Genomic DNA, 72,089 nt, shown 5'->3' with positions numbered 1-72,089 from the left:
GATCCTCCTGGAGGTGCTAGAGGAAGTGCCCAGCCCCGGATAAGCAGAAGAAAATGGATGGATGGATTGCGCTGAAAATCCAGCAGCAGAGTGCATATGGGGGAAACATTGACACATCATAACCTTTGATTGCAGGCTCTTTGGTGGAGCTCTGCTTTGAATGAAGTTCCGTCGTGACAAATGAATGGACTACTTGCGGAGTGACATCAAGACATGAATCAGAGGCACGTTGACAGCAGTGAGCAGTCATTGTGACCCATGCCTTGTGCAACCTGTCCCTACACACACAAAAAAACAAACAAACAAATAAACACAAAAAACGGATGAATGATTACTTGCATGATATATGAGAGCCTCATTTTCAGTTTGGAGAAGCCGGATTTCCGGATTTATCCAGAAGAATCACACCCCTGATTTAGTATCTTTTTATGAGACTGATTTAGTAAATTAGCTATGTTTTCCCTTCTTCAAGGGCGGTGCCCAGTGGCGTAAGTATCGACGGTGCAACCGGTGCCTCTGCACCAGGGCCCAGGCGCCGTCAGGGGCCCATGAAATTGAAAAACAAACAGACAAACAAAAAAAAAACCCACAGCTGTCCAGAATTGCCACAGGCCCCCATTTTTGTGAATGAAATAGCTGGGGGTAGGTCAGTAAGGTAACGCTGAGTGGCTGGTAGAGGTGGAGGAAATGATAAGTTGTCCAATCACCAGGCCAGGTATTCTTTAGACAGGCAAGCCACTGGGCCAATTGTCACCTCTCTGCTTTGTCTGGGGCTGAGCAGTGATGCATGTCTCTCTCCCCGGGCCAGGAGATTTATCATAAAGTAAATTACCAAAGCATAGCCGGGGCGTTTATGTGTTTTAATCACTTAACAGACCAGGTGTTTATTTGGGACTGGCGTTTAATTCAACAGATGTACATCTTCTGCAACTTGTTGCGGCGGAGGAAACGATTTAGACAACCAGCACTCGCTGCAAACTCCTCATCTCTGCTGTCACACATGGTGGCGTACATTTGTGTCACCATTGCCCTGATCATTTTGCGGGACACACTCTCGTCGCATGCCTGTTTGCTGATCACCCAACCCCGCACGTTTATCTCAAGCTCCTCGCTAGCCTTCTTCCTCCCTCCACCAGGCAGCCTGGCCCTGTCGCTGTCCTCCTCTGAAAGAGGCTGAATCTCTCACTCTCTTGGGGTTGACAGAGAAACATCTAGCAGCTGCTTCTCCCGTGTTTTCCTCTGCATATTTTACGACGGAGAGTTAGATTTTCAAGTCGTACTTTTTATTTATTTTTTTGCTGCACGGGAGCCATGGTGATCATCAATGTGATATTGACTGACAGAAAGCAAGTACAATAGGTGAAAAGGAGAATAAGCAAAACGTGCACCGTCAGTGGTCACGTCTTCTTCTTTTTAAAAAAACAATTAAGACTTGGCATTTATTTGGAACCGAAGGTTATACAGTCGTCCTCAAAATTATTCATACCCTTGTTAATTTTGTGATTTTTTTTATTTTTGCGATGAAACTAATGCATTTTTGTCACGTTTGTTTATGAATTATATGTGACCAACAAGTGAAAGAACGACAACAATACACAATTCAAGAAACTCTTAAATTCATGGGTATTTTATTGTCGGATTACCAAAAAATGCCATGTTCAAAATTATTCATACCCCTGGCAATATCTCAACAAAAATGTCCCAAATGTGTTCATCTTTGTCCCAAAGTTATTTCATGATGTCTCATTGGAATGAATACCTTTTTTGTTGACCAAATGTTAAACAAGGTTAAAAAATAGCATCTTTCCAGAAGAGTATAAATAGTGGGAAAGTGTTCAGGTCATTGTTAATCTCTGGTCATCATGGTAAAGAAGAAGGAGCTCAGTGAGGACCTGCGTCAGCATCTTGTGCAGGCCCACAGTGAAGGAAAGGGTTACAAGGCCATTTCCAAGCAGTATGGTGTCCCTGTCTCAACCGTCCAGAGCATCATCAACAAGCACAAGAGGTTCAACACTGTCAAAAACCTCAGTGGGCGTGGCCGAAAGTGTAAGGTGTCCCCCAAACTTGCCAGGAGAATCTGCCGAGAGGTCAACACCAACCCACGGACCACAACCAAGGCCCTAATTCAAACCCTTGAGCAGACAGGGACAAAGGTGTCACGGTCCACCATTGAGCGAGTTTTGCACAGAGGAGGTCTCCATGGACGTAAACCTCGGAAGACGCCGCTGCTCAGGAAAAAACATCTGGTAGCTCGCCTGGCCTTTTGTAGAGGTCATCTGAAGCAAGATCCCAGCTTTTGGTCAACCATCCTGTGGTCTGATGAGACAAAACTGGAGTTATTTGGCCATATGGATACCCAGTATGTCTGGAGGAAGAAAGGAGAAGCCTATAGACCAAAGAACACTGTGCCCACTGTCAAGTATGGTGGTGGAAGCATAATGCTGTGGGGATGTTTCTCTTCCAGTGGCACAGGCAATCTCGTCAAGGTCCAAGGTATCATGAAAAAGGAGGATTATATCAGGATACTTGATGAAAATGTCAAGGAATCTGCTGAAAAACTCAAGCTTGGCCAAAACTGGATGTACCAGCAAGACAATGATCCTAAACACACCACCAAGGTAGTCAAGAAATGGTTCAAGGACAATGACATCAGTGTCCTGGAATGGCCAAGTCAAAGTCCTGACCTCAATCCAATTGAGAATTTGTGGCATCACTTGAAGACCAGAGTGATGGCGAGGAAACCAACCAACCTGACCCAGCTTGAGGCATTCGCCAAGGAAGAGTGGGCCAACATCCCACAGGAGACGTGCAAGAAGCTTGTGGACACGTACAAGAATCGTCTGGAAGCAGTCATAAAGAATAAAGGCTATGCCATTGACTATTAAATAAAGACGATGGACTAGGGTATGAATAATTTTGAACATGGCATTTTTTTTGGACTCCGTTAATAAAATACCCCAGAAATGATTTTTTAAAATTATTTTATATTGTTGTCATTCTTTCAATTGTTGGTCACATGAAGCTAAAACACAAATTTGAAAACAAGCATTTATTTCATCACTAAATGAAAAAATCACAAGAATCAGCAAGGGTATGAATAATTTTGAGGACGACTGTATATGAAAATATACACCTTTAAATAAATAAATAAAATGAAATGAAATTAAAATTAAATTAAATTAAAAACGGCCGTCAGGGAAATTCCCAGTACTCCTGAAGGCCAGTCTACCCCTGCAATAATAGTTCTTTTCAGTGGCTGTGCGTGTGTGTCCAAGCATGTGTGTGTGCGTGCGTGTAGTAAGCACGGGTGTGCACTTGTGTTTACGTCGGGGTGGGGGGCACAAAAAAAAAAAATATTAGCACCGGGGCCTATCACCATGATATTAGCTACTGGTGGTGCCCCGAGGTAATCTAATGTAAACTGGATCATATTATTTATCATAACTAATAATTATCCCTGATAATCATGAATCATTATTGCCAAATTAACCTAAATCTCCCTTTTAACGTTGCATTAACACTACTTAATTGTGCCTTGTGTAATGCAAGTCCCAACACTAGTACCTGGTGAATAAGGCCTCAAACATTTATTTCTGTGATAATTAACTTTTGATGTCCAGACTTATGACCAGAAATGCGTTTTGTGTCTTGACACAGAATTTTAAAAAAACTTACCAATAGACCAGGGGTCTCAAACAACCACCGTTTCCCATGGTACGGATTGCCTAGTGTGAGTTTGCCCTTTAGCTATCTCTTCATATGCAAATGACATAAAACAGAACAATTTCAAATTAAAGCTTCAATCAGTGATGAACGGGCCCTCGAAATCCACGCATGTCAGGGCATGCCGCGTACCCGGCCCCATTGCCTGATTATTGTGTGCGCATCTCCTAACTGTCCGTGTTTTGGACAGTGCAGGAAGTTAAATGTTATTTCCTGTGTCCAACATGTGGCACTGTGACTATGACTGGATACTGGCCTATGCATTCAGGGCTGGACTTTTATCAAACATGTGAAGTCTGGTCCAGATAGGAATTTAAGGAAGGAAGGAGGAAGTTGTTCCTTTATGATTTGGTGGCCTGCTCCTGCCAGTATTAAATAATGTATGCTTAAGTCAGAGGAACTCTCTGCAATCTACATTACAAGAAAAATGGACTACAGGTGAAAAATCCCTCAAACGAATTTGTGGTCAGTTGTGTTTTGATTATTGATTGGTGGCAATCCTGTTAGAGGGTGTGCTCAACTTTTAGTTGTATGTCATATTGTGGTGTTTGATATGGAGGAAAAAAAAATCTATAAATGTCATGTAAATAGGATGTTTGTCTGAATTCCTGTGTCCAGTAGGTGGCACTATGGATATGACACAATATTGATGCATGGTGGTATTCAGGGCAACATCATATACATGTTTGATGAATTTGGTGTACATGGGAAATTGGATGTTGAAGTAATAAGGACTTGATGCTTTATGGCGAAGCATTAAAATAGACCACACCATGACATCTACCATGTTGACGAAGGAAAAAGCTTTTGATAACTTTTCATGTTCGAGGTCTGAGGATGATACTGAGTGAACTGGAAGTCTGTGGTGTTCAATCTGTAGGAGAAGTTCATTAAAGTATGAGGAATGGAAATGGATCAAAATGAGGGTGAAATGGGAACTTTGAATCAAAATGGCCAACTTCCTGTTGGAGTTTGGTACCCTGATTGGATTTTTAATATTCCGGTGGCGCAATAGAGTCCCATGGTAACACCTTTCATCAGCTGTGAAAAACAGTTATGTGGTGGGTGAATTAGTCGCAAAAGTGGGAAAGCCATTCATTGTACGGCTGTTTCAGAAGGACTGCATGTTGCAAGTCATTGATATTCTATGCCTAATAAAGAAGAGGTTGTTTAAATGTATCTCTCCATCACAAAACATCATAGCATACTCTGTACTACATGATAAAAGCACAGCCCAGACCAGAAATTTACAGCTAGCCATTTTCATCAGGGTTATTAACAACAAATTTGAGGTGACAGAAAAATTGCAGAATTTGTGAGATAAAAACTAAATTGAGAGAGGCGCAAGGAAAAGCAGACATGACTAGTCAATTTCTGAAAGAACTCTACCTCTATCCAAGAACTGTCCAAAATGTAGATTTGGACAATGTGCCTTTTCGGAAGCACATATCTGTATGAGAAACTATTCTCGTCTATGAACATTAATAAATGCAAGTACAGGTCCAGGCTGACTGATGCCCATCTTGAAGCTATACTTGGGGTTTCAACTGTGATTTCTGATTTTCAAAAATATTGCACTTTCTTGTAGTACCAGAACACTGAATTGGCACTCCTACAAGACAACAATACCAGCTGTGCTCCCTAGCTCATTTGAGTTTGAGACCCCTGCATTAGACATTCCTGTGATACAGCACTTATGAGAAACAGATGTATATAAATACCTCTGGAAATGGCTGGTGCTGGTGCAGGGGCAAAAAGCCTCAGAAAATGCTAAGAACATGCTATCACCTTTAAAATTTGCTGGATAAACTAAGTACGGATGGTTAAAATGAAAGTAAGGCTCCTGAAGTTTATAGGGTTTATCTTCTGCACATGCCCAAATATTGTGGGAGTGACCATACTTACATGAACTTTCTCCAGAGTGGCAACAAACAGATGTGTGACCTTTGCCACTTGGCGGAATGCGAGGCCAGTGACAGGGCTGGCTCCCTCGTGCAAGGTCAGAGTTTTACTGTGACGATCTCTGGTGATGTCACCTTTGGTCAAAACCACACTGCCATCTGTGAAGCCTGTCAGGAAACAGAGCATCTATTATAAACTCAGAAGAGAAAAGTCTATGGTAGTTGATGGACAGAAAATAAGCTCTTTTTCTGAGTCTTACCAATGGCCATGAAGTTGAGGTTTTCATGTACACAGAGGCAAGACACTTCAGTTGGTTTGTTGCCAGGAATGGCAGGGAAAATCCTAGTGCAGAGAGGATTTCCACTGTCCCTTTTGTCGAGGTTCCAGACCTTTACCTGAAAATAGTTATGGTTGAATAAAAATCTCATACACAGTTGTGATTATTTGGGTTTTTCGAAAGTGCTGCAAACTTACTAGAGGATTTATTCCGTGTTCGTCCTGCCCCACTGACACAAGTATGCTGTGCTGCTTCAGCTGGTAAAGGTGGGTTACACGCAACTTGTAAGCCTGAAAAGATGTCAACTGCAGGGAGCGTGTCAAAAGCCAGATCCTGCCATCCATATGTAAAATTCTGGAAGTTAAGAACTATATACCATTGTTGTAAGAGATGGAGTAAGCGGGGAAAGTATGCCAGTTCTAGAGTGGTTATTCCTGTAGTAGTTTGAGATATGTGGATAAAAGCCAGACTCTCATTCACTGGACATTTAATGGTTTTAACAAATTCTAGTCAGCAAAGCACATTCCAGTCAATTCTAACCAATCTTTTCAATTATATAATAGTATTTCAATAAGGCAGTGTTGTATAAATGCTTTCAGCTTCTGCGCTTGCACTAAACAAAAGCTGTGCATGCATGTTCACCCAAAACTGTCTGAATTGTCTACTCATCACTATGCTGATGGAGAGTAGGTTGGAGTTTCATAGTTCATAAAACATGTCTCTTGCTTGACAGGAAAACGGCTGCAGTCATTCTCATTAACAACTGAAGCATCTGGGGATTGGTTTTAAAATATAAAACACAACAGATTTTTTAAAATATTAAATGGCTCAAAACAGCTTGTGCTGTGTAATCATTATCTCCAGAAGCCCTGACATACCAAATAGATTTAAAAAGATATCATTAACACCGTTTTTTAGTATACTAAATACTGAGATTTGGCAGACATGCAATTCATCTGCAATTCGTAAAAAGCAATGAAATACTGGTTCATTATTGGGCTATTTATTGGAGGGCAAGTGCAAACTAGAAATACATGCTACACATCTAAAAATGTGACAAAACCAAGAAATGACTGTAACTGCTACTGTGAATGTTAGTAGGAACAGCAATGTTTACAACAGCAAGTCACAGTAAACTAAATATTATATGTGTGCACATGCGCGGTTGAGGGTGTAAATATTGTCTTATTCAAATCAATTTGGGATCTAGGGGCACTTGGATTATGCAAGCTGTATGGAGCCATTTTATGACTAGGTTTTTTGTGTTTGTTTTACATTTTAAAAAATCTCCAGTTGTTTTGGAGAAAGCTGCAATGCCGTTTCACTATGAAGCTACAGAAATGTTTTGTGGACTACGAAACCCCACTTGATTTTCCAGGGGGTTGAGTAGATAATAACTGAATTTTCATTTAAGGGTGAACTGCTCCTTTAATTAAGTCTGTCTGCGAATAAACTGCATACTCTTATGCATTTACTCAATACAGTTGTAGGTTACTCACCTAGTGTATGCTTGCTTAGCACGAAGTAATACTGACACTCACTGGAAAAATCAACATAAGGACGACACAAAAAGCAGCAAATCATTTCAATCAAATGTCCACATTTAACCTTGATCACGCAGTTCGATCGCCTGCCTTGAGCTGGAAGGAGTCCGAAAAGAGTTAACGATACCATAGAGGCAATTTAGCGGATTTTCGAGTTAACTTACTTTGTCATGATCACTCTATAGATATATGAAATGAAAAGTAGCTCCTAACCACACACCAAGTGAAACGTTAAGTAACTGCTCTCAGTCCACACTTAATTGATAGAATGTTTTCAGTTTGGAGTGACGCTGTTTCCAAAACCAGAAACCAAAACATAGCCCGAAGCTACCGTTCAGTCTTCAACTCACTGTTTCGATTAACTGTTAAAGTTATTACAACAGTTGTTAAGATTAAGTTATTACGGGTCTCCTGTCTCCTGAATACCTAGGTTTACTGTCACATTTGCTGAGTTGGGGCTAGCATCGTCTGTCAGTAACCTGGAATAACATTAGCTCAGCTAGCTAATTAGCATAGTACTATTAAAGGATATCTCCCAGTACAATATGACCCCGACCAGAGTCACAGGCCGATATGCCGCTCGGGAGAGCGAAGTTTTTCCCAGTATCCACCGGATCCTTTACCGTGTCTTTATCAAAGAAGACAAATTTCCTCCACTGTAAGAACGCTGCCATTTTGTTGGCGTTAGCACTGCAGCTACAACAGGGCGTTGTCATGTGACACAGAAGTCACGTGAACAAACCGGCTTCAACTATGAAGCGTCATTCGCTCCCCCCCCCAACTTGCGCCTTCTTCTTCTTCTTCTGGAATTCCAGCAGGCTGTACGCTATCCAGTAATGGCAGTAATGCTGCCCTCCACCGGTCGTAACCAGAACTCCATCCATCCATCCATCCATTATCTGTACATTATATGTACGCCGCTTAATCCTCTGCAGGGTCGCGGGGGTAACCAGAACTACTTAACTAAATTTGTGCTTACTTGGAGTAAGAAATGATGTTATTCTAAAACATGTGTTTGTGTTCGTCTTTGACAAGGTTAAATTATGTCCAAAGCATACTCCGTGGTTGGTGGTTTAAAATGTATATGTGAAGGACGAAAATGAAAACACCCCCAGCAGCAGATTGTATTAGCAAACTTGACGAATGAGACACAGCTCTCTCTACTGTACTTTAGTGCTTCCTCTATTTTATATGAATATTAATATGCAGAAATTATGATAAGAAAATAATGTTAAAAAAGTTCTTTAATGCTCAAGAGGTTAACATATTTTTTAAGCAGCAATGTCAAATTCTACACTATTTTGTCTCATGTTTTAGATTCTGATTCTTAAATTCTGAAAATTATTATTTTTTTCCTTAAAAATCTCACCAGTAGTCACCATTTAAAGGGTTATTTTTCAAAATGTTCACCCCGGACCCCGCTAGTGTTGCTAGGTTAGCAACTCAGAGAACCACTGCTACAAAACAATCTTTCTCAAAAATGCCCGTTTCCAATCATACCTATGGATAAGTTAAAAGAAAAAAGAAAAAAAAGGGTTGAAGTTAGCTGAACCAATGTTAAAATGATAGTTATTTTTCAATAGACATATTTTTTGTTTTTGTGAGAAAGAAGGGTGGATGGTGGCAGTTGGACTCATTGGGTGCTCAGCACCTCTAAAGCTGTGACCCTAGAATCGCCCCTGTAATACTGCCCTCCCAAATGACTCTGATTTTTTTCCCTTAACGCAAAGATATCTTGAAAGGAAATCACACACAGACCCAGATCACACAGGTCTATAAACATGTCGTCTCTGACTGGAATATACAGTAGGTTACAAGAAAAAAGTACATGCACCATCGTCTCCAATTCTCCACACTCACACAACCAATTCTCATGCTTACCTATGACTTTTAAGCAACTTGCTAGACAGCAATGCCCCAGCCTTAGCCTAGTTAAAACAACTTCATCCTTCCGCCCTGTTACGGCCCTAAACTGAACACAACCAAAGACTCGAACAAAAAGAGGCCAGTAACATATAAAGGACACCGACTCAACACAGTCAAGTTTAAAGGTTTTTATTTAACAAAAGAAAAAAGGGCAAGAGTTCCTGGCCAAACTGAAAAAAAAGAGAGAGGAGACCCCAGACCAGCCATGACCGTCGCATCTGGGGAATCCTCCCAACTCAACTCAAACCCAAATAAAAACAAAGCCCTGGCACCCTAACAGGCCAGGGAACTGAACCCAAACTCAAATCAACAACAAAGTAGAAAACAGCAAAAGACTGTGAGGCCAGCGCAGCCTCCCTCCTCCTGCAACATACCTGTAATGTGAGAGAGAGAGAGAGAGAGAGACAGACAGACAGAGAGAGAGACAGAGAGAGAGAGAGAGAGAGAGAGAGAGAGAGAGAGACCCTGATACTGCCTCCTTTGACCTGAGCTCAGGAAGGCGGAGCAGGGCGGAGACAGAGGACACACACACACACACACACACACACACACACACACACATAGGGCACTAACTTGGCCACACGTAACACGCCCAAACATACTTCTCCATTTTTTACACTTTACTGAGGGTTGCAAACAAAAATTAAAGCTGCGAGCAGCGTTGGACGGGCCCTCGCAGGCCACGCACCTCGGGGCATGCTGCCGTCAGGGCTACCGCATGCAATGCCTTGAAGAAGCTGTTTCTTTATAATTTGGTGGCCTGCTCCCGCTGGTATTAAGTAATATACGCTGAAGTCAGAAAAAGTGAGTGTACTGTTGCATGATTCCCCAGGCAAAGACTGAGTTGATGGTCCGCTTCTCGAGCTGACTGACGAAAATGTCCACGAGGCATAATGCAATGAAATAGTTTCAGGAAGAAGCTGAAAGTATCATCGTCCAGTAGCCGCACAAACCCTCAAGCTTGCCGCAGAGTGGCAGGCTCAAACTCCCCTGATGGTTTCAAAACACTGGATGATGTCACATTCGTGCTCAAACACAGTGTTCACAGCACAGATGTGGAAGTTCAGAAAAGCTTCATTGCCGAGTACGATTTTACACATACGAGGAATTTGTTGTGGTGATGTTGGTGCATGCATCAAATAACTATTAAGTGAAAATATAACAAATTAACAATATAAACTATTTAAAGAATAGAAAATATAACAAATTAACAATATAAACTATTTTAAAAAGTAGAAAATATAACTATACAATATAAATATATATACACAATCTGTTTGTTGGGTAAAAGGATAAAAGGAGCATACCAGCTGGCAGTGAACAATTACAAGAAATGATGTGCAAATGAAAATGCGCAAATGAATAGGAAGTTCAAGCTGAGCGTTAATGTAATGCATAGAGTTATGGTGCTGTCAGTGTGACAGTAGAGTCAGTGGTAGAGGTGGAGTGTGAGGAGTGTCGGGGGGATTCAGGCCTTGTTGATAAGGCTGACAGCAGACGGGAAGAAACTGTTCTTGTGGCGTGAGGAGTGTCTCAAAGATCTTACTGTGCTTGTTCTCGGGGGTCTGTGTGGGAGATCTTGAAAAAAATCCAGAGAATCCAGCCAGATCAGAGAAAAACTGATTAACTAATGGGGTGTGCTGAATGATGAAAGCTAAAAAGTAAGAGGGCGGAAATAGCTTAAAAAGGTGAACAGTTTCGAAAGAAATGTAATTGTTATCACCAAAACATTTATATATTGAGTAACAGGAGACACTGCTGAAATCTGTGATGTCATGTTTTATTTCTGGAGAGTGAAAAATGACGGCAGCAGAGCGAGAGAAAAAACAAGTACTATCTCCTCTTCTCCAGAAACCTATGCTCAAAATTAACATTGTGCCTTATGGGGGAGCTGCTGGAGTGCTTATCGCTCTAGGACTTCTACAGCCAAAAGTGTAAGTCTTACATCTAAAATAGGACCATCAGCTGAAAGTCAACAAGATGTCCTACATTTCTATGTATATACTGTCTATGTGAAGTAAAAGATGTGGGATCCAAATCAAGCTGAAGACAATTTTTTCTCCAGTTCTTCCAGCTGCTCTACACTCTAGCGATGATGTCACACCCTCTAGCTCACGCAATACACACCCATTACAAAATCAGAAGAAGGCCTAAAAATCCTTAAAACTAAAACTGTGATGAATTGGAAACCGTAAAAGATTTTTAAAAACTGAATACATGTCCAACAGTTCAAGGTCTTCTGAGTCTTTAAAAGGTGGAATGGTATCTGTAGCTCAAAGCATGAATCACAAGAAGAGGTTGAAAGTCGTTGAGTTTTGAAGAGGATTTTAAGATTTTCCCATTTACTTTCCATTCAAACTAATTAGACTGCTGCCAGATCGCCACCTATTGGCCGATTTGCACCAAATTTTACACAAAGCCTCATCAGCCCATGGCTCACAACTATGAACATTTACGAGATAATCAGACAGTACTTTGTTTAGATGTGCAAGATTGTCTGCTTTGAACACAATATGCAGTAATTTGTTGTTTTAAATTTTGGCCGTTTTATGGACTATCAAAATTCTTTTGATAACTTTTTGTCAGGGGGGTCCATAGATGCTTCACGCAAAATTTAATGCAAATTGATCAAATTGCCTAGGAGGAGTTCGAAAAAGTAGGTTTTGCATTTGTCGCAATTTTGCGAATGGAAAGTTAGCTCAAAAGTGGGCGTGGCCTACACCAAATAATTCAACTTAATTGAGGGAACTTGTAGATGTAAGGTTTACCAATGTGTGACACAATATGTGTGAGTTACGGCCCAAAAACTTTTTCACATGGAAAATAGCGCCACCTGCTGGTCATTTTTGGTATGTAAGTTGCAGGGGCTAGTCTATACCACGCCTATGAATGTCATTTCCATAAGTGTTAAGGTGTGGGCACAGGGCCAAATATAAAATTAAACTGGCACCAGAGCGCCACCTAGTGGCTGATCGCTAAATCCTTTGTCAGATATCCTCAAGAGGGCAGTGGCAATGATTATACCAAGTTTGGTGTCAATCCGCTCAACCGATGTGGAGATATAAACTATTAGAACTTAAAGAGTGCCACCTTGTGGTCATCGCCTAAACTTTTGGACACATCTTCAGTAAGTCATGTCAAAGTATTATGTCAAGTTTCATGTCATTTGGGCTCACCGTTGTGGAGATATCCAACACTTCCTGTTTGGAAGGAAATCCGCAGGAAGTTCCAATTTAATAACGTGAGTATTGTTTGGCCTATCAAAATTCTTTTAATAACTTTTTGTCAGGAGGGTCCACAGATGGTGTGTGCCAAGTTTCGTGCAAATTAGTGAAATTGCCTGGGACGAGTTCGAAAAAGTAGGTTTTCAACATTTTGCGACGTAGCGAAAAAAACGGTAGGCGGAAATGGGCGTGGCCTATACCACGAGACTCGCCACTTTGCAGTGAACGCGTAGATATAAGGTTTTTGAATGTGCGACAAAGTATATGGGAGTTATTAGCCAAGACGTGCTTTCCTTAATAACAGCGCCACCTAGTGGTGGAAATTCAGGACGACAACAGATTATAAAATTTTTCGCCAGGTGTGACTTAGATTCCAAGTTTGGTGAATTTTGGGGTATGTTCAGGCAGTGAAAAATGCAATCATTTCGTCCGAAGAAAACCTACTTTTTCGAACTCCTCCCAGGCGATTTCACCGATTTGCACGAAACTTGGCACACAGCATCTGTGGACCCTCCTGACAAAAAGTTATTAAAAGAATTTTGATAGGCCAAACAATACTCACGTTATTAAATAACAACTTCCTGCAGATTTCCTGCCAAACAGGAAGTGTTGGATATCTCCACAACGGTGTGTCCAAATGACATGAAACTTCAGATTATACTTATTATTATTATTAGGATATCTGACAAAGGACTTACCAATCGGCCACTAGGTGGCGCTCTGGTGCCAGTTTAATTTTAGATTTGACCCTGTGCCCACACCATAACACTTATGGAAATGAAAATCATAGGCGTGGTATAGACTAGCCCCTGCAACTTACATACTAAAAATGACCAGCAGGTGGCGCTATTTTCCATGTTAATGCGTTTTTGGCCCATAACTCACACATAATGTGTCACACATTGTAAACCTTATATCTACATGTTCCTTGCATTCAGCTGAATTATTTGGTGTAGGCCACGCCCACTTTCAAGCTAAGCTTCCATTCGCAAAATTGCGACAAATGAAAAAGCTACTTTTTCGAACTCCTCCTAGGCAATTTGAACAATTTCCATGAAACTTTGCGTGAAGCATCTCTAGACCCTCTTGACAAAAATTTTTTAAAAGAATTTTGATAGTCCATGAAACAGCCGAAATTTAAAACAACAAATTCCTGCATGTGGTGTTGAAAGCGGACAGTCTTGCACATCTAAACAAAATACAGTCTGATTATCACGTAAATGTTCATAATTGTGTTCCATGGACTGTCGAGGCTCTGTGTAAAATTTGGTGCAAATCGGCCAATAGATGGCGATCTGGTCGCAGTCTGATTAGTTTGAATGGAAAGTAAATGGGAAAATCTTAAAATCCTCTTCAAAACTCATCGACTTTCAACCTCTTCTTGTGCTTCATGCTTTGAGCTACAGATACCATTCCACCTTTTAAAGAGTCAGAAGACCTTGAACTGTTGAGCATGTATTCAGTTTTTAAAAATCTCTTACGGTTTCCAAACCATCACAGTTTTAGTTTTACAGATTTTTAGGCCTTCTTCTGATTTTATAATGGCTGTGTATTGCATGAGCTAGAGTGGGTGACATCATCGCCAGACTGTAGAGCAGCTGGAAGAACTGGAGAAAAAATTCTCTTCAGCTACTGGACGATGATACTTTCAGCTTCTTCCTGAAACTATTTCATTGCATTATGCCTCATTCTGACAAGGCTAAAAAGCTGTAAACTAAAAGGGCTGAAAGAGCTTAAAAAGGTGAAAAGGGCTGAAAAGGTGAAAAGTTAAAGGCAGAGAGAGCTTGAAATGCCTGCACACATGCTGCAGCAGGAGCCGAGCCAGAGCTGAAAATGTGCCCATAAGGAAAGGGAAAACGCCTCCCAAACTCCTGCGATTTTTGAAAAAACTGTGATGGCTATCACCAAAATATTTATATGTTGAGTTAGAGGAGGGGTTGCTGAACACGGTCATGTCATTTATATTTCTGGAGAGTGCAAAATGAGGGCACAAGAGCAAGAGACACAACAGATACCGTCTGATCTCCTCCAGAAATTTTGGCTCGAAATTAACATTGCGGCTTATGGGCGATCTGCTAGAGTTCTTGTCTCTCCAGGGCTTCTAAATCCAAAACTGTAAGTCCTGCATCTGAAATGAGACCATCAGCTGAAAGCCAACAAGATTTTCTACATTTCTTTGTATAGACTGTCTATGTGAACTGAAAGGTTTGGGATCAAAATCAAACTGAGGAGAATTTTTTTCTCCCGTTTTTCCAGCTGCTCTACACTCTGGGGTGCGGCAGTTGATGATGTCACACACTCTAGCTCATGCAATACACACCCATTATAAACTCAGAAGACGGGCTAAAACTAAAACTGTGATTATTTCAAAACCATACAATATTTTCAAAAACTGAATACAAGTTCCAAAAGTGTAATAGATAGGAAAGCCAAAATTAAAAAGCTGCACATTTTGATAGTTGAATGGTTTCTGTAGCTCAAAGTTTGTAGGAGGAGAAGTGAGCCAAAAACTGTATTGAATCCTGAATAATAAATGAGAAGAACAATAGTTCATTCAAGAAAATATGATATGTTTTACCCATTTCGGCCATAAGCGGTCATATTGACCACACATCATTTTGAGGGGTTTCAATGTTACATTTTTTGTACTTATTTGTGAATTTACTTGTAAGTTAATTATTATATAGTTGCATTTTATAGCCTGGTTGGCACCATGGGCAAACACAAACTGGAGTTCCCAACTTCATGAAACAGCAAGCGGACCTGTTCAAGGTGCTGAAGTGACGTGACTCTGACTGTACCAGGGAAAGCCGAGGAAGAAGGTCTGCATCCTGAGCACCTTGCACACAGGTGTGGACATCGGCGGAATGCCCCCCCACCCCCAGAATAATTTGAGACACAATTAATAATTTTTGAACAATGCAGTAGCATTTATTGAAAGCACAATGTAAGCAGTGCTCATTATAATTGCGCAATAATGTGCTATTTACATCTTTAAAGATTTAGTTTCCCCCACTCCCATTCTCAGGAATGGTTGAGTCCACCCCACACTCTTTCCAACTGGCAGAGCTAGCAGCTGCAACAACTGGTGGACGGAGCCTGCTACTCACACTGTGCTGCGGGGTAAGAGGTGTGTATACCACACAGACATAGTTACACAAGTTACAACCGCACACATCCCATTTACAAAAAGCGCCCGATCTAGGCCATCTGCAACCTTTATCATGCATTGTTCAAAAGCCTACTCAATAATGAGTGCTGTTAAGCTAAGTTAAAAGCTACAAATTGTAGTCACAGACAGAGAGGAGAGGGAGAGGACAGGACAAGAGCAGTAATAATTATTTTTGTCATTCTAAAAGACTGTCCAGATATAAATGTCAGAATCAGATATTACTGACATTATAGATTTCATTTCGTTAAGTTAACTAGTACAATGCAATGCAACAATACAATGTATCTACTTTTTTTTTTAATTTCAAAGTCAAATGTTGCAGTCTCTGTCAATCTCCAATTAAATTATCACAACTTAATGAATTTTCAACAGATCAGAGAGAGAGAGAGCGAGCGAGAGCGAGAGAGAGAGAATAGCATAATCTGGTATCTTTCATCTGGAAAAGGGCAGTTACCTGATTTTGAGAAATCTGATTGTTTTAAATCTAGACATGTGCAGGTGGACTCCGCCAGTGTTGAGAAAGGTCTTCTGCCTGCCTGTTGGAGAGATAGCGAGACTTAAGCCTCAAATTGCGGTAAAAGATGCTGTATAAAAGACAGGCTTGTTTTAGTTTTAGATCATCTCGTTTCCAGCTTTTTCGACCATCATTATGTTTTATATATTTATTAAGTGTTAAAATAAAATGTTTCATAATCAAATAAGTCACTTTTAATTGTTAATTTTCTTGTTCTGAATTTTTTCTATTAAAATCTTGTGTAGATATATGCAATAATTACGGTTTACTCTGTGCGCTGATATGAACATTGATGAATGTATAATTGAACTTGTTAAAATGTATATTTTGATGTTATTTCGTTTTTAAAAGATATCATGACACAATGAATGCATTCATCACTCAATTGGGTATTTACATGAGAGATTATAACGTTTAAAATCTAGCGGTCAAAATGACTGCTTACTGATATTCTAGTTGTGTTGGAGTTCCGACTGTCAAACCAGTCTTTGGAGGACTGCTTGCGCATAAGCCTGCCAGCTGTCAAGCCCGACATTAAAAAGATAGTGTCTGTCAGGTTGGGGTTTAAAGGGGAAAACTATGGAAGGGGAAGGAAACTATGGAAGGGGAAGGTGGACCCAAATGCAGTTACACACAGGAGGCAAAATAAGGAGGAACAAAAGCGAGCTTTAATGATAGCTGATACAAAAACCAAAAGCAGACAAAAACAGGGCAAAAGACAAAGTAGCAAACAAGAACGAGACAAAGTAGCAAACAAGAACGAGACAAAGTACAAATCAAAAATCAAAGTTCAACTCAAAACATGGAAAACTCAAAACCAAAAACATACCATACGGGACAGGAGCCTGGACACGAGCATGGACACGAGCATGGACACGAGACAGAAAACAGCAAACAATGACCGGACAAGGAGTGAGGGGAACACAGAGACTAAATACACAGACACTAATGACATGACGAGGAACAGGTGAGGAGAGAGGAGGAAGGAAGCCAGGTGTGATAATGAGGGGGAGGAGCACAGAGGAACAGACCAGGAGGGAACAAGACAACAGACAGAGTGAGCCAGAGGGGAGAACACAGGAGAACTTAAAGGACACATGAGGGCATGGAAAAATCAGAACATGAGACACAAGACAAGGAAAAACCAAAACACAGAACACAACAAGACATAGAAAAAAAAGGACATGAATCAAAAACCAAAAACCAGATAGAAGGACAACACAAACTGGAGTCATGACAGTGTCGAAGGGGAAACATAACTTCTCCCATTAAGCAAACGGGAGTATTTCAGTCTTGGGATTTTCTTGGTTTTACTTTATTTGTATTGATTTTGTATTGATTTGTTGCATCACAGGCTACTTTAATTTGATGTAAACTAAGAACTGAGAACTGTTTGCTGATGTGCAAGGCTTGCAATTACTCTTTTATGTTGATGGTTGTTATTGTGACACCACAGTTGTGCGTAGTTGACAATTTTGACATTTGAGAAAAATGAGCACGTGAAACAATAAAATATTGTAATGATCAGAGGAGTCTCGTTTGCCGTCGCGGAGCGCTGAAGGCGCAAAGACTCATGGGAGTAATTGTTTAGCGTTTATCCGACTGTTGTTGTTGTGATGTGTTTCGATTTAATGCTTTGTGTAAATGTCTGATTGTTGCTGTGTGCCCTTGTTTTGTTCTGAAGATGTTTGATATATATATATATATATATATATATATATATATATATATATATATATATATATATATATATATGTAGCCAAGTGGACAGGGGTTACTGTGTTTTTTTGTATGTGCTGTGCCTAATGGGATGTGTAGTTTCACTTTCGGGCCAGCCTGGTGGGAGATCTCGCGAGAATGACAAAATCACATGAGACTTCATGCGCGCGAACAGCAGTCTCCTCAGCGCGGGCAATGGTGAAGTGTGTATTCCTTGTGTGTATGAAGAGAAACGGATAAATCCGGTAACACAGAGAGAATACTTGTTGCAGTTAAAGAATTAGAGTGAGACCGAGCCGACAGACTGACGTTGGTGACCAGAAACTTCACGTTTATTTGTCGTCGGTAAAGAGTGTGTTTATATTGTGTCCACTAGAGGACCACGGGTCAGCGTAAGTGGCAGCATATACGTTTCCAAAATGTTAATTAAGATAATTTCATTGTCAAACTTTTGTTTATGATATACATGTTATCACCCATGTAGAGGGGAGATAGAGAGCTGTGTGTGTTACATCCAGGAGAGGGGTGAGGCTCTCAAGCTACAAGCTAGGAAAAGAGTAAGTGAGCACATGATTTTGTGTGATTAAAGTGTATTATGAGTTGATTTAAGAGTACTACAAAAATATATGTTATAAAAGGGATGTATAAATATTTACATATGAGTTCATTCATAATGTTCAGAGTTAATTCATGGTGTACATTAAGTTAATTCATGAAATATATATGAGTTAAAAACTGATGTGTATGTTAAAATGAGAAGTGTGGCTGAGAAATGTATTAATGTATGTTTATTCTCTGTTTACATAGAAATACAGCCACTGCTGTTGTCTGTTTTGTACTGACAGTTATAAACGTCTGTCTCAAAATTAGCAAATTAATGCTGTCCTTGTTTGAGGTCAGTCGGGGTATTAAAGATCCTCTAAAATATATTTCAGTGTGTCCGATCTTATCCTTTATGATCCGGCTACACTAATTTTGGTGTCAGAAGTGGGATACCCTGTTTAATTTTGAGATCTTAGCCAGATAGAGAAAGTACAGTATTCAGACAACAGTAGTGGCGAAGACCGGAGCAGCGTGTGGTGTCCTTGGAGTGGCTGAGCAGGACACGTGGCTGGAGTTCCGGGACGAGAGGGGTGTCTGCATCACTGACGTGGATTGCTGGAGGAGCTGATCGTCGGGTGCCCCCCGCCTTCAAGACTGTTGGGTTGAAAGACATTGAACTTGCTACCGATTGGGTTGTTTTTCTGCAATAAAGACACTATAAGAGACTTCTCAAAATGTCGGAAGAGGACGTGGGAGCAAGCTGCTGCTGGAGCAGAAGTCAGCAACGAAGAGAACAATCCTGCTACTTCTGTGGGTGGGGATGAAGGTAACCCTTTGGTGCAGCTGCAGTCACAGATCCTGGAACTGAGTAAGAAACATGATGATGTTATGTCCAGTATTGCTAATCTGGGTGATGTACAGACCAGGTCTATTGTTTACATTCCCAGAGAAAAACACATTGTACCATTTTGTGGTGAACCGGGGAAAGATGTTCACACTGTAGATGAGTTAATAGAGGAGGTGGAGAGGGCGATAAGAGCGAGGGGTCTACGCAGTGAAGATCAAGTAGATTTTGTCCTTTCACTGTTAAAGGGTCCAGCCTTAGAGGAAGTCAAACTGTGTACGAGGGGACGGGTGGGGCAACCCAGTGATCTTTTTACATGTCTGAGGGGAGCCTTTAGAGAGAAGCGCAGTACCCCACAACTGTTACATGCTTTCTATGCCCGCAGACAGTTAGATGGAGAGGACCTAAGAGATTATTCACATGCTCTCTCGCAGCTGCTTAACTCCACTCTTCAACAGTCCCCTGATGCAATAGCTAACGCTCAGCTCACACTTAGAGACCAGTTCATTGAGGGAGTGCGCGACTTGGCTCTTCGTCGCGATCTCCGAAGGCTCATTAGAGAGAAGCCCGATTGTTCTTTGTTTGATGTCCGTGAGGAGGCGATCATGTGGGCTCTGGAAGACCGTCCTCGGAGCGCAAATATAGCAAAGATATAGCAAAGGAATCTAGTTGGTGCCAGCCCCAATGAGGTTACAGAACAGGCAAACTTTGCCACTGACTCACCGACTGACTTAAGACTGACTCTGCAAGAAGTAGTTAAGATAATTGCTCAGCAGGGCAAGGCTACACTTTAAAAGGTAATAGCTATGCTTACTTAAATCATTATAGTGTACTTTACTTATCTGTCCCTATCCTGTTGATTTAACTCATGGAATGTAAGTATGTACTCATTTTTCCTTAAGGAGGTTTAAAACTTAGTTCATTTGAGTAAACGGGACTTGTAACATTCTGTTCCTGGAATGAACAGGCTCAGCAGAGCACGTGCGCATGAGCAGTACAGAAGTTTCCAGAAACTGCGTGGACAAAAACGAGGGAAGAAAACAACATTTTCTGGGTCTTGTGGTAAGTTGTTCAAAGTCTTTCAAGTATCAGCTATAATTTCATTACTTACAACTACATTTTTTGCAGGACATTTTTTTCAGAACATAGGTATTACAAACATTTAGCGATAACTAGGCTAATGCTATTGTTAGCAAAGATTAGCCAAGGCAGCTAACTTAATTATTACCATTATCATGTCATTCACACGATAATTTATAGCACATAAATGAAAACAGCAGGTACTCTTGTGGCAGCAACAGTGACTGGGAAGAGAAATGTAAAGGAGTGAAAAGAGTGAGAGAAAAGCGGCGAAAGTGAGTCACTGTGCCATGGCTTGTGCTAATGTATAAATTGTAATGTACAATTAAATTCTAATGAAGCTTAAACATGATGATGCTGCAAATCACAATTGATTACCACTACTATAATTCTTTCATTTTGTTATTCTGCTTCAAAGTAGCATTTACAAATTTGGTAAATGAATTTGGGCAGAGCATGCAGGGCAGAATGACCACAGCCAGAACCAAATAAGCAACAACCTGACTTATTGCTCAGAACTGTATAGCTGTGGTCATTCTGGATCTTAGAATGAGCAAAAATGGCAATAAGAGATGCCCTGCTTGGTCTGCCAAAATTTATTGACCTCAAATGTCTTCACTTAAAGTATTTGAGCCATTTTTGATGCCATTTTTGTGACCTTATTTATTTATTTTACAGCTTGACGACAGACAACCAACACTGATGCAGTGGACGTGTAAGTTTTGCAACTTCACATGTCAAAAGAGAGGGCAGTTACTTAAACATTATAGATTGAAACATGGTGGTTACACAAGAACATCACCATTACCATGTGTTCATAAAGAGTGCCCCTGCACATTCAAGTCCTTTAATGCTCTTAAGGTACATCTATCAAGAGCACACTCCCAGATTGATGATCATTGTGATGCCACAAAAAAAAAGTTCCAATGTCAGCTTTGTGACTTCAATGAGCCATGTGTAGAAAAAGATTTTTTTTCACACTTACGGACACATATCCGGATGCACCAAAAAGTACAGTGCCCTTACAAGGATTGTAATTTTGAAACCTGCGTCTACACTACATTTAATGCCCACAAAAGCAGGAACCATGATGGCAGACAGATACACAGCCAGTTGCAGTTCAAACCGGAAATTTTAACACATACAGAAACTTTGGGTGAAGTTGTCCAAACTGAAAATGAAAGTGACATTGAAGACGCAACTGATTTTCAAGAAGAGGATTTGACTGCAGATGATACTGATGACTTGGAGAGGCAGCTTGAGCATAATTTGGCAGCCCTTTTCCTTAGAATGCAGACCATACTTAAGATATCAGAAACTGCTGTGCAAGATGTAATACAGCAAATAAGGCAGATAATGGACCTGTCAAAACCTTTGCATTTTTCTGCTATTCAGAGAGTACTCCTGAACTACTATCCTGATGCAGACATGTCTATTGCAAGAGAAATAATAAGTGCAATCTCAGAGAGTGATGTCATTCTGAAACACACTCAAAAAGGAGGTTCCCTATCCACCTCCTGCAAAAGAGCCTCTTACATGGTAAAAGAGTTTAAAATTGTGGAACCTGTTGAGTTTATTACAGGTGAACACAAGCAGTCAGTTGTCTACATACCTGTCCTTAAAATGCTTCAGACTTTGTTAAACAAAGATGAAATCTTGGACAAAGCTCTCACAGTTAGCAATGGTGATGTGCAAGGATACAGTACCTTCAGGGACGGTTCACGTTTCAAAGAAAATCCTTTACTAGTGGAGGAAAATTTTCAGATTGCCTTGGCACTTTACATTGATGACTTTGAGGTTGCAAACCCTCTGGGGACCTCTAAAAATAAACACAAAATCTGTGCAGTATATTGGGTTCTAGTAAATCTTGCACCCAAATTCCGTTCCTCTCTCAGCTCAATACAGTTAGCTCTTCTTTGCAAGACAAACACTGTCAAAGCATGTGGGTACTCTGAAGTCCTTCATCCACTCCTTCAGGATCTAGTGCTTCTTGAGAAGCATGGTGTTTATGTTGAAAGATTAGGCTCAAGTGTCAGAGGAACAGTTTTGTATATTGCAGCAGATAATTTGGCTGCTCATTCATTAGCAGGATTCCATGAAAGTTTTGTCTCTGATAAGATTTGCCGCTTTTGCATGGCTACACAGCAGGACATACAAGATAATGAAGTTAGGTCTGGTCACTTCTGCTTGAGAACAAAGCAAGACCATGACCGGCATGTGCGGGAAGTCCAGCAGGATGCCAAGATGTCAAAGCAATATGGTGTCAAAGGGAGCTGTCCTTTAAGTGTTCATTTGGAACACTTTCATGTTGTTGATGGCTTCCCCCCTGATATCCTCCATGATTTGCTTGAAGGCATTGTTCCTTCTGAGCTGTGTCTTTGCATTCAGGACTTCATAAAAAAGAAGTTCTTCACACTTGAGATGATGAATCGTGCCATAAAGGAATTTCCCTACACACATTCAGACAAAACAAACCAGCCTCAGATAATTTCTAAAACATTCCATGCTAAAGGGACCATTGGAGGTAATGGTCATGAGAACTGGAGCCTGATCAGACTCCTTCCCCTGTTGATTGGCCATTATATCCCTGAAGGAGACGAAGCATGGGAGGTTTTACTGTGCTTGAAAGACGTGGTTGAGTTGGCCATGTGTACAAGGTTTACTGAGGAGTCACTCCACTATCTGGATTTCAAGTTGTCAGAGCATAGAACATTACTTCAAGAGGCATTCCCTCACTATAGACTCCGTCCAAAACATCATTACTTGGAGCACTATCCCCATCTAATTCAAGTATTTGGACCACTTGTAGATGTGTGGACTATGAGATTTGAGGGAAAACACAAATTCTTTAAACAAGTAATTCGTAGAGCCCACAACTTCAGAAATGTTCCTCTGACTTTGGCTGATAGACATCAGAAGATGATGGCTTACCATTTAGATTCTGCTTCATTTTTTAAACCAGCATTGGAATTGGACAAAGCAAAGAGTGTCATGATTTCTTCCCTCCCAGACAATGTGCAGCAGCATTTGTTGGCAAGACATGCACCTCAAAACGCAGTCCTTACAGCAACATCTGTTAGCATAGATGGTATTAAGTATGCAGCTGACATGGTGGTGTCTGTTGGTTCATGCGCAGGCCTTCCAGAATTTAGGCAGATTCAGCAGGTTCTGGTTGTGGATACCAATGTTTTGTTCATTTGTAGACAGTTGTTTGCATGGTATCACGAACACCTTAGAGCTTATGAGGTCTGTAAAAGTAGCTCAAGCTTGCTTGTAACCGAGTTGAAAGACTTCAATGATGTCTTTCCCCTCTCTGCCTACAGAGTGAAAGGCCAGTTGTTTGTGACCCTAAAGCGTTACATTTTGTGCTGATGTCATATTTTATTCTTTCAGAACCATGGACCAGTCCTGGCCAGTGAGGGTAGTGGTTGCTGATAATGACATTCGAAAAGTAACTTTCCACAAAAGACCGGATACTTTGGAAGAGCTAATAAGCGAGTTGAAAAAACGACTTGATCAGCAATATGACTTCATGCTTCACTATGAAGACCCAGAGTTCAACTATGCTTTTTGCAACCTCATGGATATAACTGAGCTGCCTGATAGACCAACACTGAAGATTGTCTCTCTGGAAAATGTAGTTGTAACATTGTCTGTAGCCAGTCCATCATCTTCAGCCAGCGCATTGTCTTCAGCGTTGACTCTGTCTTCACCTGGGTCATCTGACACAGAAATACTGCCTCACACTGAAGAGACATCACCACTGACCTCACGTGAACCATGGCCTTCTACATTTGAGGTGCCATATTTCTCTGTAAATATTGAATATAGACTGAGACAGGGAAACCTAATTTATATGAGAGATGGCACACGCATGTCAGTTTCACGAGACATGAAGCATGACATTCTGCAGAAGCTAGCTGAGGAGATGTACAAGTTCTCGGCTTACCGTCAAGATGAACACTTCACCACTGTTGCTGCAGCACTGATAGCTAAGCACCCGTGCCTTGCTGAGCCAGGGTCAACCACAGGTTGCTATGGATGGAAGAATAGTTTGAAATTCAAAATGGGTAATCTCCGATCCAAACTTCGCAGATGTGGAATTGCAGATTTGTCAGTCAACAAGAGAACACAGCAGAATCCAGAGGGGGAACCACCTGGAAAAAGCCTGAAGAGACCCAGAAGAAGTGAGACAAACTTCCTGCCAGATTTTCCACAGGGTCAAGATGCATCAACACTTGAAGGCTCTAGACAGCTGCTTGAAAATGAAATGAAGAAAAGGTTCCCAAATGCAGTTCATGTGAATCAGCTGATGAACCAGACCTTCTCATTAAGACGCAAAGAAATTGTGGAAGAGCAGCCCCCTTTGAAACAGATGTTGGAACGATGGCCAGCTCTCTTCAGAAAACAACAGGTAAGCAAGCAAGTATGCTAAATAAATACAGGATGTTTCATGCTAGGGGGAATAGGTTCTACATGATGCAAAATTGTCTGTCCCATTCATAGTTTGTATACGATAATATTGTGGTCAACTCTTAACTTGGTACAAAATGTTTTGTTTGTGTTCTGTTTTGTCCTTGAAGGTCTTTGCAGAATTCACAAGAGTGGCAAGTAAAGATCTTGAATGGGACTTCTTTGAGTCCTTGGACTGCCATACCCCACGTTTCCTTGAGATCTTCAAATCTAAAACTGGAATAATTGGAAGGACACTTAAGGAGATCCTTTCCCAGGTTGAAACAAAGGTAAGCATTCCTTCTCATTTTATATAAGTGCAGGAAATTGTGCAAGTTGTTCCTTTCTGACAGTGTTCTAGTTTCCACACACACATAAATACCCTGCTAACCAGCTACAGACTATGGCACATATTTGCCATACAGACATGAAAGTGATATTGAGCTTATAATCTAGCTCAGCAAGACATGCAAATACGTTTCCTAACATGTCAAACTATTCCTTTAAATAACTTAAGTTGGAAAAATATGATGCAGTTTCTTCAGAAAATGCTCTTCCTTATTTCACTGTTTTTCCCAATTGTAGACCCATGATATCGAAGCCATGAGGACTGCTGTCCTGCGATGTCTTCCAGTTTTCCTCGGGGATGATGGAAGTGATTTTTTCAAAGTCTGTTTTGTAAGTATTGCATATGTAACACACTGAAATCAGACGCTGTAATTTCAGGTGTTATGGGGGGTTTATTTTCATGCAACACACTTACCTATGAACACACAAACAGATAAACACACACCAGTAAAATTGTAGCGAGTATAAACTGCTAAACTGCAGCGACTCAGACCGGACCCCTTGAAGGTTTTGCACTATGAAGCCAAAATGTTCAAATTAGTTTTTAACCTTCCTTTATATCTGCAGGACACTGATACCATCGCAGATGTCACACAAGTTCCTGTTGGGGTCTTGACTGTTATACCTGAAGACAGACAGCAGCCAGGTCCACATGCCCTGCACCTTGAACCCTCCAGCATTGCTATCATACTGGAAGGTAATATCGTCATGGATGACATTGGAAGCCACGCACAAGCTTTTTGTGTTACATTTGGACTAATATACGCTCTTCATTTGGATTATCCAAAAAGACTCAGGAACACCTTTGACTTCATTCAGAGGGTGATGCTCAACCTGGGTGGGCAACCTGAGACCAAAACTTCAGAGCTTGAAAAATGCTCTTTTGCAGTAGGTGGGTGTACTGCTGGCAGATCCTTAAAATAGCAAGGGATCCTGAAGCATATTGATTTGAGTGTTAAACTCATATATTTGCAACTAACCTCTGCAAAGTTAAGTTACAGTCTGTCACAGATGGATGATTTTGGTTACTTGTTATACTTAAGTTTCTATAGTGTCTCAGTCTGTGGGATGGAGGGTTAATCCCATCTTGATTAATCTAAACTAGTTTGTGAAGTTTAGTAAATAAAAGTTTGACTGAATGTAAGTGGCATTAGCAGTCTTCTGAAGAGCAGAGTCATTTTGAGAAGTCAGACTCAGGGAATGAGTCAGATGATTGCAAAAAACCTCCTTGTGTACTTATCCAAATGTTTGTTTTAAAATGTTGGGACACACCACCCCTAAATGTTAAAGATGTTACAGAAAGATTTGATGGCAGTGAGCCTTAACTACCAGTTAAGTTGTACTATAGATGCACCAATTTTCTGTCCTTGTGAAAAAATATTGAATTTATTTGTTGAATTGTTTGGATTTGCTTAAATCATCTTGCGTTCTAGATAACTCAGACCATACCAGCATTAATACACCTAGTTTGATAGTGACCCCAAAATTTTTAGGGATACTTCTACTGCAAGTTGTTAATGTCGATGGAGCTTTGGGGAATTCAAATACCCAGATTGCCTGTATAAATCCACCTATTTTTGCATTTTGTTTTGTTTATTGCATTTCAAGTATATGCATTGTTTGTGGTTCATTTAACTTGAAAGCTGGCTGAAGCTTAATTGAATATTGGTATTGTGATAAAAGGAGCCTTGTTGTAGTCTTAAGTAATGTCAGAGAAGGTTTCTACATTTGTTTAGAAAAACTTGCTTATAAAAGATTATTTTACAAGGCTTACATTTTTGTTTTTATGGTGAAATATCATTTGTTTCCACAAACAGTGGCCTTGGCTTAAGGTGCACAGCATTACATTTTGTTCAAATAATAAAAGCCTGCAAACTTATCATTCTTTGTTCTGCTTACTTGATTTTTTTAGTGCAATCGGTTTCCTAGATTCTACTGAGTAAACACAACTGTACAGTTAAGTAAGACTAACTTGGCTTACTTAAGTTGGTAACACTTAGAAAGATCAAGCTCATTATACTTACTATTTTTAAGTTTAAACAACTTAATAAAATTAAGTAAACACAACTGCTCAGTTAAGTCAGACTAACTTGGTTTACTTAAGTTGGTAACACTTAGAAAGATCAAGTTCATTATAGTTTCTATTTTTAAGTTTAAATAACTTCACAAAATTAAGTAAATACAATTAGATTTGAAGTAAACTTAACAAGTAGATATGAAGTAAACTTAACTTCAGACTGTTAGTTATATTTACTTACCTTCTTTAGTGCAATCGGTTTCCTAGATTCTTTTAAGTAAGCTCAACTTGTCACATTTTAGAGTGTATTGGTGAGCTTACTAATGCAGTCCGTGAGCTCACTACACAGAACCTCAGCTCAGGAAGTGGTATCAAGAGTAACAGACCCAAAGCCCAGCCTAGGTACACCAGTGATGGTCAGCCAATCTGTTTGCGCTGCGAGGGGGTGGGGCATATGGCTAGGCAATGCACTACACCACGTCAGCCAGGGAACAAGCCTAATGTTACACCTTCTGTTGCGGTACAGGGAAACGAGAGCCCTCCATTGCCATGAGCCGGGCAATGCGAGGCAAGTCAGAAGGCTCTGCAGACACCTTAACTAAAGAGCGGTTCTTAAAAAATGCTGTCGGTGAGTGCCCTGAGGTCGACATCCGAATAGATGGTGTCCCTCTTAGATGTTTGTTGGACACAGGAAGTCATGTTAGCACTTTGACAGAGAGTTTCTTCAGAGACCACCTGCATGGAGAAGAAGATGACATGCACTGCACTGCTAAATGGCTTAAATTAACAGCTGCAAACAAATTACCACTGCCGTACTTAGGGTACGTTGAGCTTGACATACAGGTGATGGGACTCACTATTCCAGAGTGTGGTTTCCTCATAATCAAAGATGATGACCCAAATGAGCCGGACCCCTCTCTGCATGGCATCATTGGAATGAATATTGCTAAGCGTTGCAGGCAGTTAATGCTCTCAGAGGTTGACACAACGCTAAGGGGTGAGCTGGACTCTGTCTGGAGAGAGGCTTTTTCAGAGGCTTTTTGCAGAGCTCATTGAGAAGATGTCTATGGCTCGTGTCGCGAGCAAACACAAAGTGCATGTACCTGCTTCGTCCGTTGCCACTGTCTATGCAAGGGGCCGTAAGACTCATACTGAGGGTGGGACCATCATGTTGCTTGAGCCAGGGAACACTCCGCTTCCTGGTGGATTGATAGTTGTTCCTACAGTGATATCATCCAACAATGACATTTTCCCAGTTCGAGTGATCAATTTTTCACCCGAAGATGTTTGGCTCTCCCCGAAGACTAGGCTTGGTGTTCTTAGCCAGTGCCAGTGTGTTGAGGGTGACCCCTACGAGGTAAAGTTTCAACGTATCTCTGCCAACCATGAGGAAGTGGTAATTAACCGGAAAGACGATCAGGGATCTGGCAGTGACACACAGACTTTACTTGACCGCTTGCACTTAGGGGGTACACCAGAGCAACAAGCAGAGCTAGGGGCAGTTCTGATGAAGTACGCTGATGTGTTTGCTGCTAATGATGAGGATCTGGGATTTACTGATCGAGTGAAGCATGAAATTCCACTAGTTGATGAAACGCCAGTCTCCCAGCCTTACCGCCGTATTCCACCCAATCAATAAAGAGAGGTTAAAGAGCACATTTCTGCACTGTTGAGAAAGGGAGTGATTCAGGAGAGTTCAAGCTCCTATGCTTCACCAATCGTTCTGGTGCGCAAGCCAGATGGAAGTTTGAGGCTGTGTGTTGATTACAGGAGGCTGAATTCAAAAACCAGGCGTGATGCATTTCCCCTCCCGCGCATCGACGAGAGTCTGGATGCCCTGAGTGGTGCGGCTTTCTTCTCAACCATTGATCTCGCCAGTGGATACCACCAGGTTGTGATGCACGAGAAAGATCGGCACAAGACCGCGTTCACAACGCCTTTTGGACTATATGAGTACTTACGGATGCCCTTCGGCTTATGTAATGCCCCTGCGACTTTTCAACGCTTGATGCAGGCCACGATGAGTGATTTGGCCTTCCAGATTGTGTTGGTTTACTTAGATGACCTACTTGTGTTTTCTCCAACCTTCCAGGATCATCTGGTGAGACTGGAGACGGTACTGAGGAGGTTGAGGGAGACTGGACTGAAAGTGAAAGTGGAGAAATGCCATTTCCTCCAACCTGAGGTTAGGTTCCTTGGCCACCAGGTGTCAGCACGGGGTATAAGTACCGATCCAGAGAAGATAAATGCAGTAAAAATGTGGCCTACCCCTAGCACTGTGAAAGAGCTCAGATCATTCTTGGGTTTTTGCAGTTACTATAGGAGGTTTATAGAGGGGTTTTCACAGATTGCAGGGCCCCTCCATGATGTTGTAACTGCCTGTGTCAAGGAGAGTAGCCAGGTCAGAGCTAATCAGTTATTCAGGTCTTTGTGGACACCAGAATGTCTGCGAGCTTTTGAACATTTGAAAGAAAAGCTAACCAGTGCTCCCACACTAGGCTATGCAGATTTCACTCTTCCTTTTATACTAGAGACTGATGCGAGCAGCCTGGGTTTAGGGGCGGTCCTGTATCAGGAACAAGGGGGAAGGAAGACAGTCATAGCCTATGCCAGTAGGAGGCTCAGAGGGGCAGAAAAAAATGACCAGAATTATAGCAGCATGAAACTGGAGCTCCTGGCCTTAAAGTGGGCAGTCACCAAGAAATTCAGGAGTTACCTTTTGGGGTCAAAGTTCACTATCCTCACAGATAATAACCCCCTGTGCCACCTCTCCACTGCCAGTCTAGGAGCCATCCAACAGCGGTGGGTTGCACAGCTGGCCGTGTTTGATTTTGATGTAAAGTACCGCCCTGGTCGGTGTAATACTGCTGCCGATGCTCTTTCCCGGCGACCAGCAAATGGTGAACCAGAACCCAACAGTGACGATGCAGAGTATGATGGGTGTGTAGCCATCTGTAACACTCTCCGGCCAGGCACGGCCATGGACTGTGATCTAGTGACAGCAGGGGTTGAGTGTGGTAGGCTCAGACAGTTAGGTGCGTCTGAGATCAGTGAGACAGTGCCTACTGAGGTGATTCAGGATAACACACCCACACTCCCCGGATATTCCAAGGCCGAGCTCCAGAGGTTTCAAGAGGCTGATTCAGTGCTCGGAGTTTTAAAAGGCTTCTGGAATAAACAGAGAAAACCAACCTACCAGGAAAAGAGAGATCTGACAAAGCCAGTTCACTCATTGTTAAAGCAGTGGTCTCGACTACAAGAGAGAGATGGACTTTTGTACAGAGTGATCGAAGACACTCACACTGGAACCTGCCATCAGCTGCTTCTGCCGGACTGCCTCAAAGAACAGGTTCTCAGGAGTGTGCACGACCAAATGGGGCATCAGGGGATAGAGAGGACGTTGGGTCTGTTGAGACAGAGATGTTTTTGGGTTGGGATGCATGTTGATGTTGAGCAGTGGGTGAAACGATGTCAAAGATGTGTGTTAACTAAGATGCCGCAACCGAAGATCCAGGCACCACAGACTCCATTCTTGGCCACTCGCCCACTTGAAGTGGTTGCTGTAGACTACACAACACTGGAACATGCCGCAGATGGTCGTGAAAATGTACTTGTTGTGACAGATGTGTTCACTAAGTTCAGCCAGGCTTTTGCCACGCGAGATCAGAAGGCGGACACCACTGCCAAAGTCATCCTGAAGGAGTGGTTTCTGAAATACGGAGTACCAGAGCGTCTGCACTCCGATCAAGGCAGGAATTTTGAAAGTGCTGTGGTTGCTGAACTATGTAGATTGTATGGAGTGAAGAAAACCCGAACAACACCGCATCACCCTCAGGGGAACCCCCAGTGTGAACGGTTCAACCGCACCCTACATGACCTTTTGCGTACACTTCCCCCTGAGAAAAAACGGCGTTGGCCTGAACACCTGTCAGAGTTAGTGTACGCATATAATGTCACACCGCACTCGACCACAGGGTATTCACCCTATTATCTGTTGTTTGGAGTTCATCCTCATCTTCCAGTTGATGCGCTGGTGGGCCACGAGCAGGAGAAGGGCGATAGTCCAGACTGGCTAGCTGTACATCAGGAGCGACTCCAGGACGCACACGCCAGAGCGAGAGAATGTGCTGAGTGGAAGGCTGAGGAGAGGACAGCTCAGAGGCAGGTGTATTGTCCGCCTGTTGAGGTGGGACAGTTGGTGTATCTCCGCCATCGCCCACCAGGGAGGAACAAGATCCAAGATGCTTGGTCAGCCACGGCACACAAGATTGTTGAGATCCAAGGGACCACGTACACAGTGGAACCCCTAGAGGGTGGGCCCGTAAAGAGGGTGCATAGGTCTAACCTGCGACCATGTGTGGGGCCGGTGCCAGTGCCGAGGCAACGTCACTATTCAGCCACTCCCGAGGATGAACCTGCCCCAAGCCTGGAGTCAGAGACGGAGTACATGGAGCCGGAGTTCATTTTGGAAGAGAGAGTGACATGTCCAGCGGCTGAGCAGTCTACAACTCAGGAATTGGAGAAAGTGGATCCAATCATCGTGGAGACAGAACACCATTCAGATGAGGAGCCTGAGAGTATGATGGAGGATGAAGATGGACTTGAGCTAGAGATGAGTGACGTGCCGGGAGAAGGCTTGGAGACAGCACCGCTGTCAGAGACTCCCTCAACACCTGCAGAGAGGCCGGAGGAGAGGCCTGTACCTGCTCCAAGGAGGAGAAAAGAGGGACCTTCCAGGGGTGACACACCTGTTCCCTCTCCGAGGAGGAGTCAGAGAGCAACTGCTGGGAAGAACAGAAACCCTTTTAACTTACCTTTGTCTGCATGCAATGCGATATCCTTTAGCCCAGACTCACTGTCTCAGGTGTTAGCAGGCATGGTTCTTTATTCATCACAACTGAAAGGGGTTTTGGATAGATACGTCACCGAGGACGTTGACGTGTAGCAGGGGAGAATGTAGCCAAGTGGACAGGAGTTACTGGGTTTTTTTGTATGTGCTGTGCCTAATGGGATGTGTAGTTTCACTTTCGGGCCTGGTGGGAGATCTCGCAAGAATGACGAAATCACATGAGACTTCATGCGCGCGAACAGCAGTCTCCTCAGCGTGGGCAATGGTGAAGTGTGTATTCCTTGTGTGTATGAAGAGAAACGGATAAATCCGGTAACACAGAGAGAATACTTGTTGCAGTTAAAGAATTAGAGTGAGACCGAGCCGACAGACTGACGTTGGTGACCAGAAACTTCACGTTTATTTGTCGTCGGTAAAGAGTGTGTTTATATTGTGTCCACTGCACCGGGAATAAAACTAGAGGACCACGGGTCAGCGTAAGTGGCCGCATATACGTTTCCAAAATGTTAATTAAGATTATTTCATTGTCAAACTTTTGTTTATGATATGCATGTTATCACCCATGTAGAGGGGAGATAGAGAGCTGCGTGTGTTACATCCAGGAGAGGGGTGAGGCTCTCAAGCTACAAGCTAGGAAAAGAGTAAGTGAGCACATGATTTTGTTTTGTGATTAAAGTGTATTATGAGTTGATTTAAGAGTACTACAAAAATATATGTTATAAAAGGGATGTATAAATATTTACATATGAGTTCATTCATGATGTTTAGAGTTAATTCATGGTGTACATTAAGTTAATTCATGAAGTATATATGAGTTAAAAACTGATGTGTACTGTAAAATGTGTTAAAATGAGAAGTGTGGCTGAGAAATGTATTAATGTATGTTTATTCTCTGTTTACATAGAAATACAGCCACTGCTGTTGTCTGTTTTGTACTGACAGTTATAAATTAAGTCAGAAGTCAGAAAGGAAAAGAAACAGGATTTTATTTCTATTTTTATTATTTGATTGTTATAAACATCTGTCTCAAAATTAGCAAATTAATGCTGTCCTCTAAGATCCTCTAAAATACATTTCAGTGTGTCCGATCTTATCCTTTATGATCCGGCTACGGATAAATAAGTATCGCTTTGAAGATATAAGCATGTGTGCACATTTTCTTTCGATAAAGCTCGCTGTTAAACATACAATGAGGTAACGCGTGTAATGTAGATTTTGCTTGAAGACAGGTTATAGCACAGGATAATTATGGGAAATATTGTTCGGGGACCCGGACGGGAATCTCTAGCGGGCCGGATTTGGCCTGCGGGCCGCCAGTTGATGTTGACAGATCTAGACCTTCAATACAGAAATACAGCCTAATATCATTTTTCTTTATGGGACGCCCACATCTCAAGAGGAAAAAAATACATAAATACATAGATAGAAAGAAAGAAAGAAATGATTAAAATCAAAGGACTAAATACATAAAAATCATATCACCCCCAAATATTCGGGCTAAGTACTCAGTGCCTGTTATACGTCCGCCAAATTTAGTTGATTTATTCTTTTCCATGGCGGCAATTTTTTCCATGTTCAAATAATAAGACATTTCTCTTTTCCAGTGTAGTAATGTGGGAGGCTGTGTAGATTTCCAATGTTTAAGGATCAGTTTCTTAATACAATTGATGAAAAAAGAATAATCTAACTCAATGGGTACCTCACTGTGTTCTGTGACATATCTTGGAGCACGCAAACTGATGGATTAAAGTTAAATCTGACCTTGAATATGTCCGATAGCCAATTGTCTATATCAACCCAGATCCTCTGAATTTTGCCTCAGTCTCAAAATACATGGATTAATGAATCTTAAGTTCCACATTTAAAGCAGTTTTCTGATTTGTGTGGATTGTATTTATGCACTTTATCCCTTGTGCAGTAGGTTCTGTACCTTATCTTATATTGAATAAAATGTAGATTCTCATTAACAGTAATATCTCTTGTTAAATTCCAACAATCCCTCCATCTTACATCAGTATCCTCTTGTTTTAAATCTTCCACAAATGTATTCTTGACTGTAACAAATTATCTACAGAATACAATTTCTACAAGAGCCTGTAGACTTTACCTGTTAAATGATCACCTGATTCTGAATCAAATATAACATCTTCTAAATTACTCTGCTGTCCGAATGACTGTAAATCCAAAGTTTGAAATATGAGTTGCATATACCTAAGAAATTCTCTATGAGATAAACCAAATTTCTTTTTTAGCCCATGAACTGAGTGTGTTTCCATGCATGAAATCATTTATAGTTTCTATCCCACTAACTCTCCATGTAGGCCAGCTTAATGGTAAATTTTGAAGAGCAGTCCCAGGATTGTTCCATAAGGAAATACTTCTGGGGACTGATATTGACTCTGAATACCTTCCATTACTCTCCATGTTGTTGCTAAAGTTCTTACTACAAAAATAACAGAGCTGTTTTTATCATTTGAAAATATGTATAACTAAAGGTTTTGAGGATAAACTTGTGCATTTTCCACTTGGATCCACTGCTCCTCTATTGTGTTTTTGATTATGTGACATAAGCAAAATGCTTTAGAAGCAAGATAATATAGTTCTAAGTCCGGGAGTGTAATCCCCTTTCCAACTTTGGAGGATGTAGAGCATTTTTGGCCGGCTGTCATAATTTAATCAAAAAGTATATTTACTTGACACTGGGCTAATCCAATGAAATCTCTCAGCCCTCCTCTTTTTTTAATTTACATTTTTTCGAAGAGCACAATTTAGAGCCCATTGGTCCATCTTCACTGGACTGAACCAATCAGGATATAATACAAAAGCGCCCCCACCCCCTCTCTGCGCCTCTCTTCTACTAGTTTCAAAGTGTTGAGTGAGGAGTGGCAACATGGAGCAACCACAGAGAAAGAAATTGGGTGCGGAGAAGTTGCGTGATAAGAGATTGAAGCTGCAATGTGCAAAGATCACAGACATGTTCGCTGGAGGTGCTGTTGTAGCCTCCACGTCCTCTGAGACAGCAGTGATCCAGCAACAGCAGGTTGAAGGTGAAGACAGCAGCAGCGGGAAGGACAGGAGCAGCCAGAGATGGAGGCTGACTGACAGGGACAGTGTAGTACAGTAAGCAGGTAGTAACGTTAGGAGGGGGTACCCTCTGCGTCGATTGCCAACGTAGAGGGTCATCTGATAGATTTGAACGCAAATCCCTCATCGGTGGATTTTAGGGCAAGGGGGTTAGCTAAGGTGCAACTTGCCTGCGCTGGAAGTTTCGGTTTCAGGTGATGCATTTTGTGTTCAAGATGTTTATCTTGACTTGTATTTTTTTATTTTTTATTTTATTGAGCTCCTGAGTATGTGAAATCCATCCATCCATCCATCATCTGTACACATTATATGTACGCCGCTTAATCCTCTGCAGGGTCGCGGGGGGGGCTGGAGCCTATCCCAGCTGACTTAGGGCGAAGGCAGGGGACACCCTGGACAGGTCGCCAGTCTATCGCAGGGCTACACATAGAGACAAACAACCACACTCTCATTCACACCTACGGACAATTTAGAATCAATTAACCTCAGTATGTTTTTGGACTGTGGGAGGAAGCCGGAGTACCCCGTGAAAACCCACGCTTGCACAGGGAGAACATACAAACTCCACACAGAAAGATCCCAGGCATCCCAACCGGGACGCGAACCGGCGATCTTCTAGCTGTGAGGCAGCAGTGCTAGCCACTGGGCCACTGTGCAGCCCTATGTGAAATCGGATAACAAATAAATAAATATTTAATAAGAAGACGCATTTTCATTCAGGCATTCATTTATCGTGCACGGTGCATCACGTTGGCCAACTACTTTAACAGTGATACATCATTGTATGCGACGCCTCGTAGGACAAGTGCATTTTCCGACATCCTGTGTAAGTATTGCCTGATATCTTGAATTAGAAATTAAACAGCATGCCCTGGGGGACTTCCGGTTATGGCGAGGTTCTAGGTAGCCACGACTTTTTGACCTCTGCTGCTAACTTGTAAAAAATCCTACAAAAGTAACCAGAACTTGATTTAAACTTAAGCAACGCAAATATAAGAGTACATGGAAGTAAAAATGCCACCAAAGAGCAACAAAAAAGACAAGCAGAAGCCACGACAGGAAGACAAACAGAAGTGAGCGACGCCATGTCACTCAGCATGACGGAGGATGGCGAGGAAGAAGATGGTGAAACATGTAATTCAGGCGAGAAAACTAATGAAGATATCATGAAAGCCATAATTTTCTCGAAAAGTTGTCTTTGCAAGAAAATCGACGTTGTGCAACTAACAATAACTGATGTGAAAAAGCATGTGCAGGAATGCACGGGGCACATCGCACAAGCTGAGCAACAGATTTCGGATGCTGAGGATAATGTTAATGAGCTATTAACTAAAGTCAGCACACTGGAAAACACCGTGAAAACTCTAACTGATAAAGTTGATGACTTGGAATGTAGAAGCAGACGCAACAACGTGAGATTGGTGGGCCTGCCGGAGAAAGCAGGGGGCCAAAATGCTGCAACATTTCTGGAAAGGTGGTTGCTGGAGGCTCTGGGGCTGGAGCCGCGGGAGGCTCCGGTAATTGAACGGGCGCACAGAATCGGTACCCTTCCTTCTAACCCAAGCGTGGGACGTCCAAGGACTCACATAATGAAAGTATTGAATTTCAGAGATAAGGAGCGAGTGCTGAAGGCAGCACGAATAAAAGGGAAAATCCTATATGGCATCGTGGAAGTTCGCCTTCATCCGGACCTTTCTGCTGGAGTGCACAAAATGCAGCGCAGCTACGATGAGGTGCGAAAGAAACTGCATGAGAAGGGGATCAATAAGCACAGGATCATCTTCAAAGTGGAAGATATGTGCAGAAAAGACAATGTATTTATGTCCTTTTCAGAAATATCAACTAAATATAACATCCTAAAAACTCATTTCTTTGAATACCTTCAAATTAGGAATTTTAAATCGTCATCTCAGCACTATTAATTGGACATACCTATTACTTCCTCATTAAAGACACCAATTACGGGACATTGTTATGGTAAAGGTTTAATTTCATCCCTGTAGGATTTGCTCATATCCGGGTCTGACGAATCTTCAAATCATAAGTTGAGACAGTGGAATGAAGATATAGGTGATGAAATATCACTAATAAACTGGAAAGGGGCATGTATGAAGGCTCAGAAACAAACAATTAACAGCAACATGAAACTTTCAGTATAAATGGCTGATGCGCACATACATACCCCAGTCAAATTGCATAAGTTTAATGATAACATCCCTGGTACATGTATTAAGTGCAATGAAGCAAGAGGAACGCTATACCACTGCGTTTGGGAATGTGTGAAAGTGAAATCCTTCTGGCAAGATATTATTAATATGATCAATCAAATATTAGTGAAGAAATTACCACTGGACCCCAAGCTTTTTCTTTTGGGTATATATCCAGCTATCCCACAATTACAAAGTAAAGAATCTAGATTTGTAGATATGTGTATATTACAAGCTAAACATATTATTTCCCTTAATTGGAAAAATGTTGATGGACCAAGAATTGGCAGGTGGATTAAAGAGATGGCATCAAACATGACAATGGAAAGGATAACATTCATTGTTAGACAGAAGCAACATGTTTTTGATGACATCTGGAGACCTTTTATATGTTTTTTAAGACAGGATGCCAATGTTGGTAACATGCTACAGCAGGGGGAGGCTCTGAGAAAGTAGAATGTCCACATGGTGTAATAATATTTCCTGAACAATGCCCTTGAGATGCATCAATGTTATAACTGTTTCCAATATTTATCTGTTTATTTAATCAAAGTGAGTATGGGCATGTATGTATATGTATATGTATATGTATATGTATATGTATATGTATATGTATCTGGGTCTATGTAGGCATGTATATACATTTTGTGTGTGTTTATTTATTTATCTTTTTTATTTATTTTCCTATGTATTTATTCATTTATTCTTTATTCTTATTGTTTTAACACTGCTCTCTTATACTTATTTGGTGAGGGGAAGAGGGGATGGGAGGGAGAACAGGGAGAAAAGTTTGCTTTGCTGCATGTAATAGCGACATGTTTTTTGACTTACTGTAATTTGCAAACAAAAAACTAATAAATACATTTGTAGATTAAAAAAAAACAGCATGCCCTGTTCAAAAGCAAGCAAATTATGCTGTAAAGTTGTTGCCAGTTGTAGTTGTGTTTGTTGGTAATGTTTGAGTGCACTGTATGCGATTTCAGAGGTTAGAGACACCATAAAACAACCTCTTTTTGCGGCAGATGCAATTTGCTATAAAAGGTGTTGCACATAGTAAGCTAGGAGTCATCCAGGAGAAACAACCAATTAGCAGCATTTTAAAACAAAAAAAGAAACTTTTAAGAGCCACGTTTGTCTAGCATCCTGTCAGTCCTTCTCTGCTTTTGTATTGTTCTCTCTCTCTCTCTCTCTCTCTCTCTCTCTCTCTCTCTCTCTCTCTCTCTCTCTCTCTCTCTCCCCATCCCTCCCTTTGCAATGTCTGATCCTGATCCTGAGCCGAACCGGCTCCTGAAGGAGACGAGGGACCTTGTTGATCAGACTGACTATCAGGCTCACCTCCAAAACCTCCAGCAGCGGAGGCAGAAACATCTACCAGTCAGCCTTCCACCAGCCATTCCGCAAACAGCAAGCAAGGTGTTAGGATGGATTAAGAGGGACATTGAGGGAAACATTATTAATGGCAGGCCTAGATCTTCCTGAAAACAAGCAGTTCAGATTTGTTTTACACTATTTTAATTAAAATATAGACTTTATCTCCAAATCTAGTTAATCTTGGAATGGTATACAACATGATCACAAGTCTTGGGTCTTGAATCTTCCGACTCTAGCTGTGACTGGGACCTGCCGTAGCAAAAAAGCTTTTTACACTTAATGACACAATTTTTTAGTGGCTTAATTTCCTTGATGCGAGGCACAGATATGTAATGATAACCTCACATATGTTCTGATTTAGACCCAAGACTCCGACTGTTTGTGTTTCGCTGAAGGGGTTTTGGCTGACTAACTGCCCGGTTTCTTGCCCCCCAACATCTTCTACAACTTTACCGATTCAGTAAATAAGTTTGTGTAACCTGACTAAATATCAAGATTGAGGGATAGTTAGTAGGAGCCCTGGTGCCCTCCGACCATTGCGTCGGTAGGTCACTTCCAAGGTATATGTAGTTTTCACAACTGGGCAGGCTACCTGCACCCCTGAACCAGACACTCAGCTACTGTATGTATAACAGACTGTATTATGGATTTATAAACACGTTCACTTCACAAAATAATTTGTCAGGTTTTACAGATAACAGCAGTTCCTTGTACAGCAGATTGTCTATATTGAAGGAATTTAAGAAAAAAAATCTTAAATAGTTGTGTCAAATGTAGCCATACACACTACACACATGCAGACAAATAAATGTACTTTTATTTTAAAAAACAATAGAAAAGTCCAGTACTGTAGATTCATACATCAGTTTTATGATATATTCTTAAAGAAAAAAAAGAAAGAAGCACCATAAATAATAACCATATGTTTTTGTTTAATGCCTTCACAATCACTAGAAATGCAAAACATTCTTAACCTTAATAGATATAGAATTATTAAAAAAAAAAAACCCTGAATGTAAGCTACAGTATCTATCACTCTGTTCAGGCAACACTTGATCAATGCCCTCATGTCCCAAGGCTATATGAATGAATGTACAGTGTTGTTGTTTTTGTGTATGACTTATGTTGGAGCAGGTTTTAGATTTAAAGATCCCTGTATGGATTAGAACATATCAAGATGTGAGAAGATGTGAGGACACCTTTGCCTGAGGTGTGAGGAGTTGTCAGGGTTAGAGGAGGTCAGGAATATCATATGAGCGGCAATTCTACTTGCCTACGGTAGCATTAATTAAGTATTAATAGTTAATCATAAACCACTTACTAAAAAAAATCCACTAACCTTTGCATTGTTTCTTGTAGGAGCTATTTTCTTTCTTTTTTCCCTATTATCTTGTTTTCCTATTAGCTAACATTACAGCTGAGGAGAATACCTTGATGTTCACATCCCTCACTGTCAGGAGCATGAGCCTTTCATCCATGAGCATTTGAGTAGAGAGAAAATAACTCCTTCATGAAACTGCTCACAGCAGCGGTCTGTGGATTCTCTTGAATAACCGGGACACTATTTCTGGAAAGACACATTGCTGTTTTTCAAATGTATTTTGCACAGTGGTTAGCACTCCTACCCCACAGCAAGAAGGTCATGGGTTGAGACCTAGCTGGGACAGGGCTTTTCTGTGCAGAGTTTGCATGTTCTCCCTGTGTCTCTCTGGGTACTCCAGCTTCCCCCCAAATCTAAACTGATATTGGCAATTCAGGTAAAAGGAGAAGCATTTGATTTTGGGGTCAAGTATACCTTTAAGGTACCTCACTGATATTCTCCTTCTCTTACGCCTTTTTCAAGAAACTTGTATTGTTAATGCAAATGTCAGAGCTTTGACTCATTTATTTCAATACTCCCATGGTTTCTTGTCAATTGTATGATTGGATGAAACAGGACAGAATCAGGACAGAGTTGTCTTAATACTGATCTTGGATTTGTACATTACTTTGCACACAATGAAAGCAACCAGAGTAAGGCAGATGGACCCGACAATGCCTGCTACAATGGAAACAGCCACCACACTGCTGTTTATTTGAGTCTGCTGTAAATCTGGAAAGGAAAGAGATACCAAGTATTAAACCATAAAAAATAGTGTTATACTGATGAGCATGATGAAAGCTATTGATGTAGAATATTTATTTATTTAACTGTGTTCAGTAGAGTTAGGGTTCAGGGGGCCCATGTGGGTGTGATTGCTTTGAATAGGACCAATCATATGAGGGCGTGTATTACCAGTGATTTCCTCACCTGATTTGCAAATCATGCAAGCAGAACTCAAGTTCCAAGGGTAGAGTGACTGCAGCGCTCAGTGCTTTCTCAACACACAGTGCTTGCTACTTAGTTCTGTACACACGTTTGCCATTCTTTGCTCCTTCCCATGTTTTGTTTTTATCTTGCAGCTGAATAATTTGTGCATGAAGACTAATGTTGTGTGAGTGGCTGACTTGGGCAGTAAAAGGAATACATGTAACATGATAAGCAATATACAAAAAGGGTAACTGTATTTCAGTCAAGTAACAGAAAAAAAGATGTAAGTAGATTTCAGATACTTTCAGTATGGCTGTGGCTCAGGGGTAGAGCCAGCGTCTTCTTATCGGAAGGTCGCTGGTTCATTCCCCTGGTCTGCATGTTCAAGTGTCCTTGGGCAAGATACTGAACCCCAAACTGCTTCTGATCAGCACCTTACATGGCAGCCACTGCCATCAGTGTATGTATGAATTACTATAAGTCGCTTTGGACAAAAATGGTCTGCTTATAGGATTCCAACTTTGAAATAAACAATGGTCTGTTAAGTGGTCTACCAAATACACAAATTTGTTACATTCTGTATATTTTACAGAGTACAAATAATTGAAAAATTATCTTATTGATACTTCTCTTCGCTATTCTTTATTTGCTCGTTTGGTATAGAAGTAATCCAAAAGTAATGTGATGCTGAACAAATTCCTGTTACTTCAAAATGTTAACACTTAATGAGGGATTTGGGACAACAGTTAATCTCACAAATGCTTAGTTTCATGTGAAAAACAGTTTTTATGTGAGGTTTGCATTCGAAGGCACAGCCTACAAATACCAGGTGCTGCCATTCGGCCTGTGACTCACTTCCCACACCTTGGCTGGAGGGGTCTGGACATCTGCACAATGTAACCATAACATCATCTACATGGAGCTGCCAGCGACATTCTTAGCCCTGAGGCATTTTGGTCCAGTTCTGAAATGCCATGTTCTGGCTGGTACCACACGCCATTTAAAACTTGACTGCCTTGCTGTTCAACTTAAGAGCTGCAGCTATTGAGATAACCAGAATGATATAAGTATAAATGTGCAGTCAGGGCCTCACAGATTACACAGCAGGTCATCTGCCTGAAAATGTGAATAGATGGCCACACAGGAGCATGATATCACACTAATTTCTTACATAAGTTATAGTCAATACATTTTGTGCACCAGGTAAGTATTCGTCTTCCAACCCTTCACATCCTTCACCTATTATTCGCTGGGAGCCTTAGTAACTCTTACATTGTTGTCCCATTTTGTTGTCATCTGTTTTGTTTGGAAAAAAAATAGAGGAATACAGGGAAGTAACCCATGGTGGCAGTATTTGCATACCTCCAGTTACCATGTGAGAGAACGAAAGAAATCAAGCATACTCAACAATACACTGCTCAAAAACTTAAGGGAACACTTTAATCACACACCAGATCTTGATGAGCAAATGATTTCCTGGAAGATCTCCTTCCAGACTTGGATCAGGGCATCACTGAGCACCTGGACAGTCTGTGACAGTCCTTGGCGGTGTCAGATGCATACATAACATCCCCTCATGGAGTCTGTTTCTGACAGTTTGGTCAGAAACATGCACACCAGTAGCCTGCTGGAGGTAATTTTGTAAGGCTCTGGCGTGCTTCTCCTAGAGCTAATTAGCAGATACCAGTCCAACTGCTGGGTTGATGCCTACTATGGCCCTGTCAAGCTATCCTTGTGTAATGGCTGGTCTCCTGGTATCTCCTCCATGCTCTTGAGACTGTACTTTTGATCACATTTATGAATGTGCAATCTTTGAGGAGCTGGACTACCTGTGCAACCGTTTGGGCCAGCAGGTACCATCTCATGCTACTTGTGACAAGGACAGAGTGACAGAGTGAGCAACTGTCTGTTTCTACCACATGCAAAACCATTCCATTTATGTGGCTTGTCTTACTTTTGCCCCTCCATTTCACTTGTTATCACTCTCATTTGCACCAAAGCAGGTGAAATTGATTCACAATCGCCTGTGCTTCCTAAATGGGCAGATTGATATCCTTGAAGTTTAACTGATTTGGTGTTATAATATGACTTATTTTTTTTGAGCAATGCATACAAATAAAATCTATAAAGATTAATGACATGCTCACCATTGTCTTGGCGAGTAGTGATGGGACCTGAGCTGATCGTGGCCATGTCGCTCACTGTGGTGTCTTGGTTGTCATCAATGCTGCGACGTCTTTTTGAGTTGGTGTCAGTGGTGCAGTTCTGCAGGTGAATCGGGTCATGTCATTTTGGTTAGGATAGGTTTCCAAGAAAAAATAAAGCACCCTAGTTACAATTACAAATAAAGTGTTAAAACTGGTTAAAATTAAATTTTTATTTGAGAAGTAGCAGTAACAATTAAGAATTCTTCTGATTTCAATCATAGCTTCGTTGTATATTGAAAATATATATCCCAAGCAATTATGTCTAATGGATTGATATGTACCTCACTGTTTACATCCAATGCAAAAACCCAGTGGCATTGGATGTTGGGCAAAAGGATTGCATTAATGATGTGTGCTGCCACTGGAGGCAGAATCTGACCTGAATGAGGGTGGGGCAGAAGGAGTTCACACAGAGTCTGGTAACACAGTGAACATAATAGGTGGAGAGAGCTGATCCTGTGAACTGGACAAAGCGGAAGGCCTCAAAGGAGAAGCGAGCTTTCTGCTGTTGTCCGTTAATTCCCATTACTGTCTGGCCATCACGGTTACACCTTGAAGAACACAGATGGGGATTGTTTTGTCCTGTCCTGTTGGAACTTCATGTTTGGATTATGAGAAATGGAGCAGCTACCTTGAGGGGTAGTTGAGCTATCATCATAAATGATCCATTCAGCATTGAAGGCCATAAGATGTGGCTAAATACTACTACTATCTGTATTATATCTGTGTCTAAGAAGCTTTATATTTTCATTTGAAACTGAGTCAAATTGTTTCAGTTTTAATTACTGTAAGCTGAGAACTCACCCAACAAAGAGATCATGAAATGTGGTGTTGATGGGAAAAGGTGAGGCTGTTGCGTAACATCGGTCCAGGAGTACATTGAATCTGCAAGAAGGAGTTTTGTTATACAGTAAAATGTAAGTCATACTCAAGGAAAAGTGAAGATAGTACTTCAAGTATGAATGTAGCCAAAAGTAATTTTCAGTCAATAAACATACTCAGTATGTAAATTGCACATGTATTTACATGTATACTGTATGATATGGGTCGACTGTTTATTGGTCTTGCTGATCAGATCAGATACCAGTGTTTTTTTGTTTTTTTTGTAATCTGATTGCAGATAAAATTAACTTTCAGAAAAACATTTAAATGCATTTTAAAAAGCACTACTTTGGCTCTGATGTAGCATGTAAGCTACAAAGTAAATAGTAACTACAGTTATTCGCACAGGTGAGGTTTTGTACCTGTTAAGAATTTTGATTAGGTATGCCTATGCCCATCCTCATCAGAAAAATTAGAACAATCATAAACAGTAGGTAGGCTATGTTTGTTGTTAGGTGGTAACCACTAGTGGCTGGAATTATTACTGCTGCAAAGAGGCGCAAGAAGCGACAAATGTTATATAGTGAAAAAGTTAGCTGGAGAAGGAAGTGGTGGACGGTTAGGTTCAAAGGTAATTAGGTAATTAGAAAGGCAAAGGTCTGGCATGTGTGTTGCTTTTAGGCTGCATCAGTCAGATCGTTTTGGGAACAGTGATCCATGTTGTTTTGGGAAATGCTGGGAATTGACCTATCCAGTTGTTTAGGCATGAGGATGTGTTGGTATGCCTACATGTTTTCCATCCAGTGTGTATCCCTGGGTTACCATGTGCTCAAAAGAGAGCAATAATTTTCTGTCAGATATAGGGAATTGAAATGTCGTTATGTTCTTTATTAAGGTTTAAAGATGTTCTTTTTTTAAATCATAAGATCTTTATACTTATAATGCTAAAACTTGTGTGAAGTACCTGTTAGTGAGGTTGGATGCCTTCACTTCTACAAAGATCCTTGTCTTTAGCTCCAGGCCTCCTGCTGGGATCTGCATTGCCGATGAGTAATTATTGTCCTTTCAGCCAAGGAAATAAAGAGAAAGAATGTTTAGATTGATACATATACTCTGGGTTCCTATATCACATTAAATCCCTCCACACCAGGGGGAGGGCCAGTGAGGGCTAATGCAGCCAAAGTTGTTGTCTGGGCAAAATGATGCAGTGCAGTATGATAAGTATTTCAATATAATAGCATTGTCATCACTCACTCAAAAACCGACATGGGCTACCGCAAGTAGCAAATACCCCAGTTTTAATTCAGCAAGTCATCATTCACATTGAAAAATACTCAACCTAGTTTCTTTGTATTTTAAGTTATTTGAATGACAAAATAAAGACAACTTCAAAGCATGATTTATATGATTATTTCATGGCCAAAATTTTAGTTAAAGGCAGGTTTAGCTCAAATCTGCTGAAATTTCAGATTACTAACAAAGTAATTTCTGTGAACAAAATTGCATTGCTGGCCTGGAAGATTGTTTGTCGTATTTTGAACATATGCTCATTAATTTTCATACCAGGAGCTCAATGAGAAGTTTCCAGAGACACAAACAAGTAACTATGCCCTCCAAGAAATAGTCCAGCACATGAGTCCCTGTTAAACCACAAGTGAGTTGTTCTTTTTACAACTTAATGTTTGTGCATCTTGAACAAATGAGCTAGAATGTGTTAATTAGTGAGCTTCAAAACTGCTGGCAGGTGGATTTTATTACCTTTGGACAGTGTCAGGCTAGCAAGTTTTTAATCTAAAATAAGCTTACTCCAGCTTCATATTTATCTTGAAAACGGAGAGAATGGTATCCATCTTTTCAAGTAACTCTCGGCCAGAAAGTCTTAACATTTTGAACCATTCCTTTCAAGTAAAGGCTTAACGCCTTCAGTTTCAAAATATATTCCTGGCAAAATCCACTAAAGAAGCCATTTTGACAGAAAAAAAACATCTAATGATGATTAGATATTTATTGGCCTTTTTTCTGGTCAAAAATGTTTACTTGTCCGAGTAGGGAAAGCACAGATGCTACTAATAACAGTAACAATGGCTACCTTACTGTACCAACTGGTTATGAAATCATGACAACCAGCTAACACACACAATACCAGGTCCCTGAAATTAAAGCAGCTAAGTGGCATTCAGGCATGCATTATTAACGTTATTATATACATATGTAAATTCCCACTGTGACCTGTCAAAATATAATTCATAAAAAAGGCTATTTATCTCTGGGCCATATTCAGATAACCTTTTCTCTGTAAATAATAGTTCCTTGTTTTTCTGTGCCAATGAAGACTACAATGTAAAAAGCTGTGAGTATTTCATAGACCAGATCACCTTTGTAGGGGTGGGATAATTCGTCAAAGTAGGTCTACTCTCTCAAGCTGAGTGCTTTTCTCTGTGGTACCAGGGACTGGAATGTGTACTCTTTAAACATTTCAACAATAACCACCAACATTAAAAAAGAAGGCTTATGAATGGCTTGGGGGAAACTTGGAAGTACAAACTTAAAATCCTAGTGTATACATTATTTTTGTAACAGATTTTTTTTGCATGTTACAGTAATGTCATTGCTGTTAATTGGTGGGATATATTGTTATATATTAATTCTTTGCTCTTCATACCGAATACAGTTGCATGCTCAGTGTGCTGATAAAACTGCCATTATTGTCTCTGACAGCCAGGCTAACACCAGACCTGTTGGAGAGACGAAATATACATTCAGTAAATGTACAAACACTTGTAACAGGAAAAACCCTACTCTTCAAGAAACAGGTCATTTTTCGTCTGATACATGAGGGAATAACACACCAAGGTGAGACTCAAGTCCTACTAAAACTATTCACAAGAGTAACGCACACCTCTAACCACACTGGGCTACTTGAGACAGAACCAAATATGGTAACTTGATACTTTCTTTAAAACAATCAAACAAAAAGAAACATATTAAAATGAGAAGTTCTACACTGAAGATTATGACAGGAAAAACATGATGCATGATGTTGAGAAGAAAACAAATTTGACATCATAAGAAAACAGTTGTTGTGATGTGCAAAGTAAACATGTTGTTAATTATATGAACATTTATGAAAACTAGGGCCCATGTAAAAGGCATGCCTTTGGTGTACTGATATGCATGGACATGAGAGGAGGGCAGTCCATGGCAATAACTTGATACTATCCTACACACAGTTAAGTGAAGGCTCATTCATCTACAGACAAGTTCTGCCCCTTTTGAAAAATGAAATCAGAAACATGACTTATGGACCTTGGTCGTCATTTGGTCATGTGTTTGTGTGACATGCTCAAGGAACTCTTAATTTTTGAAAAACCTAATTTATTGCTTTTTTACATGCCTTTGACTACTGACTTCTCACTTATCATAACCGGCCAAGTGATCTCTATGAACAGATATCTGCATACAATTGTGTAACCTATCAGGACAAGATTTTGGATCTGAAACATTCTGGTTTCTGTTTGTAGTTCTTTTGTATTTAAAGTAATAATCACATTTGATTCAGCTTTGGTTGCATCAAGCCAAATCCTACTCTACTATCACTAGCTGTTGCCCAGAGCAGGACATCAAATGAAAAGTTAAATACTGTGCACACAGACATGTAAACTCAAATTGTATATACAGATGAAGAATACAATTTCACCAGCAAACAAAAGGACCAAACTAAATTTATCTTAGCAATGCAAGAGTACAGGTTTGGCGTATACCATGAGGAGACACTTACACACTCATCTGAGTATTGTTGACCAGATACTGTAGTGGGTAGCGGCAGGAGAACCTGTACATAACCTCTTGGTGATACGTGATGGCTCCTGTGCTGGGATCCTCAGAGCACACCATGCCTGAGATGGTGACATACTCGACACTGGAGAAATCTGCAAACTGCCCAGTTCCTGACTCCTGAGTAACCTTTGAGGAAAAGATGTTTCGTGGAAGAATCTGTTACGTTAGTGGCGATCTCTCAGGTGTCTTTAATAGGGCTGTCAACAGGGCTGGACTGGGACAAAAAATCAGCCCTGTCATTTTTGGCTTAGACCAGCCCCTCATAATTAGCGGAACACAACCGTCTAGTAATTTATGTATGTGTTCCCCGAAGGAATGTATTTTACCCATTTATCCCAAACCCAGTTCTAATAATTGTGGTGAGGTGTGCATATGTTTACTCACTTGACTGGAAAAAACGCTCACAAACCCTTTCAATCCTATGAACAAATATGATACACCCATACATCAAATAATCATTGTGGAAAGCAAATAAGTAAATTTACTCAACGCATAGTTCTACCTCGTTAGGTATATTCTATTTCAAGCACAATACATCATCAACTATCAGAAGTTTAGCATCTATTGTTAACTCCACCACTTCTGTATGCTCTAGTTCAATTGATTATTTTATCATTTTTATTGAAATCATCTCTAATATGTGTTTTCTGAATTTCCCTGATATAGCTGCTCAATTCTAATTCTTCAGGTTAATAAGCGCTCCCTCCCTTAAAAAGCGATAACATGCATTTGCATCAGGCTAAAACAGGCTGCTTCATGAACTCATGATGCAAAGCAACTTGTCTTAAAAGCAATTGACAGTGTCTTACTCTTATTCAATGTGGACATACTTTTCTTTTTTTTTTACACTTACTTTAGTAATGCTTTAGTTGCAAAGCTTTTACATATCATTTAGTAGCTTTAAAAACAGTTTTTGACATAACATGTTTAACCACAGCATAGAGGGTTGCTACAAATTCAAACTACCATGCAGCCTTTAAACACACCTTTAATCTATATATCTAAAATGCTATAATGTAGCCTAAAATGGACACTTGATGCTCATCCAACACTTCTCAGCTTTGAGCGTTTGCTATTTTATCAGAATAAGGTGCCGTGCCTGCCAGATTTTACTTAGCATGCAACAGCAATTAATATTGATACTAATCAATCGTCACTGCTCGTCATTCTCATGTAATTAGATTTCTTAATGGGCCTGAAAATCACAACCTGACCTGACCCGTGGATTTTTAAGCCCAAACCGGACGCAGCCTGACACACCAGCATGAACTTTCTTCACCTTTAACCTGCTGTTGCTGGATCAGAGGACGTGGAAGCTACAGCAGCCCCTCCAGGGAAAAGGTGAGGCTGTTGCGTAACATCGGTCCAGGAGTACATTGAATCTGCAAGAAGGAGTTTTGTTATACAGTAAAATGTAAGTCATACTCAAGGAAAAGTGAAGATAGTACTTCAAGTATGAATGTAGCCAAAAGTAATTTTCAGTCAATAAACATACTCAGTATGTAAATTGCACATGTATTTACATGTATACTGTATGATATGGGTCGACTGTTTATTGGTCTTGCTGATCAGATCAGATACCAGTGTTTTTTTGTTTTTTTTGTAATCTGATTGCAGATAAAATTAACTTTCAGAAAAACATTTAAATGCATTTTAAAAAGCACTACTTTGGCTCTGATGTAGCATGTAAGCTACAAAGTAAATAGTAACTACAGTTATTCGCACAGGTGAGGTTTTGTACCTGTTAAGAATTTTGATTAGGTATGCCTATGCCCATCCTCATCAGAAAAATTAGAACAATCATAAACAGTAGGTAGGCTATGTTTGTTGTTAGGTGGTAACCACTAGTGGCTGGAATTATTACTGCTGCAAAGAGGCGCAAGAAGCGACAAATGTTATATAGTGAAAAAGTTAGCTGGAGAAGGAAGTGGTGGACGGTTAGGTTCAAAGGTAATTAGGTAATTAGAAAGGCAAAGGTCTGGCATGTGTGTTGCTTTTAGGCTGCATCAGTCAGATCGTTTTGGGAACAGTGATCCATGTTGTTTTGGGAAATGCTGGGAATTGACCTATCCAGTTGTTTAGGCATGAGGATGTGTTGGTATGCCTACATGTTTTCCATCCAGTGTGTATCCCTGGGTTACCATGTGCTCAAAAGAGAGCAATAATTTTCTGTCAGATATAGGGAATTGAAATGTCGTTATGTTCTTTATTAAGGTTTAAAGATGTTCTTTTTTTAAATCATAAGATCTTTATACTTATAATGCTAAAACTTGTGTGAAGTACCTGTTAGTGAGGTTGGATGCCTTCACTTCTACAAAGATCCTTGTCTTTAGCTCCAGGCCTCCTGCTGGGATCTGCATTGCCGATGAGTAATTATTGTCCTTTCAGCCAAGGAAATAAAGAGAAAGAATGTTTAGATTGATACATATACTCTGGGTTCCTATATCACATTAAATCCCTCCACACCAGGGGGAGGGCCAGTGAGGGCTAATGCAGCCAAAGTTGTTGTCTGGGCAAAATGATGCAGTGCAGTATGATAAGTATTTCAATATAATAGCATTGTCATCACTCACTCAAAAACCGACATGGGCTACCGCAAGTAGCAAATACCCCAGTTTTAATTCAGCAAGTCATCATTCACATTGAAAAATACTCAACCTAGTTTCTTTGTATTTTAAGTTATTTGAATGACAAAATAAAGACAACTTCAAAGCATGATTTATATGATTATTTCATGGCCAAAATTTTAGTTAAAGGCAGGTTTAGCTCAAATCTGCTGAAATTTCAGATTACTAACAAAGTAATTTCTGTGAACAAAATTGCATTGCTGGCCTGGAAGATTGTTTGTCGTATTTTGAACATATGCTCATTAATTTTCATACCAGGAGCTCAATGAGAAGTTTCCAGAGACACAAACAAGTAACTATGCCCTCCAAGAAATAGTCCAGCACATGAGTCCCTGTTAAACCACAAGTGAGTTGTTCTTTTTACAACTTAATGTTTGTGCATCTTGAACAAATGAGCTAGAATGTGTTAATTAGTGAGCTTCAAAACTGCTGGCAGGTGGATTTTATTACCTTTGGACAGTGTCAGGCTAGCAAGTTTTTAATCTAAAATAAGCTTACTCCAGCTTCATATTTATCTTGAAAACGGAGAGAATGGTATCCATCTTTTCAAGTAACTCTCGGCCAGAAAGTCTTAACATTTTGAACCATTCCTTTCAAGTAAAGGCTTAACGCCTTCAGTTTCAAAATATATTCCTGGCAAAATCCACTAAAGAAGCCATTTTGACAGAAAAAAAACATCTAATGATGATTAGATATTTATTGGCCTTTTTTCTGGTCAAAAATGTTTACTTGTCCGAGTAGGGAAAGCACAGATGCTACTAATAACAGTAACAATGGCTACCTTACTGTACCAACTGGTTATGAAATCATGACAACCAGCTAACACACACAATACCAGGTCCCTGAAATTAAAGCAGCTAAGTGGCATTCAGGCATGCATTATTAACGTTATTATATACATATGTAAATTCCCACTGTGACCTGTCAAAATATAATTCATAAAAAAGGCTATTTATCTCTGGGCCATATTCAGATAACCTTTTCTCTGTAAATAATAGTTCCTTGTTTTTCTGTGCCAATGAAGACTACAATGTAAAAAGCTGTGAGTATTTCATAGACCAGATCACCTTTGTAGGGGTGGGATAATTCGTCAAAGTAGGTCTACTCTCTCAAGCTGAGTGCTTTTCTCTGTGGTACCAGGGACTGGAATGTGTACTCTTTAAACATTTCAACAATAACCACCAACATTAAAAAAGAAGGCTTATGAATGGCTTGGGGGAAACTTGGAAGTACAAACTTAAAATCCTAGTGTATACATTATTTTTGTAACAGATTTTTTTTGCATGTTACAGTAATGTCATTGCTGTTAATTGGTGGGATATATTGTTATATATTAATTCTTTGCTCTTCATACCGAATACAGTTGCATGCTCAGTGTGCTGATAAAACTGCCATTATTGTCTCTGACAGCCAGGCTAACACCAGACCTGTTGGAGAGACGAAATATACATTCAGTAAATGTACAAACACTTGTAACAGGAAAAACCCTACTCTTCAAGAAACAGGTCATTTTTCGTCTGATACATGAGGGAATAACACACCAAGGTGAGACTCAAGTCCTACTAAAACTATTCACAAGAGTAACGCACACCTCTAACCACACTGGGCTACTTGAGACAGAACCAAATATGGTAACTTGATACTTTCTTTAAAACAATCAAACAAAAAGAAACATATTAAAATGAGAAGTTCTACACTGAAGATTATGACAGGAAAAACATGATGCATGATGTTGAGAAGAAAACAAATTTGACATCATAAGAAAACAGTTGTTGTGATGTGCAAAGTAAACATGTTGTTAATTATATGAACATTTATGAAAACTAGGGCCCATGTAAAAGGCATGCCTTTGGTGTACTGATATGCATGGACATGAGAGGAGGGCAGTCCATGGCAATAACTTGATACTATCCTACACACAGTTAAGTGAAGGCTCATTCATCTACAGACAAGTTCTGCCCCTTTTGAAAAATGAAATCAGAAACATGACTTATGGACCTTGGTCGTCATTTGGTCATGTGTTTGTGTGACATGCTCAAGGAACTCTTAATTTTTGAAAAACCTAATTTATTGCTTTTTTACATGCCTTTGACTACTGACTTCTCACTTATCATAACCGGCCAAGTGATCTCTATGAACAGATATCTGCATACAATTGTGTAACCTATCAGGACAAGATTTTGGATCTGAAACATTCTGGTTTCTGTTTGTAGTTCTTTTGTATTTAAAGTAATAATCACATTTGATTCAGCTTTGGTTGCATCAAGCCAAATCCTACTCTACTATCACTAGCTGTTGCCCAGAGCAGGACATCAAATGAAAAGTTAAATACTGTGCACACAGACATGTAAACTCAAATTGTATATACAGATGAAGAATACAATTTCACCAGCAAACAAAAGGACCAAACTAAATTTATCTTAGCAATGCAAGAGTACAGGTTTGGCGTATACCATGAGGAGACACTTACACACTCATCTGAGTATTGTTGACCAGATACTGTAGTGGGTAGCGGCAGGAGAACCTGTACATAACCTCTTGGTGATACGTGATGGCTCCTGTGCTGGGATCCTCAGAGCACACCATGCCTGAGATGGTGACATACTCGACACTGGAGAAATCTGCAAACTGCCCAGTTCCTGACTCCTGAGTAACCTTTGAGGAAAAGATGTTTCGTGGAAGAATCTGTTACGTTAGTGGCGATCTCTCAGGTGTCTTTAATAGGGCTGTCAACAGGGCTGGACTGGGACAAAAAATCAGCCCTGTCATTTTTGGCTTAGACCAGCCCCTCATAATTAGCGGAACACAACCGTCTAGTAATTTATGTATGTGTTCCCCGAAGGAATGTATTTTACCCATTTATCCCAAACCCAGTTCTAATAATTGTGGTGAGGTGTGCATATGTTTACTCACTTGACTGGAAAAAACGCTCACAAACCCTTTCAATCCTATGAACAAATATGATACACCCATACATCAAATAATCATTGTGGAAAGCAAATAAGTAAATTTACTCAACGCATAGTTCTACCTCGTTAGGTATATTCTATTTCAAGCACAATACATCATCAACTATCAGAAGTTTAGCATCTATTGTTAACTCCACCACTTCTGTATGCTCTAGTTCAATTGATTATTTTATCATTTTTATTGAAATCATCTCTAATATGTGTTTTCTGAATTTCCCTGATATAGCTGCTCAATTCTAATTCTTCAGGTTAATAAGCGCTCCCTCCCTTAAAAAGCGATAACATGCATTTGCATCAGGCTAAAACAGGCTGCTTCATGAACTCATGATGCAAAGCAACTTGTCTTAAAAGCAATTGACAGTGTCTTACTCTTATTCAATGTGGACATACTTTTCTTTTTTTTTTACACTTACTTTAGTAATGCTTTAGTTGCAAAGCTTTTACATATCATTTAGTAGCTTTAAAAACAGTTTTTGACATAACATGTTTAACCACAGCATAGAGGGTTGCTACAAATTCAAACTACCATGCAGCCTTTAAACACACCTTTAATCTATATATCTAAAATGCTATAATGTAGCCTAAAATGGACACTTGATGCTCATCCAACACTTCTCAGCTTTGAGCGTTTGCTATTTTATCAGAATAAGGTGCCGTGCCTGCCAGATTTTACTTAGCATGCAACAGCAATTAATATTGATACTAATCAATCGTCACTGCTCGTCATTCTCATGTAATTAGATTTCTTAATGGGCCTGAAAATCACAACCTGACCTGACCCGTGGATTTTTAAGCCCAAACCGGACGCAGCCTGACACACCAGCATGAACTTTCTTCACCTTTAACCTGCTGTTGCTGGATCAGAGGACGTGGAAGCTACAGCAGCCCCTCCAGCGAATATGTCTGTGATCTTTGCACATTGCGGCATCTACAGTGAGATTCTTTAATCTCTTAGCAGGCAACTTCTTCACACCCAATTTCTTTCTCTGTGGTTGCTCCATGTTGCCACTCCTCACGCTCAACACTTTTAAACTAGCAGAAGTTACAGGAGACAGCGCAGAGAAGGGGTGGGGCTGCTTTCGTATTATATCCTGATTGGTTCAGTCCAGTGTCTATATTGAAGATGGACCAATGGGCCGCCCCCTCTAAATTGTGCTCTTAGAAAAAAATTCAAATAAAAAAAAAAAAAAGATGAGGGCTGAGAGATTTCATTGGGTTAGCCAAATGTCCTTCAAGAAACCAATGGGCTGTCGCGGTCGATAAAAATGATTTATAATATAATATAATATAATATAATATAATATAATATACTTTTTTGATTAAATTATGACAGCCTGGCCCAAAAACATGTGTCAGCCCACTGGGCATTGCCCTGTATGCCAGATGGCCAGTCCATGCTTGGCTGTCAAAGGTAACATAATAGTAATGTGTTGTCGCGAATTCCTTTTAATGGCGCACAATTTTTTTTAGAAATATTTTTTGGCCTTTACGTGGTTTTATTCATAGAAGAGCTCAAGAGACAATGGGAATCATGGTGAGAGAGGGGTAATGACACACAGTACATGGAATGCCTGCTCTACCAACTAAATGGTGCCCCAATGGTGCTAATTTTTTTGACATGCAATTAACGCACACATATTATGACCATCGGCCTGCCGCAGCAGAAACAAATCTCCTTGAGCAGAAATGGATAAAGAAAAGGGTCTTGGCAATGACAAGTTCAGCTTCAAAGCCCTGCCAAATGGTTCTCTCAACAAGAACAAAGTTGTTTGCATTTACTGTCAGTGTTGAATATTGTTTAGTTAACCTTTAAAAGTGTGAAGCTGGACAATACATTGTGTTAGTATTACTAAGGAATGTTACATTCAGGTCAATATGCCCATCTGATGTTGCTTGTTGGGGTTGGGATTGCCATGTTATTTGTTCAGCATATTTTTTGATCATGACCTTTTGACCTTTGAGATTATTCTGGAGAATATTCTGGACAGTATTTGCCATTGATTTGTATTGTTGCAATAAAAATAAACAAATATTTGCATAAAGGAAGTGTATATGTCCACTCTCATAGAGAGACTTAGACTTAGACTCTATTGTCATTCAGTGTGCAACAAGTGAACACAGAATGAAATTTCATTTCAGGGGCCCAGCATTGGATTAAAATATGAAAGTATATGAAAATTAAGGCTGTAAGCAGCGATGAACAGGCCCTCACATTCCACACGCATCAGGGCATGCTGCCATCAGAGTGTGCCATTTAGATGTATTCAGGGGAAGACCCTCTACATGTTTGAGCAATTTGGAGTAGATGGCAAATTGTATGTGGAAATTATAATGAGCTGATGGTTTTATAGCGAAGTGTCAAAATGGACCACGCCACCAGATGTGATGTAGGTGAAAGCTTTTGATAAGTTTTGTCCACAGACAAACACACACTTGCAAAGTTTGTTGCAAATTGGTCAAATGGCCTAGGTGGTGTTTGAAAAAGTAAGTTTATCATTTTTTCACAGAGCCTTAGTGGCTCATGGGGAAGTAGTCACCTGGGTTCCATGTCATTCGGACAGACCAATGTGGAGATATGCAACACTTCGTGTTTTGAGCAATTATTTAATAACTTGAGTATTATTTGGAATATCAAAACTTTTAATAACTTTTTGTCAGGAGAGTTCACAGATGCTCTGTGGACAGATGCTGTCTGCAAAGTTTTGTGCAAAACCTGCTCGGGCCCTAAAAATGAAAATGGCAGACTTCCTGTTGGAGTGGCAGTTTGGTACGGTGGATGTTTTTTGTGTGTCTGGTTATGATGATGATGATCACTAGGTGGTCATCATCATCATCATCATCATCATCATCATCATCATCAAAGATAAACAAAACTCACCACCCGAGAAGCCTTCTTGTTGTGGGGAAGCCCTGTGAGTCGATTACCAAGTGCAGTAGTCCCACAGTAATGATATTCACTGAGCTGCGGAACTCTACTACGCTCAGTAATTGACTCACCGGGCTTCCCCACAACGAGCCTGCAGCTGGAGAGGTGAGTTTTGTCTATCTTTTCTGACAAAGACGGGTTTGATATCAAATGTTTGATGCCTCGAAATATGTGCTGGGACCTTGTTTCTAATGTTGCTGAAGTTTGGTGCTGTTCTGAGCATTAATTGTGGCTTTTTGATGCCGATTTATACTTGGACCCATTTACTGCAGTGTATTGTTGTTGTGCGGTTGTTTCTTAGGATGCTAAAACTATGTAAGCTAGCGGTCTGCAAATTTTATCTCTTGAGGGGGGTCCTACTTGGTGTCAAGGTGTGTTAGACCATGGATTAAACTTCCACCGGAATATCCCTTTAAATTAAATGTCTTTCATCGATTGACTAGTTTTTTAAGTTTAGATGACCTACTGTCAGCAGGTTGGAGCAGGCAGAGATAGCTCCCTCTGTGATGGAGAAATTGAATTTAACAACAGGCGGGTCCGCCATCCAGTCAGTAGTCCCTTTACACTGGTGTTTGGAGTGCTCTGAGTTGAGGGCCAGCAGTGACTCGTTGTATCCATTGAAATAGATGGGACACAGGAAGATCTCCAGGTCCACTGTCTGAGATCCACAGTGTACCTCGATGTCTGAAGGAGCTAAACAGAGTGAGGGGTGAGACCAGAGTCACATTTTCATGGCTGTTGCTGAGGGATACACTACTCCAAAGATTTCTCACAATTTGAGTTCATTTGTCAAAAGGAGTACTAGTCAGAATGTAAAAACACTTATATGATGTCTAATAGTGCTCAGAAAGAGCTAAAAGAAAGAAAAGAGAAGAAATAGAAATTGAATTGGGCATGAGACATATTTTGAACAAAAAGCTGTTACAAATGAGGAGGTAAGGAGTTTATTAGAAGTGGGCATTTAGGAGACAGAGAGAGACTTCTTGAGTTATGAAAAGGGAGGATCAATTTTTGAAAGTAAAAGTAAAAAATATATATTATAAGTATAGCAACACAGCACCACAGCTTTAAAAAATGTATCCCTGGAGTATCGCTTTGATGACATTTGTTCTGTTTATCAACTGCTTTATGTGTACCATTTCATATGAATATGTGCTCAAAAATGTGAAAGTATGTATTTCCAGATAAAAGTTTCATGTCCTTTACCTTAACTGGAAACATCTACATTTATCTGGTTTTAGGTTGTACCATCTTGCTGCAATTTCCATCTTTGTATTATAACTTCAATTATGCAAAACAGTGAGAAAACATCCAGCTACAGTAGTATGCAGTTGAAAATATTAGTTATGTTTCCAACCATTTTTTAAGGGGTTTTGTTCGGGGAATCCTTAATAATACCTTCATTTAGCTTCATTAACCTCTTCTGTAAAGCTTTGTCAACACCAAAGCTTAACTCACCTCAATTTAGAGATAAAGACACATTCTTCGGAGAGCTAAGTTACAGTTGTGAAGGTGCTTACTAGATTGCAGGGAAAGAGTGTTGTGAAAGAAAGAAGAGTGGTGGGAGGAGGGGAATTTAAAGCAGCAAGTGGATGAAAAGAATGAGAGTGAGCACTGATAGTTTCACTGACCTGGACTTCTGAATGTGGAATGTCCCATGCAGGCATTTTCACCTTGGGCAAGAAGGAGTTTGGCAACTTGAAACGTAAGAAGGACTAGCCACATTGTTCTTCAAACTGCTGAAAAAAACACCCCAAAAAACCAAATGATCATGTTCATGATCACGTGTTCATGATCTTCTCTGTACTGGATCATGTTAAAGAAGAAGCATAATCTTTATGTTGTCAGATTTATGTTGTCAGACACACCCGAAATTTGTCCTCTGCATTTAACCCATCACTAGCTGCACATTATAAGTATACACGTACACATACACACACACACACACACACACACACGCACACACACACGCACACACACACACACACACACACACACACACCGCAAGCTAGGAGCAGTGGGCTGCCATGTCAGTGTCCGGGAGCACATGGGGGGGTTCTGATTCACAAATGCATAATTATTTTTAAGGTCTTTTCTCCATTCTTTGTTTTTTGTGAAGTACAGGATAATTTACTTATTCAGGACTCAAACAGTTGTTGGAGTCAGTTCAAACCATATGAGAACTGTAGACCTTTCGCTCTATAAAAGCAAGAAATATCTGTCTGTCTGTGTGTGCTCTGTCTGTGTGTGCCTAAAATATCTCTGCAGGCATGAAAACGGGTCAGGGGTGAAAAAGGGGGGTCCAGGGCATGCTCCCTGGAAGAAAATTTTGAATATTTCATGTTTAAAAGCATGAATCTGATGCATTTTGAGAGAAAAATCAAGCAAAATTACAAGACAGTATGAATGTATAATAAACATGGTCACATTATGCTATACAAGAACTGAGACTGAACACTTGTCTCATGACATGCACAACAGCACAACTTTAACAGTGCAATCTGCCACAGAATGAAAAAAGCAAACCCTTAAGAGTGTGTTTTGACAAGATGAATATGGTTTTTGAGGAAGTTGCTGTCTCTCTGCTTGGAAGAAAGGTGCTGGCTACAGTGTATTGATACTATGACCTGCACCTTCTTCTTGTGCACTTTTGTTTGATAGTGTGCCTGCAGTGCATGGCTGCCCTTGTTTGCATAGTTAATAGTAGTTTTTAAACTGGACAGCAAGCCGCCGATTTGCCTGTCCTTTTTGCGGTTAGGTCTGCGGACTTAGACAGAGGGCGGTATATTTGAGGGTCTGATTTGTTCCGCAAATTTGCCGCCTCCGTACACTTATTTCCACCTCGATTGCTAACGTTATCTAAATCTAAGCCGTCGACATGCCGGCCACTGAGTGAGATGGGCGGAGGTGTTGATGATGTGCACTGTTGTGCGACTCACAGCCAGGGAGTTTTAAAACCAGGAAACAGCTGATTACAGCAGTCAGTCCATCACTTCACCTGCGGACAGCAAGATGAGCAACTAGTCAGCTGCTGAGATCCAGGAGATTCTAGTGTCTTCTCGATCTCTGTGGCTGTCTTCATTGTCCGCTTGCTGTTGTAGTGGCAACCTACGAACGGTCGCTATTTTCCAATTGACGCCCCCCGAGAATCCAACATGCTTACTGATCTTCCTGAAAATCTTCCTAGTAATTGAAAATGAGTTGTAGAGCTCCCCTCATGCGCGCACATGTTCGCAGTTCATTCTCTGGTATACCTCCATGTCCCGTCCATACCCCCCCACCCCCCAAAAATATTTTTTCATCGGATCTACACGATTCACGTAGGTCACCTATTTTGGTTTCAATACGGCGAATTTCGCTGAAAGGTGAGTGATTTTCATCCCTGTCTCTGCCGATCAGGATCAGACTGACCTGAGACTTTCAACATACTATACTCTATAACCTAACCCATAATGTAAAAAAAAGAAAAGAAAAGACTGCATTACAGACATGAAAATGACAAACTGATATAATGCCCCAGAAAACACCCTTATAAAACCATACCCCTAACTCTCAAATTGTGAACCCTTTCACACACTTCAAATCCTGTATCAGCTGAGGAATACAGTACCTTTTCTCTTATACTGAGGGTTAGGGGTAAACCATTAACCAGACGAAAAAACTTGATGAAGTGAATATGACATTAATCAGTGGCAAGTGCGATTATATGTGAGACCTACAAATGATTTAAATTGGCAGTCTCAGAAGCTTGGAGCATCTTGTCGCAAAGGTAATGACTTCTTTTAATCTGTTTGTAGCATCATTGGGTGGAACATTCACTGTGAACTGGGACTAATCCAGACATTGCCCTAAATGTTTTACACTAACTCACCCTGAAAGGAGAACCTAATGCATCACTGGAATAAAAATTATTTCTTAAGTTTATTTTTAGCTTGACGTAGGATGAGATATTTTAAAAGAAAATTAAGTGACATTAGTTGGCAGCACTTCAGACCTTTGAAGGTTGGCTATTTAATATATCAAATTCCAACTAGAGTTAGAACTGGCTGTTAAACCAATACAATCCATTTATCTTATGACCAATAAAAAACATATTGCTTGCTACTATACATGCCGAAAACTTAAAAGAGTTCTTTCTTACCTTGGACGGCCACAGTGTGTTGCAACACCTCAGTGTGTCTTTTCTGTGTCTGGTCTTACCTTCATGACTTCATGATTTATACTGACCTCCTTTCCAGCTAAAAAAAGAGTTCACAGGAAGCCCACTAACAAGAAAAGAAATGGTTAGAAAGCAAGACAGCTGGATCATCTGTCAGACAAGGAACAATAGGTGAGACCTTTACGGACTGTCTTTGTTTTGTTGGAAGATTATGTCAGATAGTTACTATTTTTTTAACTTAACATTCTAACATTTCAGCAATGAACTGTTTTTTAATGAAAGTGTCATAATAAAAAGGAGGAAAATGTGGGTTTAGACAAGATTATTGTTGCTGACTACTATTTGAAGGTATTTGTACAACACAGTATGTTGTAGATGTAATAGGAAAATACACAGAACAACAACCACTCATATACTATCACAATCACAACAAAATCCACAGGAAACAATAAAACCCCCAAATATCAGTAGGAACCTCAGGCAATCTATCCTGACAACATTACTTAACCAATGGTTTAATACCTGCAGAAACTCATGTTTTATACTGTGGTCATATTTACGTGAGAACACACCCAAAAAAGGATGTGTTATGAATTCTACCCTATTTAAGTGCCGTCAACCCCCCCTCCCCACCACCACCACACACACACACTTCTGCCAGAGGCTACCACTCTTTGTTGAGAAATTAGGTCTCTTGCACACCACCTTACATTGAAAGAAAAAGCTACGCCCTGACAAGCAAAACCTCAGAAAGCTGTAACCTGAACAACAGATCCCCCCAGTTCCCATTCAGGAACCATGAGTACCATTCAGAACAATGGATTAGAGATGAGCTTACATAGCTGCTGAATGTAAAGGATAGGTGTCACATCTACTTACTACTAATCTAAGTGTATCTGAGTTGATTATTAGCTACAGGTATCCTCCGACATCAACTTTTTCTTAATCCTGGGTGCCTAAGCATCAAAACATATTGATGTTTGTATGTCACAAGAAATTCCTCTGTTATAAATCATGTTCATTCAGATCAGGAGCAACTGTTACATTCATCAGAAAAACCAAATTCCTGATTAAAACTGCTCTGTTGATTGTGCTCTACAGTAACAAGATCTACATGATATTACAAACATGCTGTTCTGCTTTTTTTGAATAGTAGCCATCAATTAATGTCACCCATGTCCTTAAACAAATGGCCAACATCTATTCAATGTATTAAGAATTTCTTTGATTTACTGTATTTGATAAATCCTACCATATTCTGCTACTTTGCTGGCCAAGTAAGGACAATATGGATATAGAATGTTAGTACATTTCATTGAGCAGAAAAAGGTAGATGTGGATTTTTCTGCTTACTCTGTTAGCTGTTTATTTGTATTTTCTGTAAATGTAACTGTATATCAACAACTGCTTATAAACCAAGCAAAGCTTACAAAAGAATTCTGTCCAAAATGATGTACCCCCAAAGAAAGTTTTATTTTATTTCTCAACATGTGCTGAGTTGGGCAATATAGCAGTGCAGTGGTTAGTGCAAGACAGTCCAGGGTTCGGGACCTGGTGCAGAGTTTGCATGTTCTCCTTGTGTTTATGTGGGTTCTCTCTGGGTACCCTGGCTTGTTGTTTGTCCCTTTAGGTCCATCCCATGATACACTGTCAACTTAACCAGGGTGTAACACGCTGTCACCCAGTGTCACCCAAGATGATAGATGGTTGGCAGGACCTTGGCGGGATGAGGAGAGGTGGACATCAGTGATAATGGGTGCTCAGACACAATCAAAGTGGATGGACAGTGTTTACTTGATATTGAATCTTGAATGTGAGGGTGAAACCAAATTATGTCACTATGTTGTTGGTGCTGTTTACAGTCATAGGGACGCAATAAAAAAATGCACTTCAAAACTGGCCTTCGCCCATCGAGTAACTGGATTTGGCCCCAGTAACCCCGCAACCCCCTTGAAAAAAGGGGCGATAAAGCGGTAACATCCCTGCGACCCTGATGGAAAAAGCGGAAAAGAAAACAGAACGGAACTGAGCATTTCAAAAACTACTTTCTGGATGGATATTTATATATACTGAGTGTATAGAAATTATTGCAGATAGAACTTATGTGCTATGTTTGTGTAATATGTAGGAGTTATTATGGGTTGCATAATGACATGGAAGTTTTTTAACTCTTCTAGTTACACAAACATAGCATATCTATATCTATAAATATATGTATATCTATCTATCTATCTATCTATCTATCTATCTATCTATCTATCTATCTATCTATCTATCTATATATATATATATATATATATATATATATATATATATATATATATATATATATATATATATATATATATGTGTCAGTCAGGGCTTCAGGGGGGTGATTAGAGAAATGGGGAAGATTCTTTTTAACAGTCTCTAATTTGGAAAAAACGAAAGAGGTGGGAGCCCAACAAAACTTTGACAAGAGTCTATGAGAGTAAATGACGAAAAAATACTACCTACAGATCCTTAATGCTGATGATACCTTTACTGTGCCAAGTTTTGAATGTTGGGTCTATGTTAGAGGGTTTGAAGGCATGATTTTTAAAAAGCGGGGAGAAGATGGAAGGGCCATGCAAGCCAAAGTTTTTCCTGAGTTGGCTCCATATTTTCAGTGAGGCAGACAGAATTGGGTTTGCTTTCAGAGGGGTTGCAGGGAGAGGAAGCTGGGAAAATAGGAAAGAGCATAAAGAGAGGTGTGAGGTTGCCCTTTCCAACTGTATCGTATGTATAGCAACCCAATAATATTGCCTAAAGTGAGGGAGTGCAAGGCCTCCATCCCTTTTGGGAGATTGCAATATTGTCTTTTTGTCAGGACTCTTGCTTTTGTTTGTTCTTGTGTCTGGGTTTTGGTTTCTTGTTTATGATTTACATCCTTGTATCTTGTCTTGTGTTGTGTTTTTTCCATGTCTTGTGTGACATGTGTTTGAATTTCCATGCCCTCATGTGTCCTTTAAGTTTCTCCTATGTTCTCCCCTCTGGCTCCCTCTGTCTGTTGTCTTGTTCCCTCCTGGTCTGTTCCTCTGTGCTCCTCCCCCTCATTATCACACCTGGCTTCCTTCCTCCTCTCTCCTCACCTGTTCCTCGTCATGTCATTAGTGTCTGTGTATTTAGTCTCTGTGTTCCCCTCACTCCTTGTCCAGTCATTGTTTTCTGTTGGCTGTCCTCTGTTTGCTGTTTTCTTGTCCAGGCTCCATGCCCGTTTGGTATGTTTTGGATTTATGTTGCATTTTTTCCATGTTTGAGTTGAACTTTGATTTTTTCGTTGTACTTTGTCTTGCCATTAAGTTGCTACTTTGCCTGGTTGTTTCAGTTGTTACTTTGCTTTTTGTTTCGTTTCGGCTGCCTTGGTTTTTGTATCAGCTTTCATTAAAGCTCGCTTTTTGTTTGTTCCCTTATCCTCGCCTCCCGTGTGTACTGCGTTTGGGTCCTCCTTTCCCTTCCATAGTTTTCCCTTTAACCCTTCCCTGACACTTTTGAATGTCAGCTGGTTTGTTTCCCCATAACATTTTGGATATTATCCCATTTAATTTATCAAAAAATGATTTAGTAATGTGATGTGCTGGAACAGGCAGAGAAATTTGGGCATGACAACCATCTTTATCTTCAGATTTATCCAACCTGTATTGGCAGCTCCAGAAATTTTCTGTTGCAGGTTCTATGTGGATGTTCTGTTACGAAATGAATTTGATCTGAACCCAAAAGCACGACTCAAATCATGGATGACAGTGAATAATTCTTTTAATGATCAGCAAAGTGAAAATAGTTTGAGAGGTGGTGTAAGGTCCCAGGGTCCCAACGTTTCTTGTAGAATCACTCGGAGTGACGAGGGGGAAGGTGTCATGGCGTGGCGAGGTGTGGTGAGGTCTGTCTTCTAAAGTGTACTCGCTTGGCAGGGAAACAGAGGAGATGAGACAGCATGCAGGCAGAATCCACAGGCAGGCAAAGCAGTGGCAAACACAAGTTACAGCATCGGCACAGCAATCTGGGGCAAAGCAGGAGAGGCACAGAGGCATTGGCTACACAAGCTAATCATGGAATGTAGCAACAAAAACTAATACTGGAGAGCCAAGATGAGAACAACCAGAGACTGAAATGATCTGGCAGCCAGCAGAAGGGAACCCAGAGACTTTAAAGGGAGTTGATTGGATTGGACAGGGCCGCCATTATGGAATCATGACATGTTCAACACTTAAGAGAAGGTGATTAGAATTTTGGGGGCGTTTTATTATGGAGGTCGCATTGTACCATCCTTGGTATATATATATATGCACATGCGTACATGCCCGCATTAACTATTTTTGTTCCACGACTATAAGCATATATACATAAAAGTATTCAAAACAAGCGCTATAGATACAATATACATAAGCCTGCCAATGTAAACCTCTGAAAATAATATTTCACACAATTCTGTCACAGTTGAGCCCTGAATACAACGGAGCATCAAACAGCAGCAACAGAAGACAAAAGATACTGTGCACGCTTCGGCCTAAAATACTCAGATCACGAAATCACACAGCCAGTTACCAACACTAGTCTAATGCTGAATCAGCAGTGCTCCTATTGTTGGAGCATCTGTAGTGTCTGTGTTTCTTACACATCCTGAGCTTTAAGCCAATAGTGAATAGTGAGAAGACAGGATGGGACAGGACCAGATGCTCCCCTATAGACAAGTGTGGGAATGTGACCGTGCAAAGGTCCCCATGACCAGGAGTCTTGATCAGCTCTGAGGTTCGGAGCTGACTCAAAGTATACATTGTCATCTAAGTTTAGAGAGACCATCCTGTCCGCTTTAGCTGACAGCAAAGTTACGTAACACACACAAGAGTAATTTCATAGAGGGTGTGAGGCAGTGCGTTTGGCATTACTTTTGCCATAGCCAATACCAGAAAGTGGCCGCTTTTGGTTAGGACATGGACTTGAGATCTGTTTCAATAAAGATTGCTCTATCATTCCACCCAGCCTTGCTGCCACAGAATTCTTTCATTATCAAACTACACACCGACACCTTTGATGGAGACAGCCCAGACACAACAGGTGGCTGTTGACAACTTGGACACACGACAGGGGTCCAGAGACTGATTTTCACCCTAACTGGCCAGCAAGGTGAGCTTTTTCGCTGTAGGGGTCAAACTCAGGCCCTGGATGGAACTGTGTGTGTGTTTTCCAATGGCTGTCAAACTGTAAATTACCAAAATGAGGGGACATGGGCAACAGGTGTTTAGTTTGTTGATACAAATCTGTCTATTTTTTTTAAATTAAGGGAATTAAAGAGAAAAAGGAGAAATTCATGGAGTAGAGATTAGTGGCAGGCATGGTGCCTAGCCTACATTCTCATAAATCATGCATGAGATTGGTCACTATTTCCTACATGCTAAGTTGTCTCAAATAGAAAAGTGAAGAAGAGAAGAATGTCAGGATAATATAGACAGAAGAAAAGATGAATAAGAGGATAAAAGAAATAAGAGAATAAGAGAAACTGCTGTGGCATCAATGACTGAACTGATGGCCATCCAATGCAGACAGTGACAAGCAAGGCGCTGAGCTTACAATGTCATAAGACATGCGGGGCATTGGTCGTCACTGGCTGCATGGTTCAGTTGTCCCAAAGATTAGAAAACAGTATGAAAGCCTGGCCAGGCAGAAAGAGAGATGTGATGAAGACCACAAAGGAAAAGTCAGGGAGAAATGTTCATGTCAAATCAAACAGATAGTTGTGACAGGAGAAAATTCGTCAAGTCCGCCAAGTCAAGGGTGCGTGTAACACTTGTGGACTCTAAGTGATGTGGTATTGAGTTAGTTAAAATAATAAGTGTTATGGCAGTTGGTTGACTCTAGTGCTTAGAGGCCTTGTCCTCAGTTTGAGTCAAAAGCCGAATTGCAGTGCATGTGGTGTGTGATGTGTGAGTTGTGATGAAATTAAGATGAGTCTTAAAAGATGTGTTTGGGGCCCGGTTTTGTGAAATGTTTAGTGTTGTTTGTGCTTATTCCTCTGAAGCTGTGTGTGGATGGTGAGAGTCAGCTAAAGTTGATGTGAAAGCTGAAGTGACAGTTCGGTCCTGTCACAGTTTCAAAATGTGGATAAGTGAGTGAAAAAGTTATTTATCAATAAAATTTCCTTTCCCTCCATTCTAAACTGAGTAGTATGCTTTATAGGTGTTTTTCACCTTCAGCTAAGAAATAAATAATAATAATTCAATAACTTCTCAGTCTGGGATCATTAAAGTAATTCAATTCAATTCAATTCTATTCTAAGGTTGTCACTGTAAATCAGGTCTCAAAGGATTTGCCCAATAAGATATAGGTGAGACAGAATTAATGCAGAACTGTACAGGACTTCACTTAGAGGGAATATTAATTGGTGTAAACTGGCTGTATAACAAAGGAAAGGAAGAATTGGTGGTATGGAAATGTACTCATCAATAAAGTTATCATTTATATGCACAAATATCACTATTAATCACATAAAAGAGGAAATTATGGTAGAAGTAATAATGAGAATCTAAGGAGATAGTAAACAGAGAGAAGGTGAAGAAAATAGGCATAAATTTATAGAACGTTGAAAATTAGGTTAAATATTTATATTAGATGTGCATTAAAATTAAATGCATCCTTGTTGAATTTGGATCAGAGGGATCCAATTGAGCGCTCTTTGTCACTATTGAGCGGTGTATGAGTAGTTACCGGGGAATGTTGTTTGACTTGTTTTAATGTGCAGAAGTTAAATGAGTATGCTAAGTAAGCATTTGTGAACATACGGACAATTGTTTATTGGGTCGATTGATACAGCTAGTCAAAGTATGAAATTGTTCTTTTATTCATTTGAATTTCCAAATATCTGAGTGGGAAGCTCTGATGAAAAGTAAAGGAAAATTAGTTGAATTTTGTCAAAAGAAATTTGATGCAAAATTTGAAAACATAAACCATTACAGATCTGAAGACAATGACAATTAAATGTATAACTGGGTATTTAAGTATATTGGGGAACTTCATCCAAAAGCCGTTTATTTTTGTACAGAGTTTAAAACCAAATCCTACATATTGATTTTGCTATAAAAACACCTCCTCAGAGCAAATGCTTGAATTAAAATGAATTAAGGGACAAAGTTGCTGTGGGCCTGTCAATTTTTTTCATTTAAGTCAAAGCTGTCGTTATAAAATGCTTGTTTTAATGTTGGCAGATGAAAGGGGTTACTTTATGATTGACAATGAGCCGATCCAGTTCTCTTTTGTCACTCTGCAGCTGAGAGTTCAGAGTGCACAGGTCCGGAGAGAAAGGAGGGCCCCCTAAGCCCCCTACCACACTTAGATGCAGATAACCAACATAACTGTTTAAAGCTGTCATGATTTCTGTGTCTGTGTAATTACCTGGATGGTGATAAAGAAGCAACACTTTTGGCTTCTTCTTAGTACGGATGAAAGAATAGGGATGAACAACAATCACCAGAAACTGTTGCGAATGCTGGCATCATCCACCTGTGTGGTCCACACTAAATCTGCCAGGCTAGTGCGATTTTATCCACAAACTCTTTAAGCACACACATGGACACACCCCCTTGAGGTAATCCTGTTAAGACAGAAACACACACACACACACACACACACACACACACACACACACACTTCCAGGCAGACACACATGCTCATACACTCACATACGTTTAATGCTACAACAATTACATGCACACAAAGTCTTTTTGCACATACATGTGGAGTACTAATCAGGAAAGAATTACAAGGAAAGCTTGGGAACTGACTGAGCAACTATAATATATCATCGGTTGTTAACAGTGTTTTTATTTATTATTTTTAGTATATAGTTCAATTTAATTTTGGATGATTTGATAAACGCTGTGGAGTAGATGGTGGGGAGATTAGTGCAGACATTGGAGACAATTTGCCAGTTCACAGTGGGAACTGGTGGACTTTTAGGTTTCTATTTTCATTGTCTCCCAGATATCCGAATTTAGAAAGAAAAACAAAACAAACAAAAAAAAAAAAACAAAGAAAAACACATTACTGGTTTTATCTTTATAAATAAAAAAGTGAAACGATATAATTTCACAATGCTGAAAATGAACTACCCCTGTTGGTGTGGTGTAGTAAAGTAACCCCCTTATTAAAGAAATGCCATATGCGCTGGCCGGGAATTGATCAACCCTGGCCGGTGGATGGGACCCTTAATAAATGTACGATGGAGAGAGGACTCAGATGCAGAATGGCAGAAGTAAGAAATGCTTTGAGACAAACAGGACACACAGACATAAAACACAAAGAATGAAAAGCGCTCCCGAAGGAGGAATCCTACACTGAACTGAAAACTTTAGCTATGAAACGTAAATAGAAAACAAAATCACTCTGAAGAGGTCAGCACACAGGCTATGAAATTCACTACTCTGAATACTATAAAAGGTACAACAAAAGGCGATCCACGTGGAGGAAAACAAAAGGCTATCAAATATCAAATCTATGAAATCAAACACTAACCAGAAATTTACAAAATCAAAATAACTCATCCTTAACTGAGACAAATGGCAAGACTGTGAAACAAGGCTTCAGTACACGACTGAGGACGAAATACTTTGGCGACACAGACAGGGGAAGACAAAGACTTTATACACATGGGGGAGGGGAACACAGGTGAAAACAATCAAGGATTAGGGATGACGTCAGACCAGGGACACAAGAGGATGGGCAAGTGACCTGAAACTAGTGGAGAGTTACTTTTCAAAATAAAACATGAAATTCACAAGACAAAAAGCCAAGACAGGACATCCCTCACCGCGATGTGACACCTGGAAAGCAGTCTTTCCATCACAGTTCTTAAAGTGAAGATGTTTAAAATCAATGACTTTTGTGAACGAGTGTGCAAATTACAATTTCTAAATGAGATAAAATTGTGAGATAATCAGGTAAAACATGCAGTAGGGCCTTGTAGATAAAACTCATGCAGTGCTGACCCCTCCTTACAGATAAAGATGGCCATCCAACTCTGTCGTAAAGAACACAGTGATGAGTCTTAAACCCCAGTAATAAAACGAAATACAAGATGATACATACAAAGTTGAGAAAGCAGCGTGCATGTAGATGACATCCGCATAATCTACAGATATAAAAGTGGCCTGAACAAGTTGTTTTCTACATTTTAAAGTAAAACAAGCTCTATTACGATAATGTTAGTTCAAGTTAGTTAGTTCGGAAATATTAATTTTTCAAAGATAGCTTTTAAATTGGAAACCCTTTCAAAAGGAGTCTCATTGAATGTAGAGATACTACTGTTTATAAGAGAAGGTGACAATCTTGTGAATAATATGCATTTTGTCTTTTTGGGATTAAATAGTAATTTGAGATCAGTCATGGCTTGCTCTAAAAGGTGAAAATTGGACGGTAATCCAGAGGTAGTTAAAACAATACAAGTGCTTGTGTCCAAATATAGGGTGGAGCAAAAGAAGTGTAAAAAGGGACAGAAAAAGCTAATGATATCTGAAGAGAGTGAGAGACAAGCTTGTGGAGGAATCAGGTCCTTGGGGTGTGAGGCCCAAACAGGTTCAGTTGAATGGTTGAGTCAATAGCCAAAACAAGCTCTGCTCAGCTCTAGTTGTACAATTGTGGGACCACAAGGAGCAGCTATGAAAACAAACCAGAATGAGTATCTTGGCGAAGAATATGACATTGAGGCATCCCACACGTGATGCTGACGATGGCCAAAAATTATGAACAGAAACACGTATGAGCAATGATGACAGAATCAGAAGATGCCACTTTTGTTCCAACAAAAGACAACCCTGCCATTTGGGAAAGTAAAGGTCAGAATTTCTTGAAAATTATCAGACAACTTACAGGCGGTACAACTGACACAATAATTAATTTTTAGTGTCAAGTCAGATGCGGATTGCCTGAAGAAATGTTGAGACAGGTTCGAGAATGTTTGTGGTTACAACACGCCACTGACATTGGACTCATGATGTCAACAAAGCCCGGAGCCTGACCTCCATGGAAGAACCAGTGTTCACCGAAGGAGCCAACCCAGGGGACTGAACCACAAAGTAAAGGGCTGCTACAAGTAAATGTCTTGAAGATAACTCAGATTCCTCAGAGCAACACACCAGTGTTTCCTGGAAAGAAACCAGATGACTTAGTCCATGGTTTAAGAGCAGTGAATGACGTTGTGACTGACTTTCTGGCATGTGTACCTGATCCACATGCCTTATTGGCTCAGCTTCCTCCAGAAGTTATGCACATGTGTCATGAGGACTCAACTAAATTACTGCAGATTGTGGCACAAGAGGCACACATGTTGTCCCAGGAATAACTACAGTATGTACAGTATCAGGTTACTCATCTGGGCCAGATAACAATTCAGGGACACAGGGAATAACAAGCTTCACTTGGACACTGGATGGCCACGTGGCATTCGAAACATTTTATTAAAGATTACAGGAGGTATCAATGCTTGCGCTGTCAGATTACTTTAAATGTTTTGTATTATATGTATCTGCATCCACTGGGAGTAGATTTTCATGTGCAGTTCTCTGTCAGCAGTGGCCCAGTGTTTAATCAGAGGGGCATATTAAAAAATGGAAACAAATGATATTCAAAGATTAAATACTTTAAATTTGCTTTACATTAAAATCATACAAAAGTTTATTTTGTACATAAAGAGTGCATCAATTGAAACAATGCTGCAAAAGGTGGGCATGGACCCCTGACCCTTTCATACCAGTTCATACCACTTCATCTGTCCCCTGTCCCCCATCAAAGTGGTTGGGAATATGTTCAACTTGGGCTGCACTGCTACGTTGTTCTTGGATTTGCTGATAACTGTGGAAAGATGCACAGTAAACATGGGGCACAACTATACTGCCCTACAAATCAAAAAGGCAGTAACTGCATTTTTGGTCGAAAATTAGCTATTATCATTTTCATGACATTCAAGGCATCCTTTGTTATGTGACAAAATGTCTTATCTCAATTGTGTGTTGTTTTGGAGAAAAATGGTAGTTGAAAATGTTAAGTAACTGCGAAAAGTCCTTGTGAAAGAAAGCAAATGTACAGTAACGTCCATTACTGTATTCTTGCTTTGTTTCATGTCAGTTACCGTACTTTTGCTTTGTTTTACTTCACCTAAAAAGAATTGTGACGTTACTGTTTCAATGGTGAACACAGACAGCTACGGCTGATTTCCTGGCATCCTCACGCGACAGTTTTGACATTTTATCTACGATTTCACCCATCTAACTTCACACACAAATCTGTTTGAGATGGCACTATCCCGCGGAAAGAAGATGGTCAAACTGGCACTGAAAAGAAACTACCCAGAGTATGGTAAGTAACAGTAACCGAAGCATTTAGATATAATATAAACACCTGTCAGCTGTCAGCAGTCAGCTTTCAGCTAGCTATGGTAACTGACAGTTGAA

General features: G+C 40.3%; 3 protein-coding genes and 1 long non-coding RNA gene across 5 annotated transcripts in view; 1 reads left to right on the top strand and 3 right to left on the bottom strand.

Annotated features, from left to right (window-relative positions):
- vps11 (VPS11 core subunit of CORVET and HOPS complexes) overlaps positions 1-8,197 on the bottom strand; it is a 50,449-nt gene extending 42,252 nt beyond the window's left edge. Inside the window, exons 1-4 of the mRNA XM_037118604.1 lie at positions 7,979-8,197; positions 6,100-6,248; positions 5,885-6,020; positions 5,629-5,792 (exon numbers count right to left, since the gene is read on the bottom strand). Coding sequence (XP_036974499.1) covers positions 5,629-5,792; positions 5,885-6,020; positions 6,100-6,248; positions 7,979-8,162 — 633 coding nt within the window. The 5' untranslated portion in view covers positions 8,163-8,197. The remainder of the gene's footprint in view (positions 1-5,628; positions 5,793-5,884; positions 6,021-6,099; positions 6,249-7,978) is intronic.
- Positions 8,198-15,502: 7,305 nt separating this feature from the next.
- On the bottom strand, positions 15,503-17,178 carry LOC119031549. Its single transcript, XR_005078638.1, has 3 exons — positions 17,112-17,178; positions 16,223-16,304; positions 15,503-15,712 (listed from the first exon to the last, which is right to left on the bottom strand). It is a non-coding gene; the product is annotated as an uncharacterized LOC119031549 (long non-coding RNA).
- A 7,572-nt stretch (positions 17,179-24,750) lies between these two features.
- Positions 24,751-27,348, top strand: LOC119030976. 2 transcript variants are annotated; one of them, XM_037119005.1, is made up of 4 exons: positions 24,751-24,882; positions 25,052-25,210; positions 25,506-25,598; positions 25,836-27,348. In XM_037119005.1, the coding sequence occupies exons 1-4, from the start codon at positions 24,781-24,783 to the stop codon at positions 26,190-26,192; spliced, it is 711 nt and encodes a 236-aa protein (XP_036974900.1). In that variant the 5' UTR covers positions 24,751-24,780; the 3' UTR covers positions 26,193-27,348. The 2 variants fall into 2 exon arrangements, with proteins under 2 accessions (XP_036974900.1, XP_036974901.1); XM_037119006.1 differs by having other exon boundaries at positions 24,777-24,882; positions 25,062-25,210.
- Positions 27,349-39,869: 12,521 nt separating this feature from the next.
- On the bottom strand, positions 39,870-58,213 carry si:ch73-261i21.5 (zona pellucida-like domain-containing protein 1). Its single transcript, XM_037118998.1, has 9 exons — positions 58,106-58,213; positions 56,941-57,167; positions 53,050-53,234; positions 51,934-52,006; positions 50,236-50,333; positions 44,098-44,178; positions 43,673-43,844; positions 43,234-43,351; positions 39,870-40,888 (listed from the first exon to the last, which is right to left on the bottom strand). Exons 1-9 carry the CDS (start codon positions 58,197-58,199, stop codon positions 40,740-40,742), a joined length of 1,197 nt encoding a protein of 398 aa, XP_036974893.1. The 5' UTR covers positions 58,200-58,213; the 3' UTR covers positions 39,870-40,739.
- Between the last annotated feature and the right edge of the window lie 13,876 nt (positions 58,214-72,089).

The sequence above is a fragment of the Acanthopagrus latus genome, chromosome 13 (genome assembly GCF_904848185.1).
Source record: "Acanthopagrus latus isolate v.2019 chromosome 13, fAcaLat1.1, whole genome shotgun sequence".
Lineage (NCBI taxonomy): Eukaryota > Metazoa > Chordata > Actinopteri > Spariformes > Sparidae > Acanthopagrus > Acanthopagrus latus.
Note: the sequence above shows the minus strand (reverse complement) of the source record. Positions and strands in the feature narration are given on the sequence as shown.

What these genes read in the sequence shown, in the direction of transcription:
- si:ch73-261i21.5 (XM_037118998.1), bottom strand. Translation starts at nt 58,199, where the DNA reads ATGTGGCTAGTCCTTCTTACGTTTCAAGTTGCCAAACTCCTTCTTGCC. An exon ending in TTCCACATTCAGAAGTCCAG is followed by an intron (nt 57,168 to 58,105) that starts GTCAGTGAAACT and finishes CACTCTGTTTAG; the next exon opens with CTCCTTCAGACATCGAGGTA. An exon ending in TCTGCCCCACCCTCATTCAG is followed by an intron (nt 43,352 to 43,672) that starts GTCAGATTCTGC and finishes ATTCACCTGCAG; the next exon opens with AACTGCACCACTGACACCAA.
- LOC119030976 (XM_037119005.1), top strand. Translation starts at nt 24,781, where the DNA reads ATGAACCAGACCTTCTCATTAAGACGCAAAGAAATTGTGGAAGAGCAG. An exon ending in CTCTCTTCAGAAAACAACAG is followed by an intron (nt 24,883 to 25,051) that starts GTAAGCAAGCAA and finishes TTGTCCTTGAAG; the next exon opens with GTCTTTGCAGAATTCACAAG. An exon ending in TTTCCCAGGTTGAAACAAAG is followed by an intron (nt 25,211 to 25,505) that starts GTAAGCATTCCT and finishes TCCCAATTGTAG; the next exon opens with ACCCATGATATCGAAGCCAT.